At 35.6% G+C, this 72,089-nt stretch overlaps 4 protein-coding genes and 1 non-coding gene across 6 annotated transcripts in view; 2 read left to right on the top strand and 3 right to left on the bottom strand.

Moving 5' to 3' along the window:
- LOC110455745 (solute carrier organic anion transporter family member 4A1-like) overlaps positions 1-6,398 on the top strand; it is a 19,054-nt gene extending 12,656 nt beyond the window's left edge. The window contains exons 9-14 of the mRNA XM_021506083.1: positions 438-576; positions 869-1,064; positions 1,786-1,927; positions 3,148-3,338; positions 3,939-4,003; positions 5,601-6,398. Coding sequence (XP_021361758.1) covers positions 438-576; positions 869-1,064; positions 1,786-1,927; positions 3,148-3,338; positions 3,939-4,003; positions 5,601-5,833 — 966 coding nt within the window. The 3' untranslated portion in view covers positions 5,834-6,398. The remainder of the gene's footprint in view (positions 1-437; positions 577-868; positions 1,065-1,785; positions 1,928-3,147; positions 3,339-3,938; positions 4,004-5,600) is intronic.
- A 931-nt stretch (positions 6,399-7,329) lies between these two features.
- LOC110455729 (solute carrier organic anion transporter family member 4A1-like) lies at positions 7,330-31,508 on the bottom strand. The gene is made up of 14 exons (XM_021506056.1): positions 31,374-31,508; positions 23,510-23,578; positions 23,098-23,165; positions 22,220-22,545; positions 20,818-21,021; positions 18,810-18,909; positions 17,958-18,085; positions 16,160-16,284; positions 15,433-15,571; positions 14,853-15,051; positions 13,071-13,230; positions 10,879-11,063; positions 10,166-10,230; positions 7,330-9,220 (listed from the first exon to the last, which is right to left on the bottom strand). The coding sequence occupies exons 1-14, from the start codon at positions 31,506-31,508 to the stop codon at positions 8,865-8,867; spliced, it is 2,259 nt and encodes a 752-aa protein (XP_021361731.1). The 3' UTR covers positions 7,330-8,864.
- Positions 31,509-32,526: 1,018 nt separating this feature from the next.
- On the bottom strand, positions 32,527-32,599 carry Trnas-aga. Its single transcript has one exon. It is a non-coding gene; the product is annotated as a tRNA-Ser (tRNA).
- Positions 32,600-38,486: 5,887 nt separating this feature from the next.
- Positions 38,487-44,271, top strand: LOC110455719. Its single transcript, XM_021506033.1, has 5 exons — positions 38,487-38,553; positions 42,316-42,708; positions 43,065-43,192; positions 43,522-43,564; positions 44,047-44,271. The coding sequence occupies exons 2-5, from the start codon at positions 42,324-42,326 to the stop codon at positions 44,181-44,183; spliced, it is 693 nt and encodes a 230-aa protein (XP_021361708.1). The 5' UTR covers positions 38,487-38,553; positions 42,316-42,323; the 3' UTR covers positions 44,184-44,271.
- A 12,855-nt stretch (positions 44,272-57,126) lies between these two features.
- On the bottom strand, positions 57,127-62,710 carry LOC110455746 (cholecystokinin receptor type A-like). Of its 2 annotated transcripts, none has more exons than XM_021506084.1 (2): positions 62,462-62,710; positions 57,127-58,529 (listed from the first exon to the last, which is right to left on the bottom strand). In XM_021506084.1, exon 2 carries the CDS (start codon positions 58,357-58,359, stop codon positions 57,184-57,186), a length of 1,176 nt encoding a protein of 391 aa, XP_021361759.1. In that variant the 5' UTR covers positions 58,360-58,529; positions 62,462-62,710; the 3' UTR covers positions 57,127-57,183. The 2 variants fall into 2 exon arrangements, with proteins under 2 accessions (XP_021361759.1, XP_021361760.1); XM_021506085.1 differs by lacking the exon at positions 62,462-62,710 and adding an exon at positions 61,765-62,348.
- Positions 62,711-72,089: the final 9,379 nt, after the last annotated feature.

Genomic DNA, 72,089 nt, shown 5'->3' with positions numbered 1-72,089 from the left:
GGGTATTTTATCTATTTAATATTTAACGACGTTTAGTTTCTCTACTCGATTTTTAACAATGTTTAGTTTATCTGTCCAATAATTACGATCTACGTTTTCTCTAGAAGATATTAGCTGTATGAATCTTTATACAATCAAAAAGGGAAAAGTGAGACAAAAGCAGGTCATACAGAAGGAATGTCTGTACACAACCATTTCAGTGTTGTTACTTACCAAGTTCTGGCTTTGAGCATTTGGCATTAATCGGATTTGACCTAGATTTACATGGCGAATATCGTCGACGAAGCAAAATACGCTTACTCTTTCGGAACACCTGGTCTTTTCCCCCATTTTTTTTAAATGTCATTGAAATATGTTAATTTGTACTGTGTTTCTTGTCGTACACCAACTTAAAAGTTTATATTTGTACTGTGTTTCTAAGGCCTTCTTTATATCAGATCAAAAACCCGGTATACATGTGCATAAACCTGGGCGGATGTGCATCGTCCCTCATTATATCCGGGGTGTCAGCCTTCTCGTTCAAGTTTCTTGCGGAACAGTACCGACTTAACTTTGATGACGCTGGTTACCTTATTGGTAAGTTATCCTACATGTACCGAAGATTGTGATCAAAGACACAAAGTATAAATGTGTAATAATTAATAATACTTCTTTTGTTTGCTCTGTTTATCTTTCTGGTGTTCGTAATTGTCACTTTTGCATGTATAATTTAATTTAAAGATGTTAATTTCTTTGAAAAAGATAACAACATTAGTCGCTTGAAATACTATTTTGTAAATTAATTATATACAGTTGATATATGTATCACCAATCATCCCTTGTTAATAATGCTGTTGAGTCATATTTAAACGCGTTTATTTCAACACAGGAGGCCTCATACTTGTTGGAGCCGTTGGCATGGTGATGGGAGGAGTACTTGTGAGGATATTTAGACTGGAGATCGTTGGAATGACGCGTCTTAGCATGGTGGTTGCTCTTGTGTCCGCAGCGCTTGGAGTTAGTCTCCTTGCTGGGTGCCCCAATGTGAACCTTGTAGGACTATCAGTGCCTTACTCTGATAACAGGTAAGATTCGGCTGGACCATGCGCCTCCTTGTTCATACATCAGTCCTGCAACTCTGAAAATATTGAACAAAATATTATTTTAGCTATTAAATAGCTTTGTTACAATATATTTGACGTCTTCTGCCTCTTATCTTGTTGTCTTCTATTAATGAATCTTGGTACACATGATTCACACCTGAGGTAGGTGTGCTATTGTATGTATACGTTAGCCTATTACATACATCACATGCATATATATATATGTATTTTGTTTACCTAGTTTCGTAAAATTTTCGCTTATCAGATTTCGCTTCAAATTGAATTCTAATTCTTTATTCTTTTAATGGGAGTTTAAAATATATTTTCTATCGTTTTAACTTCTCCTTTTTTATAACTGACCTTTTAAATCCGTTTTGTCTCATGTTAACGTTCGGGATATATTTTGTTATTTTTTGTTGGCGTTGAGTTATATTTTGCACCTCGATATTGGCTTTGAGCTATATTTTGTCTTTGTATATATCCGTCTTCAATAATTTGTAGATGTGAACGTAAGGATGACAACCAATCACATAAAATATGAAGTTTTATATAAATAATAAAACAACGACATAAACATGGCACTGACGAACCTAATAACCGTAACAACATCCAAATTAAAAACGAAGGATGGAAAAAAGAACATTCATGATTTAGCACTTTAAAATTAAAACTGAAATATGTTGTCCTGTTTAAATCATTCCAGTGCTATAAGCGGATACCTTGACGCTTGTCAGGGGTCATGTGATTGCACATCCAGCGCATATACTCCTGTGTGTGGCCAGGACAACAACTTGTATTACTCCGCCTGTCACGCTGGTTGTAGCACAAAAGCGTCAGCGGGCCAGGTAAGATACCAAACAATGTGTTAATCTGATAATGTAATGTTACCTCTGATTGTAACCTTATTACTTTAATCACAACGTGGAGCAGCAACCATAGATTACTTCTGCAATTTGGTTTAATTTAAGACCTCGTCATGTCCACGACGCGGTAGATATATGGTTTCAAAAGGTCAATTGGAAGTACTCTTACGTGTAAAGCATTCCTACATCTGATAAATAAACAATTCCTTGCGAAGGAAAATATAGAATTAATTAATAAATCTGTCAGATCTACCGATAGGCCTTTCGAATTCTGCCTTATAGGGCTTCTTCAGGCGGATTGATGTGTATTTATCACCGTTGGTTACATCACGTCTTCAATATTTTTTAGTCAACGATTTTAGTGAAGTCATCAATAAACAATAGTGACGTCACAAACAATACCAGAACAAAGAAAACATCTTCATACGATACGTTGTGAAAATCATTGTGCATTCAATATATTTCTGATGTACAGAATTATTTCCATCATAAGTTTCATGATATTAAAAAAATGAGTTTCTTTTTGTTTGGGAAAAAATAATAATTTTATTATTGTAATCTTAAAGTAACAATTTCCCAAATATTTTCGCATTACAATTACCAAGGATGCATGTTAGAGGTGTAAATATGCCTAAGTGTATGCGCGGCCAAAAGACCCGGAGACAAAATATCTACCGAATCATAAACACCCTTTTGCATGTCACTTTATGACCTTCTTGAAAGAGAGGTATCGGCAAGTTTTTAGAAAAAAATGGAACTGTGTTGTCTTACACAGTGTGATTATTACAAAGTTAACAAAATGGGCAAGACATTTGGGTTTTATTCAGTAGCGGAGAGAGGCACATATCTTTTTGTTTTTTTCGATGAAAAAATATAATTTCAGCTAACATGTGTGAGTGGATATCAGTCAGTGACAATACAGTATCTGTCACCTGTTAACATGTTACACTAACTTGACATTATTAACTTTTTTCACTTTTTTATTCATAGACAAAAACATACATACGTCGTACATAGTAATACAAAGACACATTTACACAAAAACACTTACATCACACATACAGACAGACAGACGTACGTACCTACGCATTGTACATACATACTGTACATCCATACATACAACCATTTACCTAGCATACATACGTGCTTTTAAACAGCATACATGCATTATTAACTTAGTATGATTTCACTGCATATTTCAGGACACGAGGTATGGTAACTGTAGCTGTGTTGCCAGCCGCCTGAATGTGCCTGTGACTGACGAAAATGCCGTGGCTATTTTGGGTAGATGTGAGGATAATTGTACGAACCTTAATATCCTTGCTCCTTGTTTGTACGTTGCGCTCCTGACCATACTACTAAGTGTCACCCCGACATCTATGGCAACGCTAAGGTTTGTTTTGTGTTGTTTGTGTGTCTTACCAACATAATGGCAATAATTATCTCGATTGAGTAGTAGCGCTGTTCATTAAATACACACGTTACTAAGTATTTGAAATAACCGGTACTCTCTATTTGAAATTCGTATAGTTTAGGAGTTGGATATACCACCCTTTGGTTTCTACAGTAGTTTAGTCCAATTTGGATGTCCACGTTACGAGTCGTAGAAGGAAGAAACATCTAGCTGTATAGTGCAGTGTAATTCATTTTTGGCAAACTGTATCTATTACTAAGTGTTAGATGCAATCACATATATTTGTATTATGTCCATCTTTCTGTAAGACAGTTCTTAAAAAGCAACTGTTATGGAAATAAAAAACTACCTTGCTATGGAACTTTGTAGAGATATCGACCTTTGTTAGAATCAAACATTAGTTTCTGCATAATGCAAATTCTAATGCTGTTTTTGTCGTTATTTTATTTTGCAATGATGTTGGTGATGAATTTACAACATCACTTCTGACGATTGTGCTGTGTTTTGAGCGTACCACTAATTATGCGTTGCACGATAAGACATTATACATAATTTCTATATAACTTTGACTAATTGCAGGTGTGTTGACGAGGATCACAGATCGTTTGCAATTGGGCTTCAGTGGCTATTTCTAAGATTATTAGGTAAAGCATCATTATTTAACAATTATAGAATACCAGTTTATATGAATATGATGTTTTTATAACCAGAGGCTATAGAATTCATTATTTGTATATTTGATTTTAAATTTGAAATCGCTTATGTGTTCATGCTTACCAGATTTGTTTTTAGAAGGAAACAATCTCAGCTGCAGTCCAATTGATAGACAAATAATTGAACGATTTGTTTTTACTGATTACCACATTTTTAGCACACCTACTCGAAGGGCAAGTGAGCCTATGTCATGGTGCGGCGTCCGTCGTCCGTCAACTTTTCCTTTAAACAACTTCTTCTGAGGAACGAACAGGTATAGAGCCATGATATTTGACTGAAAGATTCGTTGGTAGGAGCCCGACAAAGTTTGAGAACGAACATGACCTTGACCTACTTTCATTGTCACATGGGTCAAATGTGTCAAACACTTCAAACGACTACTTTTGAAGAACTGAATGGTATACAAATCTTCAAATTTGGCTGGTGGCTTCCTGGGATAGAGCCCAACAAAGTTTGGGAATGAAAATGACTTTGACCTACTTTCAAGTTCTCAGCGGTCAAATATGTCAAACGCTTCAAACGAATTCTTCTGAAGAAATAAAAGGTATAGAATCTTCATATTTGGCAGGTGGATTCCTAGGATAGAGCCCGACAAAGTTTAAGAATGAAATTGACCTTGACTTACTTTCAAGGTCACAGAGGTCAAATATGTCAAACTCTTTTAACGACTTCTTCTGAAGAACTGAAAGGTATAGAGTCTTTATATTTGGCTGGTGGCTTCCTGGGATAGAGCCCGACAAACGCTTCAAACGACGTCCTCTGAAGAACTAAAAAGTATAGAATCTTCATATTTGGCTGGTGTCTTCCTGAGATAGAGCCCAACAATGTGTGAGAATGAAAATGATCTAGACTTACTTTCAATGTCACAGAGGTCAAATATGTCAAACTCTTTAAACGACTTCTTCTGAATAATCGAAAGGCATAAAATTATAATATTTGGCTGGTGGCTTCCTGGGATAAAGCTCACCAAAGTTTGTAAATGAAAATAACCTCAACCTACTTTAAAGGTCACAGAGGTCAACAACATTTCAAAGGATTTGTTCTGAAGAACCAAATGGAATGGATTCATAAGATTTGGCTAGTAGCTTTTTGGGATAGAGCTAACAAAGTTTGATAAGGAAAATGACATTGACCTAATTACAAGATCAGAGGGAAAAATATGTCAAACAACTTCTGAAGAAGAACCAAAAAGCATAGAATCTTATAATAATATTTGGCTGGTAGTTTCAACAGATGGAGCCGACAACGTTTGCGAGGGAAATATTTGTAGTGCAATATAGTATTTAATGAGAATATTTTGCTATGACTGCTTAAATATTCAGGTGAGCGATACCGGCCCTCGGGGCCTCTTGTTTAATTATGATGATGATGATGAAACACACTTTTCATGATTTATTTCCAGAACATGTAGACAACAGAATTTACACATACGCATCATGCATATGTATATTGTATAATAATATTAAATGAACATATTTTGTGATTTAGATATGTATTTTGTACTAATTGAACTCAATCTATGTATAGGTTTGATCCCGGGACCTCTGTTGGTGGGCGCTGTCCTTGATGGCACGTGTGAGATTTGGACGGAGGTGCCTTGTAGCGACAGCAGATTCTGTATGATGTATGACCTATCGCGCATGTCCTCGGGAATAATGATTTGGTGGGTCGTCATTTCCGTCCTGACAGCCATCTTCTATCTTGCAGCTTCACTATTTGCTTCAAGGAATAAAAACAATTTTGCCCTAGATTCTAAATAAAAGTATCAATATGGTACTTGTCTGTATTATGCTATGCATTATCAATCAGAAGTGACTGAAATGAATGTTTGAAATAATAAAAGACAATAAAACAACAAATGCATTCACTACTACGTCGAAAATCAGTATGGCGTTATGATGTCAACGTTTAAATGAAGGTTGTGACCTGTAGAAGAACCTGATAAAAAACGCTTCCCATCTTACACTTGATGTTTTTACGTATAATGTTGAACCAACACCTCACTTTCCAGTGCCTCTGAAAGGATGAAAACTGAAGTAGCTGTGGCAGAAATGTATATCATGTTTTACTTCTGATAAAAAAAAATTCATGTCTTTTTTATTTGCTTTTTAATTATTATTTTTATTTTTATAAACTGAAAGAATGTTTGCTCTCGATTGCAATGCTGTAAATGTTTACTACCTATGTAGAATCCATTTAACGAGAATGGTACAAAAACATAAAAAAGTGAATATCTACAGTTTCGATGAATTAATATTTCTTTTTTTCATGTTACATATTTACACTTATTAAGAAAAAACATAATATTGCCTTGACATAATTGAATTAAATATGTATATATAAGAAGTTTTCTGGACATAAAATGAAAAGAAACGGTCTAAATATTGTATTGTTTGTACATCCCATTTTAATCATAACTCAACATAAGAAATAATACGACAAAATTAAAATCTATGACACTTTCTCTGTTATTTGTCATCACATTGTGGAATAACGTCTAAAAAATACAACTTTTTAATGTTACATATTTGATATGATGTTGATTTTTTCACTGCGAAACTTAGCGCTTGCATACGTATACCTTGAAACAAGAGGTACGTAAGATTGAAATACGAGGTGATGCTATTAATTCGAAATAGGAAATACAAGTTCAAAACACTCTCAAATTTAATTCTAAAACATGTTGCTCATTTTCAAACTTAATATACTAAAAACAACTTAAGTTTTATTACATTAATATTTTTGTTAAGGATTTCGGGGTCAGTCGATCGCAGATTGAACGATCCCTGAATACCTCTTGATGTTTAACACTAATCAGGATAATGTCGTACAGCATTGTAAGGTTATATTGTTATCAGTTCAAAGCTCATGTAAAGGTCATGACCTGTACGGTTATCAATGAAAATCAGACATAATATTAATCCCACATGATTTAATCGTGTGGGAATATTGTTATATTTTAGCCAGTGTATTGCTTGTGTTTCCAATATCTCTGAAAGAAAATAACCTGTTAGGGGTGAAATGTACATATTTCTTATCTTACCGTTGACTTTGATAGGATGCTTGTTTAAACGTATGCTATTGTGATTGTAAATTACAAATGTAAGATGCATTCAACGAAACTTGTATAAAAATAAACTATAAAATCGATGAAAACATTTTTGTTTTAATTGCTGTTAACAGTTTGATAAAACAAATCATCTTATTATTGTCAAAAATTATATTGATCACATCATAAGTAAAATATATCCAGCATTATATATATTATTAAATATTCATGTATTTATTATAAATAAAAAAAATTGACAATCTTACTGTTAAATAAAATCACGGTTCGGAATGATGTCATGACAAAAAAGATAATGTTTTATATGATTATGATATCCTCTGAACACAAAATGCAACTCTTAGCATTTGCTTTTCAATAAGAGTTGCATGTTAGATAAAAGATTATAACCAGCTCCTGCTAGTATTGTAACCGTAGCTTATTTGTATCGTTAATATCTACTGTTTGTATCCTTCAGTTTTGTGTCTAATTTCTATTCATCCAGATACTAACGTTAAATAGTACAGTTTAATGGGAATAGTCCTCAAATCATTAATCCTACGGACGGTTCCGAAAGAGGCCATATCTCCACCAGATATAAGCACTGTTTTATATAAATATGATAAGTATTCACATATTTTTCTGCCAAACATGAATCACTTGACGTCCAGTTTTAAATGATATATATTGCAAGCATCGAGGGCGTGGCTTCATTACTTAAAGGACAGGATTCCATAACTAGCAGATTTGATATTATTCCTTAGAGGTCGTGATTTCATCTCTAGATAGTGTGATTTCATTCCATCGAGGGCGTGTTTCAAACCCAAGATGAATCAATTTTATTACGTAGGAGGCACGTATGGAATTCTTCAGAATGTAGCTCCATTCATGAAAGGGCGAGTTTCCAGCTCAAAAGTGTGTGAGCTCATTATTTTTAGGACTTGAATTCAACCCTAGAGGATGTGCCTTCATTATTTAGAATTGGAGGGCGTGGTTCTAACAATAGACGATATCGCTTCATCCCTAGAGGATGTGCTTTCATTGTTTAGAATTGGAGGGCGTGGTTCTAACAATAGACGATATAGCTTCATACCTAGAGGACGTGTTTTCATTGTTTAGAATTGGAGGGCGTGGTTCTAACAATAGACGATGTAGCTTCATCCCTAGAGGACGTGCCTTCATTGTTTAGAATTGGAGGGCGTGGTTCTAACTAGACGATATAGTTTCATCCCTAGAGGATGTGCTTTCATTGTTTAGAATTGGAGGGCGTGGTTCTAACAATAGACGATATAGCGTCATCCCTAGAAGATGTGCCTTCATTGTTTAGAATTGGACGAGGGCGTGGTTCTAACAATAGACGATATAGCTTCATCTCTAGAGGTTGCCATTCTTCCCGTAGGCAGTATACGTGACTAACTTCCTTCTAGGGCGTAATTCCAATCGTACAATGCGATACATGTATATTCAATATTTGGCATGTTTCCAAACGCGTTTGGAATGACATCACATCATTCCTTCCTGGGCGTGATTCAAATCGAAGAGATTGTTCTTTCCAATTGAAGCGGTGTGATTATCAGTTATAGAAGCTGTTATCTGTAGGGTTGGCTTTTAAACAATAATATCGGCTTTTCTGAGTTACACACCAACCACGTATGGTTTCTACGGGTTTTAATATGTTTTACTGTTTATTTGCTTTTAAGACTTTAAAAGTTGTGTATTTAAACATCTTTACATAATACCATGAATTATAAGTGGGTTATAGTGTCCTTCCTATCTGGATTTCCATTCGTTGTCCCATTATGTGTGTCGCGTTCTACGCCGTTGTTTGTTGTCTTCCCGTCGGCACTTGACTGATACCCATTGTTATATTCCAATTTGATTTCTTTTTCTGAGGAAACATTTTTGTTGTTGTACATGACGCTGGCAATGAAGAAAGCGACGGCACTAAACAGCTTGACTGCAATCCACCACAGGAATAGACGCCATCCCATCTCGTATCTGTCGTACACATAACAAGAACCCTTGGCTCCACATAAATCCTGCCAAAGTGCGCATGACGAGTCTATCACAAACCCTGTTAGTACAGGCCCGGGTATTGTACCTGTCGGACATAGTAAAATAAAATCATACTGTTTTTCAGTAATAATGTTAAAACTTTGTTTCAGGTGTCTACAATTCCAATAGAGGATGTTGCAAAATAAACCAGTTTTAAAGATGGTTACGTGGTATTGATATTCCGTCTTTTTGTATTGCAGAGGTATCTGCTCTTGTGAGCAGGTATTGATTGTTACGTCATTTGTTTGTGAGAGTAACGTCATAATTGTTTGAGACATCGACGTAATTTTCTCACACAAACTAATGACATTACAATCAATAACTGCTCACCTGCAATACGAAAAGACGGAATAGTACATTATACACTTTACCTGTTAATAATTAGTGCTAACGTCTCCATTGATAATTGTGTTATCTAACCATTCCTAAGTGTTGTCAATGTACAAATTCTTATCTTCCTTTCAAATGTGTCATCATTTCGTAAAGTCTCTAACCTTATTTTTGCCCTCAAATCAGTTGGGAGAGTGCTTCATTTCACAATAGTAACACAAATCCCTAATGTTTCTGTTTCTTTAAAATATATCAATTTAATATGAAACCGAAATAAATGGCCGTTTATATCTTATCTGGACAGTTTGCCTCCGCCAACATTTGATCATGCAATACATAGTTAAATATTAACAAATATTGATAAATGTTAATTGATCGGCTATTAAACAGACAACAAAACTGTTGAGGGGATTGCATGAATCGATCCTAGAAGTAATATAACAGTAAGGATCTTGCTGATTTTAAACATATGTAGTTGTATCACCTCCTTTCTGTATATGTTCCAAATGATGTGTCATATCCATAATGGTGCAATAGCATAAAGATATTCGACGTTGTTATTATTTAATTATCACATTTGTATATGTTACCGTCCAGCTGACCTGCTTACAAAAATATGACATAAAAAAGATATGACAGAATACATGTAAAGCAATCTTACCCAGCAAACGGAGTGCAACCCACTGGAGCCCTAGACCTAATGCTCTGTGTTCATCGGGGACACATCTGCAAATGATCAGGAAAAATACACTGTAACGTTAGTATGAATCTGAAATACATGTACATTTGTGTATAGGCAGTAATTAGGACGTGAACGTATTCGTAAGTGTTTTATTTTTATAAATTATACATGAGATAAATTAACTCCCTTCAGAATTTGTTTTACTTAGTCAATAGATTGTGAAGGATTCCATTTATATTGCTATTAACTTACCTCAGAATGTTAGTGACACACTTGAGGAGGTTAATGACAACATTAGCAAGTTAGTTGCTCACATCAAGATGTAAGTGATTCACCTACGGCTGTTATTTGCTCACCATACGCCACTGACTAACCTCATGTCAATGTTGACTCTGAGTGTAGTAGTGGCTGCCCTCATACTTAAGGGGACTCACCTCATGTCATCAGAGACTCGCTTTAAGATTTTAATGACACCATTATGTAGATAATTACTCACCTACAGATGTAGTTTGCTCACCATATATTACCTCATGTCAATTTTGACTTTGAGTGTAGTAGTGGTTACCCTCATACTTAAGGGGACTAACATCAGGTTGTAAGGGACTCACTTCGAGATGTTAGTATCTCACTTGAACACATCAATCGTAATTATCGTACGTAAATTGACTCGCCTGACGTTGTTTCTCACTTACCTTAGGATGGCTATAGAGGCCGGAGTGACTGTGGTAAGTGTCAACAGCATACCGATAAGGAGGAGGATTATGAAGGCGTACATTAGGTCACATGTTTGTCCACACTCTCCAGACTTGGCGGAGGGGTCAAGGGTCACACCAGTGGAGTTCAGCCGATCATTGATACACTCGCAAAAAGCAAATGTCTGCAAAATTGAACCAATGTTTGACATGTTATCAGCCATGATTTGCTGTTGTCTAGTGTTGTTTTTGTAAATCACTCGGAATAATCAAGTTTTCAAGCGAGTAGTGAACGGTATACATTGGTAGCATATCTTATTATTACTATCCAGATTGTTCGCAATTGTTTGAGACCATACACTATTTGCCTAATCATTTTTAAGGGGGCAGGAGGGTGCATGTGACCTCCGTATCCTTGCCGTAAATTAGGCTCCTGTGGCACCTGCAACGGGTCGGTCGATCTTAAGGATGTACACCTCTGAGAAGTCAAACATTTCATGTATTAAACTTTTTTTTTTTTTATATGGGTTTTTGGAAAAAGGAGTTAATGGCATAGTAGAAAATGCAAAAAAAAACTATATGTCGGTGTGTTCGTTTTTGTGCTATGATCGGTCAAAGATACCAATTTAACACAACAAATGATTTTAGGTGATTTTTTAGGTTTTGACCATTTGCGGAACAAATTCATACAATTTCTTCCAAGTGTGTTATTAGATACGTATGAATGTTTGTAGAATTGATGAAAATATTATTTCCTTTTAAATTATGTAAGTAAAATTTCTTAATCTTATTCTTTTAACTCAGAACGCCGATTTTAGTTACCCCTACCCCTTATTTTTAAATGAAAAAATACTATTTTTTTACCTTTTTTTGCAGATTAAACGCTAGATATAAAAAGTTCTGGTAATAAACTTTTTTTTAATATTTAATGAATTAAAAGAAAATGGGTTTCTCTTTCTAAAACATCCACAAAAATCGGGGGTCGGTGTACTTCTTTCTTGTCCCATTATCATTTGTGTTATTTTTTACCTTTTTCGGGGTCAAAAATCAAAAGTGCTTCGGTTACACTAAATATGTAAAAAAAAATGTATAATTTTCCAGTTTGTTGCATATTTTTTTTTATCATATTAAACATTATAAAGTTGTACAGCAAAATTGAACCTGCTATAATTAAAAATGGCGACACAATGACAACTTAAGTGATCAATCTAGTGTCAAATAAGGTGAAATTTTCGCCTTTTTTGAAGCCCAAGAAATACACATTAATACACATTTTCAAAATGGCCGCCAAATTGGTATTTTTTTTAAATTCTTGTAAAAAAGGCTTTACAAACAACAGACATCTAGTTTTTTGACATATTTTTTCAGATGCGTGTTTGCTAATAAACTTGATCATAGTTTGTTAAATATTACAAAAACCCGTGACACCAGAGCAAAACGAGACTTGATCGTGATTGAAACCTCAGAAGAGTACATCCTTAACTGTCCCCGACATGTCACTTTTCACCCATTACGTATTTTGTAATTAAAGGTAGACCATCGACTTTGAGTGAATATTTGTATATTCAGATGCGTGTTTGCTAATAAACTTGATCATAACTTGTGACATATTACAAAAACCCTTGACAACAGATCAAAACGAGACTTGAACGTGATTGAAACCTCAGAAGAGTACATCCTTAACTGTCCCCGACATGTCACTTTTCACCCATTACGTATTTTGTAAATAAAAGTAGACCATCGACTTTGAGTGAATATTTTTTCAGATGCGTGTTTGCTAATAAACTTGATCATAACTTGTGACATATTACAAAAACCCGTGACTCCAGATAAAAACGAGACTTGAACGTGATTGAAACCTCAGAAGAGCACATCCTTAACTATCCCCGACATGTCACTTTCACCCATTACGTATTTTGTAATTAAAGGTAGACCATCGACTTTGAGTGAATAACAACTACTTGTAGTAAGACAACATTCTATATTATAATAGACTTTCTAATTTATTTCAATACATATTGTTAATTAAGGATAGATAAATAACGCCTCGAATTCTTGGCAAAAAAGATATTTAAATATACAATAGCTTTTTCACGTCGAGAATTATTACGAAATTGAATATATCGGTAAAACTATTATTTCACGGAGTGTGGACAGTGTGAATTTGATCGTTATATTAAGATTTAACCCACCTTAAGGAATCCGTCCACAGTGTAGTTGTCGTTACAGCCGGCGTGACAGGGGGTGAAATACGTCACTCCGTCCGCCCCACAGATCGGCTCGTACGTGTACTCCCGACAGCCACAGTTAGCGTTACACGACGACTCCAGGTTGTTAGTCGGATTTATCTCCCTAGTAAAGTGGACATTATCTGTGAGATTAAACGTTACAGGACGACTCCAGGTTGTTAGTCAGATTTATCTCCCTAGTAAAGTGGACATTATATGTGAGATTAAACGTTACAGGACGACTTCAGGTTGTTAGTCGGATTTATCTCCCTAGTAAAGTGGACATTATATGTGAGATTAAACGTTACAGGACGACTCCAGGTTGTTAGTCAGATTTATTTCCCTAGTAAAGTGGACATTATTTGTGTGATTAAACGTTACAGGACGACTCCAGGTTGTTAGTCAGATTTATTTCCCTAGTAAAGTGGACATTATCTGTGAGATTTAACGTTACACGACGACTCCAGGTTGTTAATCGGATTAATCTCCCTAGTAAAGTGGACATTATCAGATAGATTAAACGTTACAGGACGACTCCAGATTGTTAGTCGGATTAATCTCCTGAACTCCTCAACTATATCTTGTAACATTACATGACGATGGCAAGATGTGAGTCTGATTTATCTCCCTTTTAGAGTAGACATTAATGTTAAGAGATAAAGTTACACGACGAATCAAGGATGTCAGTCGGGTTTTTTTCTCTCCAGAATAGTAGACATCAAATATGAGTTTAAACACTGCGACACCAGGGTAATAGTAAGATTTATATCCCTAGAAAGAACACATTACCTATGAGTTATAACCGTTACACAAGGATGTTAGTCGGATTTATCTTGTCTTGTCGAATTCCATTTTAAGTATAAAGTTGTAGGAATGACCTTTATTGACTACTTTTAGCTTTATTTTGTTTGTTTAAAGAGGACGTAACGCACACTAGGGAAATTGTACTTTTATAATCATGACAATCAATGTCTTTGAAATCACGACTTTAATATTCACAAAAGAAAAACTACACCAGTAGGAATTGAGGAAACAGCAATGTAAAAGTATATATGAGTAGAAAGTCGATTGACACTATACAAAACTACACCAGTAAGGTACTAATGAGACATCAATATAAAGTAAAACATATCAAGAACCCTGACAAAAAGTGTCCCAGAACAACAAAGTGCCCCAGATCATCTAAGACACGGTGAACAACCTCTTTGTCATGGTAGGCACGCAATTATGACATATATAATCTGATGATGGCTTGGTGAAAGGACAAACAGATCAAAAACACCATTACTTTAAGCAAGCTTTAAATCCGAAAATCAACTTTTATATAAAACTTCCATCAACGTGTTGGCTGGAACGTTACTGCTATTTTTTGTGTCTTCGTTACAGATTAAAATATTTGTGTCTACGTCACCAGTTTAAGAAGGTTTGTGTTACGTCACCAGTTTAAGTAGTTGTGTTTAAGTGACCAGTTTAAGTAGTTGAGTCTACGTCACCAGATTAAGTACCTGTGCCTACGTCACCAGTTAATGTGTGTTTACGTCATAAGTAAAATTATTAGTGTCTTAGCCAGTTTACGTATCTTTGTTTACGTCGCCAGTTTCAGTATTTGTGTCTACTTCACCAGTAAAGTATTTGTGTCTACTTCACATGTTTAAGTATTTGTGTCTACGTCACCAGTAAAGTAGTTGTGTCTACGTCACCAGTTTAAGTATTTGTGTCTACATCGCCAGTTTCAGTAATACTCACCCTCCGGGATAATATGGCTGATTAAGTCCGGCGAATTGGAATTCAGGGCAGTTGATAAAAACTCCCCCTCCCACCGCTGAAGCCAGCACGGATAAAAGTACACACAATCTCAGCATGCCTTTTGCCTCCAACTTAAAACATTTGATGAGAATTCCCCCGAGGATCATACCACCAGCTCCCCCTCCGATCGTCACACCTCCTGAACACAAACATGTTGAAACCCATTATATACTTTTTCCTTTATGGTTACATATCAGTACCGTGGATAATATAAGTATATTACTGAACAGAAGAAGTTTTATCATTGGTATGACATATTTTGTTACCATAGAACATTATAGATAAGTAGCACGGGTTCGTATTAAGGAATGTATTATTACGGTACTGTGACGACCACTCATCACGTGCTCGCAATGAGAAAATTGTTCTCACTACAAAACCTTAAGACACAGTGTAGTATTCTATAAATATAAAATTATTAAAAGAAAGCCGCTTTAATCGTTAATAATATATGTGAAGTAAATGTTATATACATTTAATGCGTAAATTAAATTGTAAAACCGCTGAGTAACATACACACCCATGATGATGCCAGCAGAGGCTGGACTTATGTCGAACTTTTCCTCGAGAATTTTTGGTGCAAAAGCTGAAAGCCCTCCAATTATTAACGTTTCTGCACATGCACCCAGAACCATGCAAATGTAACTTGGATTTTTCAGCTGTAAATGAACATAGAAGTATTGTAAGATTTAAAAGTTTAGAACTATTTAACAAGGTAAGAAAAATACATAAAATGCAAATCAAGGTAACGATAATGTGAATGAATAAATATACAAATAATCAATTGCATACACGTTAAGGTAACAATAAATATAGACACTTTGAGTTTCTGCTTTTGTTTTTGCAAGGAGTTCTTTTTTGTAAAATGAACAGATATACTTATTGACATATGCCCGAATGAAGCTATATATCAAACGATAAATGCTATAGAGTGGGCCAGCTAATGTACAAAGAATCACATGAACAACCCAAAAACACAAGTTCCAACTGCAAACGAAATCTTAGAAACATACCAAATCAAAGCAATCAATTAACGCCAGAATAAAATGACAAAAACAAGATAATCATAAGCATATATATATATACGGGGTAATCATTGGTTGACAAAACTGGTTACCAAGTTTTATTTAAATAATTAAATTTCATAGTTCAGCAGCATTTTATCATTTAAACGTTCTTCCAACAGTTCTTAGAAGCTCCGGATTTTATTGAGACAAAACACTATTGAAGAATATGCAACTACTTACGAGGACCAAGATTGCCTTTGGAAAATCCTTGATCTTCTGCAAAAGTGACCGTTGGTCATTCTTTGCAGCCTCTAGCCGGGCTCGATCTTTTTCTGTTATTCTTGCCTCTCGGATGTGTTCGGTTCCTGTAGGGAAGACATTGCACACGTATGCTATGAACCAGTATGGGTAGTACTGTGGGTTTTTGTCCCTGCTGCCATGTATCAACGTTCAATGTTAATTCTAGGGAATTGAATGACAGCTCTACTAAACCGGTTTGATTTGGTTTGTTTGTGTTTTACGTCCTTTTAAAAGCAATGGCCATTTAAGGACGTGCCAGGTTTTGGTGGTGGAGGAAAGCCGGAGTTCCCGGAGAAAAACCACCGACCTACAGCCAGTAGCTGCCGACTGCCCCACGTAGGTCTTGAACCCGCGACCCAGTGGCGGAGGGCTAGTAGTAGAAGAATGTCAGACGCCTTAACCACTTGGCCACCGCGGACAACGTTCGGATCAGTACCGTGTATAATATAAGTATACTGCTGTACAGAAGAAGTGTTATCATTAGTATGGTGGATTTTGTTACCATATAACTTTATAGTTCATGTAGCACGAGTTCGTATCAAGGAATGTATTATTACGGTAGTGTGACGACCACTGGGTGCTTGTGAACTACAAATGGAAATATAACATTTGATATGACAAGTGCAGCAAATTACTTAGAACCTTCGTTCATTATCAGATACGTAACTAATCATTGTCTTGAAATGTGAACCACATGGAAAATCTTTCTGATTGGTCCGTCATGGCTGTGCAATATCCTGGTGGTTAGTTCTACTACATAATATACTTGAACCTAGAATGAAATTATTAAGAAATAACACCTGACGCATTATTTCGACAGACGATAATCTGAGATACCTTTTGAGTTTAACATAATACAATCAATGAAATATAAAACTTTTTAAAATGCAGTGTATGGGGTATAATCAATCGCTTTTAAAACGTTTTTAGATATATTGAAAATGCACTTGATATGACGAAAGTTGAAGAAGAATCGGAATTCAACAGTTCCTCACCCCGTGTTATGTNGGGGGGGGGGGTCATGATAAATGTCTCTATTACACAGATAAGGTACAGAATAACATGTAGTTGCCAAATACAATTCAAACGGAAAAAATCACGAAAAGGTATTTAAAGTCACAACATAGATACATGTGATGCAAAGTGTGATACATATATGAAGTGTCGAGAAAAAGTTGCCATGCTATTCAATCTAAACAGAGGCAACACCTGTTTCGTTCTGTTGCCAAATAGTGAAATTTTGGTAGATGTGTCTTCGTTTCTGCAATCAAATGTATTTTTATATAATTAAAATTTGTGAAAGAGGCTACAACTTCTAATGTTTCGCATTTTGAAGACTTGTATCAGCAGGGTCTGGTAATGTAAAATACAGATATTTTTACATGAATCTGATCAAACATATATCATCTGACCCTCAATTGTAACTATGTAACCTGTCGTATCTTCCAAACATTTAAACTTATTCTTGCATGCTTTATATATGCATACAACCTCTAACCATAGCGTCTCACATGAACCCAATCAAATTCCATCTATTGTGACTAGACTTATACAGGACTTTCATGGCGTCTAAGCGAACAGACTGGAAGGTTGATAAGTTATTTAGCCAATAGAGTTTGGTTGAGTGGTGGATATTTTCAGGAAATTTAATTGTATTTAAACAAACTTCATAGTGTAAAAGGTCAAAGAGACTTACCAGAATATTTCAATAAAGGGATAAAAGGTCAAAAAAACTAACCTGGAAGGTTAATCGGGTATCCTAGTACCGGAAGTGCGAACAGGAAGAACAGGATCGCAGTGATGATGAAACCCACCCACCATGCACCAATCCAGACAGAGTCCATAGGGGTAAACCCCTCGTACACCCTGTGTTTGTAAATGAGCAAATATAGTTAGTCATAGAAGAAATCAAAATTGTTTAATATTCCTGAAGTCAGGGTTAATCTTCTGTTAACAGCATTCCTCAATATTGTTTCGTTAAGGTTTATTGTATTTAGTAATGATCTAAAAAACTGTTGTAAGGATGTATTTTTCTTTCATTCATTTGATTCTTCTATGACGTAAAAGAGTCCATGGCCTTCCAGAGGCAAGGTTATGTTAGTTTGTTTGTTTCCAGATGTACCATGTCCTAAAGAAATTAATAGCATGAAACGTGCATAGAGAACATCAGCTTGAAACGTCTCAACTCGAACTTAAAGTACCACAGGATGGTATACAGAGTTTAAGGATCCCTGCCCCACTGCGTCATTGTTTTTATTAAATAAAGTAACTTCCCTTTAACTTCCGTTTGAATATAACTGAAGCGAAGTTGGGTCAGGACACATCTGTTGACCAGGTCCAGGGTTCGAATCCCGGTCTAGCCCCGCTGATTTGTGTTTTTCACACTCAAAACAGTGTTGTCGATTAAGTTTTGTTAATTTGGTCTTTGTTATTTCTCATTAAGTCCCGCAAGGTAAAGTTTTCTTTACAGGATTTTTTCACCAAAGCTATCGTCATGCCGGAAAAACATTTCCGAAATTTCGTTACAGTTTTGGCAATGGTACAGGGATCCTTAACGGCTGTTACTACATTACTAAGACTATGTACATACGTTTTGTCCACTCTGTTAAAGTCTATCCACAGATTAAGGAACTGTCCCCCGCCGATAAACCCTGCGGCCACACCCAGTGCAGTGACGGCGTAGATCATACCTGAGGGAGTAGTTTTTCTATTAGGATAGTAATATGACATGTCAAAAATAACCTTTGTGTGAAACTTATCATAATATTTTTCTATCTTCTATCAGTTTTGTTATTTCTAATTTTAGCGAAATTATCAGCAATTTAGCCTTAATAAATAATGTACTTAATATAACGATTAGGTTATATATATTAGTCGTCAATGGTCATTAATATATAATAATAGTAATGTTCAATACTTGATGTTAGTACATCATTAAAACAAAATTATTGTGTTGGAGTCGTTTTCAATATTTCTAATTTTTATATATTATATGAATATATATTTTTGCAAAACAGTTTTACTATATCAAAATATCTGACATAAATTGTAAAACCACACAGCCTATTTATTAGAGCATCCAGTAAAAACATATTTTACCTCTGAAAATATACGTGATCATTTTCAAATATTAAATACTTTTTCCTACCTAGCGTTGTTCTTAATCACGTCACAAGATACGAAAATAGCAAATGAATTAACCAATGAACTGACATCACAGCAAAGCAAAGCAATTTAAATTATAAACATTCGTTTTTATCAGCAATGTTTTGTAGCTAAACAATGTGTGGTCTTTATAAAACAATTACAGCAAATACGTGTGTTTGTTGGTGTAACATTCATCTTAAGGTAAATGGCTGTAGATTGGTAAATACGTTTTTTTATTGGTGAAGCATTCGTACCAAGGTAAATGGCTGTTGATTGGTAAATACGTGTGTTTATTGGTGTTACATTCATACCAAGGTAAATGGCTGTAGATTGGTTAATACGTATGTTTATTGGTGTAACATTAATACCAAGGTAAATGGCTGTAGATTGGTTAATACGTGTGTTTATTGGTGTAACATTCGTACCAAGGTAAATGGCTGTAGATTGGTAAATACGTGTATCTATTGGCGTAACATTCATACCAAGGTAGATGGCTGTAGATTGGTAAATACGTGTGTTTATTGGTGAAGCATTCGTACCAAGGTAAATGGCTGTTGATTGGTAAATACGTGTGTTTATTGGTGTAACATTCAAACCAAGGTAAATGGCTGTAGATTGGTAAATACGGGTGTTTATTGGTGTAACATTCATACCAAGGTAGATGGCTGTAGATTGGTAAATACGTGTGTTTATTGGTGTTACATTCATACCAAGGTAAATGGCTGTGGATTGGTAAATACGTGTATCTATTGGTGTAACATCCATACCAAGGTAAATGGCTGGAGATTGGTAAATACGTGTGTTTATTGGTGTAACATTCAAACCAAGGTAAATGGCTGTAGATTGGTAAATACGGGTGTTTATTGGTGTAACATCCATACCAAGGTAAATGGCTGTAGATTGGTTAATACGTGTGTTTATTGGTGTAACATTCATACCAAGGCAGTTGGCTGTAGATTGGTAAATACGTGTGTTTATTGGTGAAGCATTCGTAGCAAGGTAAATGGCTGTAGATTGGTAAATACGGGTGTTTATTGGTGTAACATTCATACCAAGGTAAATTGCTGTAGATTGGTAAATACGTGTGTTTATTGGTGTTATATTCATACCAAGGTAAATGGCTGTGGATTGGTAAATACGTGTGTTTATTGGTGTAACATTCAAACCAAGGTAAATGGCTGTAGATTGGTAAATACGTCTGTTTATTGGTGTAACATCCATACCAAGGTAAATGGCTGGAGATTGGTAAATACGTGTGTTTATTGGTGTAACATTCATACCAAGGCAGTTGGCTGTAGATTGGTAAATACGTGTGTTTATTGGTGAAGCATTCGTAGCAAGGTAAATGGCTGTAGATTGGTAAATACGTGTATCTATTGGTGTTACATTCATACCAAGGTAGATGGCTGTAGATTGGTAAATACGTGTATCTATTGGTGTTACATTCATACCAAGGTAGATGGCTGTAGATTCAGTTTTGGCGTTGTCGTCAACATACGCTGTTCCAAGGGTGAAGAATGGCGTGAAGCCAATACCATGTACAAACTGGGCTAACATGAAAATGTACAGGAAGCCAGATGTTTCACCGGAAGTCTGTGTTGCGCATGGGTCGGGGCTATTGGGATCACATATAGCCGTGCCATTTCCGCCAGCCTCTGGACAATATTAATCGTCACATAACAAAAAACGGTAAAAATAGAATTGAAGATAGAAATATCTGAAAAGATGGGGTTTACTCGCTCAACGTTTCATTTTACTTTTGCTTATATAAACCAAAGACTTTTGATATCAAGGGATATTAAGTGTATTTGAAACTTAAAACACTAATGTCACTCTAGTAAACGCAAACAACTACTTCCTTAAATTTGAAGTGAGCCTGTATGACCCAAGCTTAATCGTTATTGTACACGACAATTCAAACAGCCGCCATTTTTCTGTCCTGATACTTGTTGTTTAGCACCACTATATCTACATAATGACGATACCGTCCACGTGAAAAGTGAGATATTTTAATATAGATAAACAAATTATATTACATCGTATAAACACTGTAAAGTATAGTTTTGCTGTTAAAAACTGTTTACCTGAATGATGCACGCGCGTGTATTCTATAATATTTATTCCACGTAATCAAGTCCTCTCATAGAATAATCTGGGGATCACTTTCAATTTATAATACACTGTTCTCATTACTACTAGGTCTACTCTATTGACCTTTAAATTTGAGAAAGACTGGAAGAAATTTTGAAACTTGTTTGTATGCGAAAATATATATATAATATATATATACTTAATACAGTTGTATTCTACATAGTATAATCATAAGTTACGATTATCGTAAGTTAATTCGTAAGTCAGTTTCACGAAAGTAGTCGTACGTGAAAAAAAATTCGTAAGACAAACCTTAAGATTTTTGTTTACGAGCGCACTTACGATTTGACTTACGATATAAAGCTTCCTTGACAACGACTGCGCAAAACGTAAACAACAACATTGAGAAAAAAGACATAACAAGGAAGCCAAATTGGTCTAACGACGAGATAGAGGCCTTGGCCCAAGCAGTGGCGTGCAATATCAAGGTTGTGAAGGGGAAGTTTACGCCTTCACTAACATGTGACATGAAAAACAAGTGTTGGTTGGAGATAACCTCACTGTAAGTACAATACAGAAGATACGTACGTACGTACGGACCCCTATTCACAGCATTTTTCCGAAATATTTAGACTCCCATTAAAAATGTTTGACGGGACAGAAACCCACCAATTATATTAAATGAAGAGTCAGTTATTTTGGACTAACCCCCCTTTTTATACATTTATTATGAAATAAATACGTAATTAAGTTAATCATTACCTATAGATGAAATGTCGTATGTATCTCCGAAGATATGAGGGATGATAAAAATCAACGACCCGAACATCATCACCAGGGTGCCCCCACCCAACCAGCGAGGGCGATGACCTTTTGACCCCAGGTAACTGACGAGGAGGACAAAGATGATGGCGCCAATGTCCGTTGAGCTGACGATTAAGCCAGCTTGGGAGCTCGAGAGGTTAAAGCGTTTCTCCAAGGTAGTTAAGATAATATTCACGATGCCGTTGACAGCAGCGCCCTCTACGAACCCAATCAAGCACATCCATACTACATAAAACTGTATCTTGGTGAAACGCTTGGAACATCTGCAGAAGAGTAAGTTCAATACATAAATATAGGTAAATTGGTTATATCAATATTGAAATTTGATTCTAGCTCATTGCTATCATCATCATTCTTAAATTATATATGGACGACAAACTCACTCAAAGGGAAATAATGTCAATAGCTACAAACCTTCTGGAAGAAGGTATAAACATTGTTGATGAAGCCTTAAGTTTAACGCGTGCTGAACCAAAAAGGCTCTACTCAATTCCACTAAATAATGCTCTACCCACTTAAACTTAATAATACTCTTTTCACTTCCACTAAATAATTTTCTACTCACTTCCACTAAATAATGTTCTACCCACTTAAACTAAATAATGTTTTACTCAATTTAACCAAATCATGTTCTACTCACTTCCACTAAATAATGCTTTACCCACTTAAACTTAATAATGCTCTACTCAATTCAAGCAAATCATGTTCTACTCACTTCCACTAAATAATGTTCTACCCACTTCCACTAAATAATGCTCTACCCACTTAAACTAAATAATGCTCTGCTCAATTTAACCAAATCGTGTTCCACGTACTTCAATGGTCCGTATCCACAGGCTAAATCTCTATCGTCTTTTCCACTCTTAGTGCAGGGACCGGAACGCTAAAGAAAACAGTAAAATGTTAGTCAAACATTATCTTTTAGAAACAATATGAAATGTACATATTGTTTCTTTCGATAAAGATTAAAAGGGTTTTTGTTTCTTTCATTTTCATACCCATTGCATTTTTTTTGTCTTTTTCGTATCTTTGAATCTTTTGTTTTACCTGACATAACTTTGGAATAATTTTTTGCATGTTATTTCTATAATGTTTTACATAAGTGTAAACCGAAGAAAAGTCTTGTAAGCTTTACTTATAGTAAAAGTACAAACAGGGGGTGTCTACTAAGTATTAAAGAACGGTTCAACCGTAAGGGAAGTGAACGGTTGTCATGTGATCCCCTACATTGTTCAGGTCACCACTGTCCAGGTCTGAGAATGCCTTGTTGTCGAAGCCGCTGTAAGTCTTCCTGTCCTACAACAAGGCAATAAGACAGGTATCACTGCAGCCATATACAGTTATACACTCATATTGCATACATGTACAAAGAGGGTATTTTATGATATTTATTTGAATCACAAAACTATTTCACAAGTATGGCAGAATACCAATACTTTCCACGAGTGGAAATCCAATGACAAACCAGTTTTATCTTTGACCATGCTTTGAGCATTTCCACGTCTACTTGGTCTTTTTATGAATCACTTCTTATCAGATAGTTTTTTGTCTTTTCATTAAGCGAAGGATGAACCATCTATAAAAACAACTGTCAGTATTTTGTTTATCAAGTTCGTCCTTATATCATAAGGATAGCATATATTTATGTTTGGTGTATTTGATGACTAAAATGTCTTTTCGATATGTAAATGCTATACATAAAAACTTTAACAAAAGAAAAACATGAATAAAAAATCTTTAATATAACATGCAATCATACTTATAAAGATTATTACAAAGACTATTTAACTGGAGGTATTCTAGAATTTCCAGTCAATCTCATAATAAATCGTGACTTTCTAAAGCTAAAGAAATGAAGTATATTTTAACATATTGTATTAGAGAAAAAATATGAAAATATATATAACAGTTCTCCAATGTAATATACACATGTAGAAATATTCAAGAAATAGAGTGTTTTACTAACGAAAACACAGTTTTAAAAAATCCAGTATGAAAATAACACAAATACGAATCCTGATGGTTTTGTCACGACACACAAATACGAACCCCCCTGGTTATTTACTAATGTAGATAATATTACCAGTGATATAATCAAATGATGCCATCAGATCCCTAACAGGTGTAAGATATACAACACAACGGCAGTAAATATATAATCGTAGATTATACAAGGTTCGAATATGATAGATCTCGACCTTAGTATATCTATGACTAATAACACCTACAACCATACACTGGTAATGGTGAATAGCGCGTCGCCACGGTAGTACAGGAAATCAATGAAACACATTCCTAGTAAAAGAAGAAGAAGAAGAAGAAGAAGAAGGACGAAGAAGAAAAAGAAGAAGAGAAATATGAAGTATCGACAAACAGAATGTTTGACTCAACTCGACAAAAGAAGTGCAGAAAATGAACACAGGAAATATTTACATGGAGACCCTTGGTAAAACTACTTTGATTTGAAAAGTGTAATGGCTAGTGAATGAACTGCAACGTTTTTAATAGCCATACCGGTGCTTTGTGACATGCACAATTTGTTTAATAGGTATTTAGTTGTCATTCATTATATGGTATTTGTATTTAACAAAAAAAACTAACAGTTGTCTAGTGTCCATTTACAACACTACTGACAAGCTAGTCGATTATAACATGATTATATCATAAAAATTTGTGTTCTACATTCTCCTTGTAATAATGCAATATGATAGGATCATCTGATGATCACATGAGTACTGATTTATAATTTATTCTTGGTTTCCACTGCATATCGTTATATTACTACCCCCTTCCCTATTCCCGCATTTGTTCCGTTTTTCATATTACTTCATTCCCGTAGCCAGGTGTTGAAAACATTGATTATGAAGCAGGTAACAAATTACATATGTGCCATGACTCTTCTTTTTGTTTCTTTTCCTTTTTATATAAAGAAGTTACTATTTTTTATTTCAATGTATTTTTAAAACATATGTATAAAACAAGGGTAAAACCAAACATACCAGGAAAATAAGCCCATGTGTTTAAGAAGGATGAGCGCCTTCTGCTTAATCGATGACATCATAAAAACACGTAATTATGTCCGTATTAATTGGTCAGTAGCACATGAAAATGTTGGGGAAACAAATCTTGTTGTCCATGTTTTCCATTGAAATGATACACAACATTTCTATTAAACATATGTTAAGTTTTAGAATTAACATAAATAACTCTTTCAGCTGTTAAGTACTGATTCTAATAGGTCGCCTTGTCTATGCCCAATCTTTTCAAAATTTTTTTTTGTACAGTCCAATGCATTAAAACTCAATTTTACCTCATAATGTTTTCTGAAACTTTGCAAATAATGTATCAGATTATTTTTATAGATATTATATTGTTAAGACACGCACTTTAAACATCCTAATTTGTATTTGCTTTTCGTGTTGATAGTAAAATTATGGTGTCAAAATAGCAACTACTTGTAGGTTATCCAGTGGCGGATCCAGAGACCTATCTGGGGGGGTTTCCATGTGGGGGAAAATTGAGTTAAATGGTGAAAATACATGATTTGTTTTTATGAAAACTTAAGTGTGATAGTATCACATTTTAGTTTTCATAAAAAATGTTCTTATCAACATTAAATTTAATAATAGCTCAACATGACAACCTTAAATATTCTTTTAAATGATCCTCACGATGCTCCCTATAAAGGCGAATCTTGAAATTTTGCTTCATAATGAAGCCATCGTTTTCCCATGTTTGTTAGCCAAGAGCTACGATCTGATACATCTTAATTCACTTCGGTAGATCGTACCGGGTGGTAAGCTTTTTTGTAGCGAAGAAGGGCTTATGTCAAGCTGAGCATGCAAACAAAAGTTATTGAAGTATCAATTTAACTCAAAATTTGAACTCAAAATCGATAAAACTAGGGCAAAATATAAACAAAGAAAACAATTACAACCTTGATAAATTACAAGGTCAATAAGACCAGGGGTTTCGGAATGGTAAGCGTCGTCTGCTTCATCAATGACACACCATATACATGTAACGGAGTTAGCTCCTCCCAGCGAGAACTCGAGTAGTGGAAAGAAAATCAATAATATCGACCTTCATATATGAGTTCAGATGGTAACGACAGTGCCAATAGCGTATTGCCTATGGTTGTCATCTGAAATCACATGGAAATGTATTGAAATATCTTAGCATAGTTTATGCAGTATTTTGGCTATGTACATCTTAAACAAAAACGGCAAAACAAGAATAAGCTGGTTAAATACGTCCCCCTACAAAACTCGACCAAATCCGACAAGCAATATGAAGCAGGTTTTTTTTAAAGTAGATTTTATTAAGTTGATTTAGATGGTTTGATTGTATTGTGAAGCTACACACTTGCGAGGTCAATATACCAACATATAATTTTAGCTCCGCCTAAATCCCTTGCGTTAATAAATCACTTTTCGATACCATTCTCTAACACTTTATCACTAAACCACATACGTAAACTGCTTTACACGTTTAACACCTCAGTTGTAGAGCTGACTTACAAACTATATTTTAAGCTGATTTCTTATTGGAAGCTACAACTGTATCTGACTACAAATTACAGCTATAGCCTGTTTCTGAAAACAAATTACAGCTTTAGCCTCTTTCCGACTACAACTTATACCTATAGCCTGTTTCTGAAAACAAATTACAGCTTTAGCCTCTTTCTTACTTCAAATTACAGCTGTAGCCTGTTACTGACTACAAATTACAGCTTTAACCTCTTTCTGACTAATAATTACAGCTTTTATCTCTTTCTTATTACAAGTTACAACTTTAGCCTGTTACTGAGTACAAATTACAGCTTTAGCCTCTTTCTGACTAATAATTACAGCTTTTATCTCTTTTTTACTATAAGTTCCAGTTTTAGCCTGTTCCCGAGTACAAATTACAGCTTTAGCCTCATTCTGACTACAAGTTACAGCTTCAATCTCTTTCTGACTTCAAATTACATTTTCAACCTACTTATCAATATGAACTACAACGTAAACATGTATTGTGTAAATATTTAGCCATTCGGTGTAGGTACGATTTGGTTTTCTACATTTTTAAATAGATGCTTTTTTCTTTTACTTCGTATTTCTACAGATTTGTTTACGTCACTCTACCAGTCAATTCTCTCAAAAACTTAAGCATATTCTAAACCATAACTAAAGACTTCATCTAACTACAAATATAGCATGTAGTTATTTCTATTATAATGGTATACCAGCGCGAAAACATCATCATGTAAATTAGGATAGATGGAAAGAAAATAATGCACAACAGTACAGTGTGAAAAGTATCCGAATGAAAGTAAGTTTTAATAACGGACAGTGAATGCAGTTAATACGTTTTACTCATAAACCTCCTTACTCACGGACGGAAACAGATTTCTTTTGTACGTGGTGAATAGAAACAGTTTTAAATGAGTGCCGCCGGAAATCAAAATATTATTGCACTGCACGAGAAATGTGAGGGAAGTAATGAAACCTCATATAATTTGGTATTATAAGTATTTAATATCAAGAGCAGCCGGGAAGTGCTGTCCGGTGGCAGGAAAAGCTCAGATCATTGTCAACTATTTCCAGTAAATTGTGGCAACGGTCCAGAGCGATGATTCATCAAATAAAAAGCATAGTACTTACCTTCATTTTCAAATCCAATATTCTAAAATATCATTCGGAGGTTAAACATTTGTATGTCGATTCCATAAGAAAAACACAAAGATGCGTTCAACTACACACTTTACAAGAAGACTTGCTGGAATGTCTTGGATGTATGTAGAACAATGCCATTGATTGTTTGATGGTTTATGTAAATATAGTCTCACGTCCTTTTCTTTGCTAGCGCTATTAAGTCAAATATGCTTTGAATATTATAGAGCTAAACCGGCTCGGTTTGTAAACAAATGGAGGGGACGGACGATTCCAGCAAATCTGTTAACATGTTTAAATGTTTGATTGACAGAGAGCAAATGTTTACGGGTGGTCACTCTAAAACTGGACAGCGGTCAATGCGTTTCATCATCATAAATGACACTGGCTAATCTGTTTGCGTTGGTGAAACCATGGATAGACAGTTAGGTGGTGTACCTAGCTGTTACTTCAATATCAAGTCGCCGAGAATTATGACAGAAATAATAGCCCATTGACACGTTATACAATGTCAGTATGTTGCTTTATAATTATCTATATAGTGTGTGTATATTATACAATATATATCATCCATACAATGTCAATATGTTCCTTTATAATTATCTATATAGTGTGTGTATATTATACAATATATATCACCCATACAATGTCCATACGTTCCTTTATAATTATCTATATAGTGTGTGTATATTATACAATATATATCATCCATACAATGTCCATATGTTGCTTTATAATTATCTATATAGTGTGTGTATATTATACAATATATATCATCCATACAATGTCAGTATGTTCCTTTATAATTATCTATATAGTGTGTGTATATTATACAATATTTATCATCCATACCATGTCTATATTTTAATTTGTACATTATTTATACAGTGTGGATATTATACAGCGCTCATTATCTATAGAATACAAAGTACACGAACATTTATTATCAGTTAATTCAGTTGAATACTTACTTTATACTTACTTTATCTTAGCCGGCGATAGTCGAAAGCTTCCCGATATCCAGTAGTTGTTTTTTTAAATGAATTAAATGTTGTTTTGTATCCATATACTATCAATAATGAATCAGGTATATTACTCGTAGGATTATTATAGTAATATATCGAATTGTGTAAACGAAAACTGTGGATTAACACGAATACATATATACATTTGGAAATTTTCACACTCAGGCATTATAAAGCATTAGTGTGATATCGATCACCACTAAAGCTGTTACCCATCGAGTGTCATAGTTACCGTGATTATATGATGTTACTACAGTACACATTTGTACACTGTATATTACAACAAGAGGCCCAGGGGGCCTGTATCGCTCACCTGGTTATTTAAGCAATCATGGCACAATATTTACATTTGCTCTGTAATGCCAATTTGTAACCACTTCAGACATGCAGGGAAAGAACTTGGAAGCGTTACTATGGAGACTTTATAATTCATAAATAATTAAGGTTGTTACTATTACTAGCACATTAGTTGGGTTGGAGATAAAAAGTATGTGATGGCTGTTCATTTGTCGAATTGTCTATATAAACAATACCAAACTTTACCCCCTCCCCAAAGGCAAACGAGGGACCTGTGGCACATGAAAATCACAAATTATATAAACCACTCGAAGTATTTCTGTCAAATATGAGCAAATTTCGTTCAAAACATTGGAAGATATGGCCTATTATGTCTACTTCATATATAAACTATACTAAATTTCACCACCTCCTCAGGGGCAAACGGGGGCCCTGAGAGATATGAAAATCACAAATTGTATAAACCACCCAAAGGCCATTACAGCTATGAGTAGTATTTGATTCTAGCATTTCTAGAACTGGAAAGATTTTTGAAATTTCCCTTAATCCCCCCCTTTTCGGCCCCTAACTCAGCCCCCTATGGGGGCAGGGTCACACGATTTATACCAGCAGACCCTCCTCCCCTAATAAGTATTTCTCTTAAATATGAACAAATTATTTTCAAAACAATGGAAGATATGGCCCGTCATGTCTATTTCCTATATAAACTATACTAATGTTTACCCCCTCCTCAGGGGCAAACGGGGGCCCTGGGAGACATGAAAATCACAAATTGTATAAACCACCCAAATGCCTTTACAGCTATGGGTAGTATTTGATCTTAGCATTTTTATAACTAAAGAACAAGATTTCTATCTTATACACTTTTAGCAGCATATTCAAAGAAAAACAACATTCATGTTTTTGTTTTATTATTTAAAATTTAAACAATATGTTTATAGGGAAGTACTTAATCTTAAAAGAAGTTTTCAATATTTTGTTAAAATTAGTATAATTATTAGATGCTTTTAAACTAAGATAGTTTTTTTTTTTTATAAATGTTACCTTAAATTGTAATTTAAAAGATATAGAAGTTTCTTAATTGTTTGTTTGGGGTGTTTTATATTATTTCTTTCCTATCAGAATGTAGTTTATAAACTTTTAGCATGATTTATTGTGTTTTGCGTAGGCCTTGGTAATGGAAAACTCAATTACCTAGACGAATTATTTATTTTTCTCGTAAACGAGCCGACATCTAATTTTCTTAGTTTCATACATGTATTTTACTAAATAATATATTATTAACTTAAAGCAATCCTTCATTGGACAGCTTTTACACCCACATATAACCGTAATGTTGTAAAATATGTCGTAAAATTGCCAAATATATTGAAACAAAAATATCATAGGAAAGGTCATGTCACCAAACCAGTTAACCAGTGAAAATCTAGTTAATCATTATTTTCTTATCGCTGAAGCCAGCCTGTCTTTTTATTGGCTGTAATGTAAGTCGTATGCCAGGTATCGTGTTATCCATAACAGGCGCGGAGCACATGGTGGTTTTCGAGATGATAAATTCGCTCAAGAGTTCCACATTCTTATGAATAACTAATATCCAATAGAAGAAGTAAATATTTCTTTTCAAAGATAACTTTCTTATTTGTTTGTTTGTTTTGTTTTAATTTACAACCAGAATTCTATAAATCAAAATAAAATGCCCTACATAATTTTAAAAAGAATCTTAATTGACGCTGAAATTCTATAAAGAGAAATGCAAAAGCGTCTTAAATGGCTGCGAATACCATATAATGGATATTTTTACCATGGTAGTTTCCTTGACAACCGCTCAGAGAATCTCAAAATATCATGGGGGAAAATTTGACTGGTTGTTAGATCTTAACATCAGGCTTTGGTATGAAGAAACAGTCCAAAAAGACAATCCTTTACATTTTTCGGTATAATGGTATTTTTCTTTTCAAATAACCCCATCCAGATGGATGATAACATCAACAATCAGTGACACTTCGTAGAGACACGCATTACTGACTCATTATAGTGAGAACAAAATAGTAACTGAAAAACCTAATGTTCGATTAAATTGTCTAACAAACGTCGAGTGAATTAAGGTTGACAAACCTGCCCCTCCTGTTGCCCACGCCCCTCCTGCCCGGCCCTCACGACTGGGTGTACACGGTTTGACATGCCGATGTGCTGGAGATGTAGGTAATCTGTGTGTTTCTCAAACTCTGGTTTGACCAGGTCCGCGGACATTGAGTTTATTACTCAATTAAAATTAATGATTTTACAATGGGCATACTGTGAATATGTGTACGTAAAGTGACCGTCCGAATCCTGTTTATAAACTAACAAGTAAATCATGATAGGGGTGCCGGACGATCATAAACTTTTATTAATGTCTTCATTACACCCTTTTGATGTCCAATGCTCGGACACGTTGACCACATCTATGGTCACTTATAAAGTGTCCGCCGCTGTATCACAATTGAGTTTCGTGTACTCCTACGCCTCCGTAATGAAGTGTAACACGATACGTCTTTGTCAAGGACCAAAGAGCCTCACATCACTAAAAATAACCACTGCAAAACAGTTAAAACCTTTTGATTTTGTCGATGTCCATTAGACTGACTTACTGAGGGTGTTCCCAAAAGGCCAGTTCTTGAACTATTGTGGGTTTTTTTAACAAATTTGTTTTATATTTTCTCATCTTTTTCCCATATTCGTATTACAAAGTGAACAGAGGACAATCCTAAGATGCCATCTGTTCGTCCTCGAGTTATTAATACAAGGCGATCATACGGGGGTTGCCGGGATGATACATTCATACTGCTGCAGAAATCTTCACTCAAGAATTCTACATTCCTATGAATAACTGATATCCAACAGAAAAGTACATATTTCTTTTCCGAGACAGTTTTCTCATTTCACCGATATTTTAACAGGCCAACCTTTTTGTAACACTGGTACGAGATTACACGTTTTCTGATGTCCATTTATATAGGGTATCCATGATTCAGTTTCTGTTTTACTAGCTGTAGAGAGCTGCAATGCTCGATCTCTAAAATTACAGTAAAAGGCCCTGGTATCTTTTAAACAGATTTGTAAACAAGAACTGATAGACATTAGGCAATGAACCATTTTATAACATTCAGTATTGTCAAATTCTGTGGAGCATGATTTTCATAATATTGCGTCCGTTCCATGAAAAGCAACGAATTTTTCCGATATTGATTGATATTATTACCAAATGTAACAGTAGAGGGGAAATGCACGGCCAGACCGGGGTTCGAACCCGGGACCCTCCGAACTCTAGACGGATGCTCTACCAATTGAGCTATCTGGTCGCCGACGATCGACCCAGTCCAGTTCCGCTACTTTCCTGCCTCCTTTAACAAAGTCTTTGACCCCGAAGACACATGAGACCCTATACCACCTTCTGTGGGTATATTTCGTTGCACGCCAAATGTAACAGGAGAGGAAAAACTTTATAAATACCCGGATTTATTGATCTGAACTAGAAAAACAGAACATAACTACTTATTTAAACAGAGTCGGGAAATTAGGTAGAACATCATGACATAAACAGGGATTGGAGTATTATCTTGTGTTTAACCTTTTTATTAATAACTATGCCACGTGTTTATACATTACCGCCATAACCACCGATTAAACTGTACTTGTACGCAAAGGAAATACAAATTGATCATCTAAACTCCGTTTTAGATAACCAGTCTCAAAACAGTTGGGTGTTTTTTTGTAAGTGTTCAAAATGTCTCCGCTTTACAACTATGCAATAAGTCCAAAAAACTCCTAGAAAAATCATTTCGATTTTCGTCATTCACATGTTTAACTTTTATTTCAATATATGACAAAACAAAATTAATAAAAAAAAAATATCACATCTATGGTGAAAACGAAATCGATCTTGTTTGTAGCTAGCCCTGAAATGATAATGCGTAACTCTCGACACAACTTTAATATATAAATTATGTATAAATTAATATATAAACGCCAGAGCCGCACACTCGTCTACTGGATAACCGAACTACTCGGTAGTGAAGCGGACGTAAAACCTATTAAAAAACGAAAAAAAACGAGGCTGTCAAACGCTCTAGACCTCGCGGACGGTTTGGGATCAATGGCTAGATAAATATACTCTATTTAAATTTCATCAAAGAAGAGATTATCAAAATAATTAATAGACATAAAACGTATGGATTCGCTTTTAAAATGGAGAAAGCCATTCAAGCTTAATATTTTCCGTATTATGGATCATTTCACAAATTAGAACTCATCTCTGATAAAGAATGAAATCCATACAATTATATAGTTATGTAGAAAAACAGCAAACAGGAGAGAAAGATACCTATAAAATAATATTTATTAACATAAACAATAAAAACTTTTTGCTTCGACGTATCACTTATCTTTAAGCAAATATTTATATTTAACTTTGCCAGAATATTTTAAACAATTTAAAGCGAATTCCAACATGCCAAACTTATATGATATATGACAATAATGTCCACAGACGCCGTACATCAGAGGGATAAGTATATATTTCAGATAGAGGTGTTTGTTTATGTCCAAGTATGTGTATTGCCAGTCTATAAATCTGCCAAGTGTCCGTTCAATGTTCTTACTGAGGATGTTTTGCCTTGGTCAGTTGTATATCATTTGTCCGAGTCTTATATATATATACCTCTATATCAGCTAACAGTCGTAAATATTTTAAAATTCGTCAGCTACCGAAGTGTCACTTCTAGAGTCGGTTTAGAGATGTTTATAAGATGTACGTAAATGTTTGTCGAGGAATAAAGATACTTTTAAAGCATAAAATGTCAATATGGACGTTTGACAGATATCGAGGAACACATGAAACTCGACTCCCGTTGTAAAAAACGCCCTTAAAATATTTACAATTCACTTTAGATGCCATCTTTTATTAGTTATTCAATTGTGATAAAATGGTAAAAGTTGTTTAGCACAGCATGCAAGATGGAGGAGAGCGACTATGTATTGGTTTGACCCCCAATATCCATCAGAAATTAAACGTTTGCAGTTCATGCTTCATTGATTTAATATTTCTCTGATATTGTGATGAAAAAATATTAATGTTTGTATACATGATTTAAAATAATCCCTCCCTTGGTAATAGTTGAAATATACATAACATTGTGTAATTTGAAAACTACATCAATTTTGTATAATTTTTGCACACGGACTGAATGTTCTGTTTTATCTTGGGATTTGCACCAACAACAAGACAATAGAACAATGGAAAAGCATGACTGCATGGCTCGATAATGTATTTCAATGGCTTTTATATATTTTCCTCAGAAAATAAAGTACCTAGCAAAATAATTTACACTAAAACCTGGTTGCACACAAATTTAACTTCAAAATTCTTACGTATTCAGTGGTTGACGTACTCAATATTTTCATTGCGAAAACATAATATAGAGTTATGTGTAATAAATTAACATATTTGAAGCACTCCATTATAAAAGAAAATATCCAAAATTCTGAATTTTCTTTCATCCAACCGATATATTCCCGTTCTTCATTTTTGGAGAAAAAGGGTAAAAAATAGGCCAAATTTAAAAATGGCCTCAATTTGTTTTCCCAAAGGGAATCTTTCAGGACTTTTTTTCTGTCATACTAGAGACATTGATGAGTTGAAATCAGAAGAGTTTGATAACATAGTAATTTTTTCCCCAGGTCACCCTGAAACGGACCTATTCCACCGACCTACAGGTGACAAGGCGTATATCTCAGGGTTTCGATGATGTCAGTTGCTCGCTTGCTGCCCGTACACAACACTGGCCAGCAGAATGATGAGTTGTGTTTTATGGTATTTTTATAAAAATTGGTATATAGGGGTATTAGGAGACTGCGAATTCGATCGCATAGGTATCGTTGCCATATCAACCACACAGACACTTATGATTGGTCGCAATTCAGAAATTGCTCGATTTCACTCAAATTTAGTATGGATATTGTAAGTGTATTATGGCATTGCGTACCTTTTCTGAAGGATATTTGCGACTATGGGGGCAGTTTGGAGGACATCTGTAATTTATTGACACATTCAAGTGTCTCCTTAAAAGTGGAAATCCAATTCTTGCAAATGTCTGTTTCCTTGGAAACCTCTTGAAATTTTAATGGAAAAATGGAAATACAAATCACATGTAGCGCTTATAAAGCTCTCCGAGAAAGTTTAGACCGTGTCAGTTTCAATAAAGCAAAGCTGTAAAACACCAAATGACCCCCTTTTATAAACTGTTCCTTTGCCCTTACGGTCAACAGGATTCCTCCTTTCCAATTTGGTCAATATATAGATTGCTTTAAACCGGATAATCCATGAAGGGAAGTATGCTTTTAAGATTATTATTTTTTGTGTATTAAAATACTATTAATTACATAGAACATCCAGAAAGATGGCAGTATATTTATGAACATAGTGTTTGCGTAACATTTCACTATACGTTTTACAGCAGAGTATTTGGGATTGCATCTTGTATCTTGTATCATGAACTTAGGTATATGTTTGATGGAATCTAAAAGTTATATTTAAGCAGGCCCTTCATCTATTTATCCAAATATGATAATAGTTTGTGGTCCAACACAATAAAATTCATGAAACATAATGAATCTGCTTATTTGAATTGCAAACTTTGGGAGACTTTCTGCAATACCCCATTGGTCAAAGGTTTTTCTTTAAATAACGAAGACTTCGTAGAAGAAAAAAATGTAGTTTTTGGTGTAAGAGCTTTTGATATGTACTTTAGTAAAAGTGACAAATTGTTTGTTTTAATTAAGTATACATTCGTTGGTGTAAAATAAAATATGTATTTGAAAATGTTGTTTTCTCAAATTTTTCGTCTAAATATCATCATTATTATTTGCCCTAATTGCTGAACACTATTATTACTGTAATTGAATTTCTATGAGATGAACAGATCCGAAAAAATTGGTGAATATAGCACGCTTCTTTGAATTTGCCTTTGTCCAGTTGAAATTCATATTGCCTATGAATGCCAACTGAAAGCATTTCAATTCTTAAATAACATGCATCAGCAGATTTACACACTGCTCCTTCGTTATGCCTTCACAGCTTGTATGGACTTATAAAGATAGCTCAAGTATGACGGTTTGTATAGGGCATTACTGCACCTTAGATACACTGTAGTCCGCAAACTTGGTCATAATGGCTCAAAGTTGCAAAGTGTTCAAAAGGGTACTAAAGCTCTCGTTGTCCCTTATTTCTGTTAAATAGGTGATGATAGGTCAACGCGTGCCGAGACTCGTGGTGTGATTGGCTGGAAGGGCAGCCATTCTTTTCGCTAAACCAACCAACACTGCATGTTTCGGCACGCGCTGACCTCAACCTCACTTATATTAGAAAAAGTGGCACGGTGACTGCGAAAAACTCTGAAATGGCGTGTGTTTTTGCAGGAAACGGAGATCATGTCTGCTGAAGGGGAATACATTTTACGTGCATATAAGAGGTTTTTAAAAGAAAAATTATCCATCTTTCCAACGGTACTAAGCATTTTCCCGTAAATCAACTGGAAATGTTGATTTGATGCAAGGAGGTTAGGTGGAGTCGGCCCTTCTCGTATATATGAGTATTGGGGATGTCATTTTTACCGAAAGTCGATCTTTATCCCTAAAATATGTAAAATTACTTTGAACACCTAAGTTCAGCTCCAAACATAGCTGTAACAAATTATCAGGTCCCTGTGGTCTCGGCCTCGGAAATTCATGGATAATACAGTATATGTGTAAGTAAATTCACTTCAGTTGATAATTTCTAGTATTAGAAACATACAGATTAATTCCTTATACCGTCACTATTTTGACCACTGTTCGGACCCATATGAGACATCGAAATATTGTCAGTTTGAGCTTTGTCAGATTGATATCGGCGGCTCGTCAGACGACAGACCGTGTCACTGTTGTAAATATGGTCATATGTAGTTTAAAATTATATCTTTTTAAAACTGCGTATACTTAAGTTAAACAATAAGACAAAGATACAACAATTAAACAACAACCAAAACAGTAGATCTTGCCTTTTTTCACGGCGAGTTTAGTTTAGGCAATGGGAGACAACAAGAACGACAATTAAATTGCTTACAGAAAAATAGGGATTTGGGATTTTTTTAAATAAGTGCCATCAAAAAAACAGGCGTTCATACTTATATTAACAACATATATATATACTACTATTAACCAATCACAGAACCTGTTACAAAGCGCAGAATCAAATTTGGAATTATATAAAAAGTCGGGTTTTTAATACTTTATTATAGTTTAAAATGAGAGCCCAGAACACGGTGGATTGTTTCTGGGGCCTAGTTGATTGTTTCTGGGGCCTAGTAGATTGTTTCTGGGGCCTAGTTGATTGTTTCTGTGGCCTAGTAGATTGTTTCTGTGGCCTAGTAGATTGTTTCTGGGGCCTAGTTGATTGTTTCTGGGGCCTAGTGGATTGTTTATGGGGCCTAGTTGATTGTTTATGGGACCTAGTGGATTGTTTCTGTGGCTTAGTAGATTGTTTCTGGGGCCTAATGGATTGTTTCTGAGGCCTAGTAGATTGTTTCTGTGGCCTAGTTGATTGTTTCTGGGGCCTAGTGGATTGTTTCTGGGGCCTAGTGGATTGTTTCTGTGGCTTAGTAGATTGTTTCTGGGGCCTAGTGGATTGTTTCTGAGGCCTAGTAGATTGTTTCTGGGGCCTAGTATATTGTTTCTGGGGCCTAGTGTGTTGTTTCTTGGGCCTAGTGGATTGTTTCTGGGGCCTAGTGAATTGTTTCTGAGGTCTAGTGGGGTTTTTTCCTATCTATATTTACTCCCATACCCTCCCCCTCCTCCGGCGCTACGCGCCACGGACGCTCGACCCTCAGTACGCATAGACTATGAAAAAGTATTTGCTACGCCACTGTCCCTGGTCATGGACCCTTGCCCTTTCCCCGTATCCCCTTTTCTGTGGGAAGGGATATACTCCTCCTTTGAGCACACAACGGCATGAAGCATACGGCAACATGAAGTTAAAAAAAACATTTACAAAAAAACCTGCATCAACTCTTTTTCTAGCAAAATACACTGTTTCAAGTTTCCGCGTAAAGAAATTGTGGTTCGCGCGCTATTAATTCTTCTTTCTATGACGTCACTATAGACAGTCGTCACGCGAGATTTCCTGTCGTCATTGTCACTGTTGCTAGCGACGAAGGAAGCTACAGCTTAACTAGACGTGCGGAGAAGATATTTACTCTTATTCAGATAGCATTCAAATCAGGTACAGAACATTCTTTAAGGTACGTACGATTTCAGTATTCACTTTTTCTACATGAATATAGTTGTTTTCATTAAAAGCAAATCATATGAGTACTTATTAATCGGACATGTCTAAAGCGGAGTTGCATGTACTGTTTCACTTATCAATCATACCTGTCTGATGCGGAGTTATTGTTTCACTAACCTATCATACCTGTCTAAAGCGGAGTTATTGTTTAACACACCAATCATATCTGTCTAAAGTGGAGTTAATGTTTAACTCACCTATCATACCTGTCTAAAGCGGAGTTATTGTTTAACACACCAATCATATCTGTCTAAAGTGGAGTTAATGTTTAACTCACCTATCATACCTGTCTAAAGCGGAGTTATTGTTTAACACACCAATCATATCTGTCTAAAGTGGAGTTAATGTTTAACTCACCTATCATACCTGTCTAAAGCGGAGTTATTGTTTAACACACCAATCATATCTGTCTAAAGTGGAGTTAATGTTTAACTCACCTATCATACCTGTCTAAAGCGGAGTTATTGTTTAACACACCAATCATATCTGTCTAAAGTGGAGTTAATGTTTAACTCACCTATCATACCTGTCTAAAGCGGAGTTATTGTTTAACACACCAATCATATCTGTCTAAAGTGGAGTTAATGTTTAACTCACCTATCATACCTGTCTAAAGTGGAGTTAATGTTTAACTCATCAATCATACCTGTCTAAAGAAGAGTTACTGTTTAACTCACCAATCATACCTGTCTAAAATGGAGTTTCTGTTTAACTTATCAATCATACCTGTCTAAAATGGAGTTACTGTTTAACTCATCAATCATACCTGTCTAAAGTGGAGTTTCTGTTTAACTCATCAATCATACCTGTCTAAATTGGAGTCACTGTTTAACTCACCAATCATACCTGTCTAAAGTGGAGTTACTGTTTAACTCACCAATCATACCTGTCTAAAGTAGGGTTACTGTTTAACTCACCAATCATACCTGTCTAAAGTGGAGTTATTGTTTAACACACCAATCGTACCTGTCTAAAGTGGAGTTACTGTTTAACTAATCAATCGTACCTGTCTAAAGTGGAGTTACTGTTTAACTCACCAATCATACCTGTCTTAAGTGGAGTTACTGTTTAACTCACCAATCATACCTGTCTAAAATGGAGTTACTGTTTAACTCATCACTCATACCTGTCTAAAGTGGAGTTACTGTTTAACTAATCAATCGTACCTGTCTAAATTGGAGTCACTGTTTAACTCACCAACCATACCTGTCTAAAGTGGAGTTACTGTTTAACTCACCAACCATACCTGTCTAAAGTGGAGTTACTGTTTAACTCACCAATCGTACCTGTCTAAAGTGGAGTTACTGTTTAACTCACCAACCATACCTGTCTAAAGTGGAGTTACTGTTTAACTCACCAATCATACCTGTCTAAAGTGGAGTTACTGTTTAACTCACCAACCATACCTGTCTAAAGTGGAGTTACTGTTTAACTCACCAATCATACCTGTCTAAAGTGGAGTTACTGTTTAACTCACCAACCATACCTGTCTAAAGTGGAGTTACTGTTTAACTCACCAATCATACCTGTCTAAAGTGGAGTTACTGTTTAACTCACCAACCATACCTGTCTAAAGTGGAGTTACTGTTTAACTCACCAACCATACCTGTCTAAAGTGGAGTTACTGTTTAACTCACCAACCATACCTGTCTAAAGTGGAGTTACTGTTTAACTCACCAACCATACCTGTCTAAAGTGGAGTTACTGTTTAACTCACCAACCATACCTGTCTAAAGTGGAGTTACTGTTTAACTCACCAATCATACCTGTCTAAAGTGGAGTTACTGTTTAACTCACCAACCATACCTGTCTAAAGTGGAGTTACTGTTTAACTCACCAACCATACCTGTCTAAAGTGGAGTTACTGTTTAACTCACCAATCATACCTGTCTAAAGTGGAGTTACTGTTTAACTCACCAACCATACCTGTCTAAAGTGGAGTTACTGTTTAACTCACCAACCATACCTGTCTAAAGTGGAGTTACTGTTTAACTCACCAACCATACCTGTCTAAAGTGGAGTTACTGTTTAACTCACCAACCATACCTGTCTAAAGTGGAGTTACTGTTTAACTCACCAACCATACCTGTCTAAAGTGGAGTTACTGTTTAACTCACCAACCATACCTGTCTAAAGTGGAGTTACTGTTTAACTCACCAACCATACCTGTCTAAAGTGGAGTTACTGTTTAACTCACCAACCATACCTGTCTAAAGTGGAGTTACTGTTTAACTCACCAACCATACCTGTCTAAAGTGGAGTTACTGTTTAACTCACCAACCATACCTGTCTAAAGTGGAGTTACTGTTTAACTCACCAACCATACCTGTCTAAAGTGGAGTTACTGTTTAACTCACCAACCATACCTGTCTAAAGTGGAGTTACTGTTTAACTCACCAACCATACCTGTCTAAAGTGGAGTTACTGTTTAACTCACCAACCATACCTGTCTAAAGTGGAGTTACTGTTTAACTCACCAACCATACCTGTCTAAAGTGGAGTTACTGTTTAACTCACCAACCATACCTGTCTAAAGTGGAGTTACTGTTTAACTCACCAACCATACCTGTCTAAAGTGGAGTTACTGTTTAACTCACCAACCATACCTGTCTAAAGTGGAGTTACTGTTTAACTCACCAACCATACCTGTCTAAAGTGGAGTTACTGTTTAACTCACCAACCATACCTGTCTAAAGTGGAGTTACTGTTTAACTCACCAACCATACCTGTCTAAAGTGGAGTTACTGTTTAACTCACCAATCATACCTGTCTAAAGTAGAGTTACTGTTTAACTCACCAATCATACCTGTCTAAAGTGGAGTTACTGTTTAACTCACCAACCATACCTGTCTAAAGTGGAGTTACTGTTTAACTCACCAACCATACCTGTCTAAAGTGGAGTTACTGTTTAACTCACCAACCATACCTGTCTAAAGTGGAGTTACTGTTTAACTCACCAACCATACCTGTCTAAAGTGGAGTTACTGTTTAACTCACCAACCATACCTGTCTAAAGTGGAGTTACTGTTTAACTCACCAACCATACCTGTCTAAAGTGGAGTAATGAAATTTGATTTCACTTTCCATTGTTTTTTCTTCAAAACTCGCACCTTAGAAATTATTAAAATCGTTTCAAACTTAACTGAACTTAATGGCCCCTGATATTTCAACATAATACCATCGAGATGAACTCCTGAATCACACCATCGGGATTGACATCTTTAAGGATATTGTGATTATATTGTAAATAATTCGTCAATCTGGAAAAAGAAAATTGAACTTAACAAAATACACCATTGGTATCATTTCAAGTTTGGTTTGTAAATTGTTTATTTGTCCGTCCGGTTAACTTCTGTCCGTCTTTCCGTCTATCAACAATTAAGGGTTGGTGGAAGTCTCACATGGAGTTATCTTTAAATTAAAATATCAATATATACAGCCATTGTATATTAATTTAAGACATAGGACTTTCTAATCACACGATACATGAAAAGAAATACCACATATATAACAAGAAATACCACATATAGTTAGGACTATATGAGATATTTCTATTGATTGTATAAGATATTATAAGTAGATCAATTATCCTTACGTTTAGTAACACATATGTATCAATTTAAGTATCCAATATCAAGAGGCTTATGTATCAGTAACACACACAAAATGTTTAAATGAACTGCACACTTGTTTCAGAATCTACAATGGATGACGAACAACTGCGAAATATTGCACAGCTTTTGGTGAAGAGTGTAATAGAGAAAGCTGTTGATAAAATAAATACCGAAACAAGGGAAATAAACGAAGGTCTTGACCAGGGAGTTGATGATATTGTAGGGCTGACCATCGGACGGTCAATCAACGCCATCCGCGATTGTCAAAGTTCACCAACTGATACTAAGATGGAGGGATTGGCCGGACAATTTGATAAGGAAGTAGACGACATTGTAGGGCTGACCATTGGACGGTCAATCATGGCCATACGCAAAGGTCAAAGTTCACCAACTGACAATAAGATGGAGGGAATGCTTGGACTTCACAAAACCTTGGTTACTGCAACACCGGAAGTAACAACTGGCGCTACAGGAAGTAAGCCCCTAGAGATTAAAGATGGTCGAATCAAACCAAGTGTTGGAGAAAACGATAACCAGCCTCATATTGTCACCTCTGACCCCGTCAAAGGTTATTTTAAAAATAAGAATATTCCGATCTCATGCATGCGGTATTTGCTTCTTTAGCTTAAACTACTCTAGTATTTCATTTTGTACGAAAAAAATGTAATGTTCGTAAAAAGACGTAGACATCTAGTAACAAAGCTGTATTTTATTTATTATTAACGTGATCAAGAAATATTTAAAAACGAATTTGTTTAAATCGTTATGTCATAATGAAAAATAGCATCGCTTTAATCAAATGTAAAATGTTGGAATTGTATTTCTTTTCAGTCTTAATCCTTAAAGACGACAAGCCGACAGAACTAAAGAAAGCGCACCTAACTACAACGCATGCGCAGATGAACATGGCCTCCAACAAGAAGAATGTACTGGGCCGATTGTTGGACAGGATCCTCAAGGTAAGACAACCATCTGACTATCGATGAACATTTCTATTAGATCGTTGATCAGTATCTCAGCATTGTAACAGGAACCAAAAACTATAATGTATATGATTTCTGAATAAACATCAAACACAATCACTACTACATATACTTTAACGGAAAGGGTTGATCAGTTAAACCAGAAACACCTGACTTGGCATGATGTTGTCAATGTTTAATATAATAATTACTTTAAAATCAATAACAAAAAACAATCTACTTACTGTAAAAAGTAAATACAGAATAGCAATAAACCATTGAAAGAAATACTAGCTTGATATAATTTATGTAACCTTTTATTTTAGAGAGACAAGAAAGAGGTCAAGGAAATCGATACTGCTACAGCTGGTGAGAATGTTATTCACTTGATAAAATCGTTCAGATTTGGTCATTAGGTAATCATACATGTGGAAAAAACATGTTTCTCAAAATGAATCTGAAAAATTCTCAAGCCTTTCCGCTTCACTAAAGTCTGTGGTCAAACCACTAGACGTTTTCCGACAAGAACATAAAGAGGAACACCGGAAAGATCCGAGTGGTTTTTCCAGCACTTCAGTTAGCCGCTAGGAAACAAAATAGTGAATGTTTGTGAGGCAAATCAGGTTCTGGACCGGACTCTATACCCCGGTGCCTTTTCAATAATTGCTTTTTCGGCCTTCTCTCTGCTTGTATATGAAAGGCTCGCGTGATTTTGCGATTAAGCTGCTTGAATATTCCTACTGGTACTGTACGAATTAAACTTTTACAAAAAACAAAAAAAAACAGATCAATCAGCCATTTTTGTCATGGTGGTTACTAAATGTGACTCGTTCCTTTTAAATGTCCAATAGGTGGCAGCACCAACACCTCAGTCGGTGAAAAGAAGAAGAGCGCATCCAAGGCCCATAACAAGAGAGACTGGATACGTAGAAATCTCCTGTGCTGCTTCGTCAGACAGACTGCCACAGTTGAGCCTCTATTCGAATAAATACTTAAAGCGAAACAAGTCATGGACATTATTAAGAAAAGAGGTCTGTTTTGAAAAATGTGTTCGGGAAGTCGGAACATGATGTGACTAGTGATATCTATATATAAAAACAAAATAAAAGTTGAATAATGTTGATATCTGCGAACTTTTATTTAAATTTAAGAGGTCAATGTGGGGTCAACCACAACATTTGGCTTCATGTCATTTAGGTCGTTTATGGTCTCAAACTCTTTAGTATTTAATGCATGCAAGCTGCTAACCATATATCATATACTTCACCAGTGTTTTAACATTCTTCAACCCTGTGAACTGGAATATAGGTCAAGGTCATTTATTTTCTTAACTTTCGTTTGCATCATTGACAGTATGTCTGTTGTTTTAACATACATATGTAACTCATTATATACAGTTTTGTTGTAATATATTTGACCCCTGAGTTTAAATTTCGGTCAATGTCATTTCTTTGTATAGAACGTTGTATTATTCAACATGCCAGTAAGCTGCAGGGTAATATCAAGAGCTTTCGGTTATTTAGAATCAGCCATATCAATGGTTTAAAAGATTTGTCTCTTTTGACCTTGACTATAAACCAAGGTCATTTCTTTTCTTTGACAGTGAAGCACTTCATGCCAGCAATCTTCCGGTCATATGTATCATGAAATATAGTAGACAGGAAAGATAGGAAACATAAAATCTTTAGTATTGCAACGTGGGCAACAGATAACTTCTGATCTCCTAAATGTCCTGTTAGAAGACGGGACTGAAAAAACCCAATTATGTAGAGTGCCCAACATAAGTCATCGTTTACGATACACATGCAGTGGGATACACCTGTATACTCCGGGTCCTAGACATAAACAGAAGACAATCAGGAAACCATTCCAATTCTGCAGGAAAATGGACCGGAAGGGGGAGGGGCAAATAACCCACCTCTTTCACTGGGATACAGCAGGCATGTTCTTTCCATGAACCTGCACGGGTTGGGTTAAGAAGTAAGAGGGCCAACATTCAGGAGGCTAACAGGTAGGGAGGGGGGAGGGGCACATAACTCACCTCTTACGATCATGCCAAGGGACACAGAAGACACATGTTTCCCTGAACCTGCACGGGTTGAGTAAAGATGACCAACACATTTAGGAGGCTAACAGATAGGGGGATAGCATACATGTAGGCTCAAGCATACACTGAAGTTTTCAAGAACTATTTTTTTAATCATAGATTTTTATCAATTTCTTTTATCTTATGTTTAATATGGACCATCCGTATCAATCATAAAAAAGAGGAAGGAATAAAAAAAAAAATCTCCTTGAAAAATTTAAGTCTGATAAAATAGTGTTGTTATGTTATGTATATACAAATTGACAAATCAAACGTTTAACTGAATCAAAAACTACTTAGTGAAGGACAAAATGTAATACTATCCTTATAAAAAGTCGGGGTTACTTGATAATAATCAGTCTAAAATGAGTTCTTAGAACACGGGAGATTTCTCCTAGGGCCTAGTAGATTTTTTCCAGACATGGTTCCTTCCATACCCTCTTCCTCCTCCGACGCTACGCGCCTCGGACGCTCGACACCCTGTAAGCATTCACTCCGAACTTCACATTAGCTCGACTGCACCCTGGACAGTTGGTCAGAAAATCGACATCTATAAGGAAAAGAATGTTATTCACAACAACGTCTTGAATACCGAGTAAATTGTGACGCGTAAACGGCGAAGGTTAGGGTTATAGAGAACGAAAAATGCGGGGGGGGGGGGAACGAAATCTCTTCGCTTATCGTACAACTTAACGGTACACCGTTTAAGTTGGTCATGGTGGGAGGGAGATAGGGATAAACTGCTGATTTGTGTTCCTTGATTTCAATAACAGTAGATCAGGAGGGTATGTACGATCAGCGTGTTTAATGATATCTTGTTATACAAAGACAGCATACCTTCGATATATCTGAGAGTAATAGTGATGAATTTGGTAAGGGTTTTTACCAGATCGCAGAAGCTCTTCAGTTGATTCTGCCTCGAATAAAAACAAAAACACTCGACCAGGAGAAAGACACATTGATTCCTATGGGGTTGCTTGCAGTCTTGCTACTTAATACAACAAAGACATTTTCAACCAGTAACAATGCAATTCTCACGACTAAGTGACACAGCTCTGTGTATCGTCATGTCAAGAACGAAATGTTGCTGTGTCAAGGGGAGTAACTCTTGGTGTCTTACACTGACTTGAAGGAGTGTAAAGCCATACACATATCGAAAGTGTTTCTAAATTATTTCAAAGTCACAAGTTTTTGTTAAAACTGTTATTTTTTTAATTGTTCTTTGACTAATGTACTTCATCCTCAGATTCTAATACCATTAATTTATTGTATAACAATAACAATGAAAAACGTATATACATCATATACATCTAACATCAAACTTGTTATAATACATATTATACTCAGATACATAGTACAGAATTTAAAACTGATTAACGTAAGTTGAAATAAAGTTCTTTAAAGGACGGTATATTTCCGTCTGTTTTCAAAAAAGCTTACCTTGGACCAATTTTAAGGCTGGTAAAATTAAAGAAATGACTATGACTTTTCTAACTATTGACCAGTGTCCTTGTTTCCTATCTTATCAAAATTTTTGAAAAACTCGTAAATGAAATAATTTCTGATTATATTAACCCCTTGATAGCTCATGAACGAACAACATAGATTTCTGCCTAAAGTTCAATCATTACAAATCTTGCTTGTTTTACAGATTTCATTACAAACTCTTCCGATGAAAAGAAAGAAGTGCATGCCATATACTTGTACAGAGATTTCACTAAAGCTTTTGACAGCGTTAATCATCAATTAATGGTACACAAACTGTCATCATTTGGGGTTTATGGTAATCTATTAAAATGGTTCACAAGTGATTTGAGTGACCGGCTTCAACGTGTAACAATAAATGGGGTAACTTCCTGTTGGAGTAATATCACTTCCGGTTTACCACAGGGTTCTTTAATCGGACCAAAACTGTTTACTATGTTTATCAATGACCTTCCATCAGTAGGGGAAGCTTCTGACTATATGCTTCTGCAGCAAGATGTTGACAAGGTGTACAAATGGAATGTTGACTCAAAAATGTCATTGAATGTGATGAAGTGTTGTCAAATTGTTCTCACAAATAGGACAAAGTCCTTAGATTTTAAGTACAAAATGGAAAGTGAAACATTGACGAGAAAAAGTTGTTTGAAAAGACCTTGGCGTATGGATGTCATCTACTTTTAATTTTGATCGTTAAAAAGGTTGTATCCAAGGCGATGCAAACATTTGGTTTCCTGAAACGTACATGTAAAAATTTTGCTAATACATCTGTCATCCGTCCTTTAAATATTAATATGGTCAGAAGCAAACTAAAATGTGCTGGTGAAATATGGTGTCCATATCGAACTACTCCGGCACATCAATGAGAAGTAGTTCAGAGAAAATTTTCTCAATTTTTTTTTATGGTTTAAAACAAAGATTGACTGTAATGTTTTATCTTATGAAGAAAGCTGTAACTATTTCAAATAGCCACCTCTTTTAAAACGTAGAATGTAGTAAGATCATTTGTTCCTTTTTAAGTGTGTAAACAGCATGTTCATATCTTATTGAACAAATCAATTTAACGGTTCCAAATAGGTCTCTTAGGTCCAGCTGAACGGCGCGTTTTTATACCATCAAGAATTGTTTTGACGTAAGGAAAGATAGTCTTTTTAGCGGATCACTTAAAACGTTAAAAGCAGAAATGAAACAGGTAAGTTTTTAGTTGTTTACACATAGTCTGTTTGTATTTTATGTATCATATATATGTTGTATGATCATTTTACATTTGGTCTGTGAAATTATATGTGAATATCATAAACTGCGTTATTTGTTATCAACCTGTAAGTGGGCCTTATGGTCTGAGCAGAAACATATACAGACATCGGTACATAACATTAAACTTGTTCCCTGATGCGGACATAACCATAGCGTAATCGGGCTGCCAGTCGGAATGGGAATGTTATCAAATTTGAATTCTTTTTCAAAAGTGTTTGTAAATAAGGTCATATCTTTTGATTCTCATAATATCCTTTGACAATCACTTGTAAATTGTATTTATTTTAGCAAGGTTAAGTTTGAAACTTATTCCGAAAACTTTGCTTTGTATCTTAATTATACACTTTAAATTCGTTTTTTTTTTTTTTTTAAATCAACATGTGAAAAGGATCACAACGATCCTCTTCACATGTTGAAATAACATTCAAAACATTGTTTATACTATTTTTGATCAATGTCCTTCCATAAGTTTTATATTGTTTACTGCCGGATCTCATCACATCATATTATATGGTCAAGTTGAGACATCCTGCCACGTATGCGCTCGGAACGCTTAAGTGTATTTTAGCGAATGACACCAGTACCTAGGGATGAAGGGCCTACTTTACAACTTGTGTTCATAGATCTCTATATAGGTCGCGGGAATGGTACTGACAGTCACTTTAGGAAGAAGGTCTAAATCTGGGTTAGTTTCGGCCACCTCGTCCCAGTTTCACTTTCCAATAGGAATTCAATAGGGAAAACATCTTGATCTAAATTTGTTCAAATTATCCGTTGCTCGGACAGGGATTACTTATGTATTCCCTCCCGTAGATAGAAAGTAAAACAAACCCCTTTACTATGTTGCATGAGTTTTTCGAAAATCTTTACTGTAACATAAATGAAAGAAAAACGCTATTGTAATTTTCTTGGTAATTTTCACGATGCATACAAGGTATAACAGTTCCCAGGCAGCCTATTTATACGTTATATAAGTAAAACACTGGTACACCCAAACCATCCCCAACATCAGCGACCGCCTAACACACGATATATATACACCGTCTACACTGTCTACTTGCGTATTGCGCTTCAGTTCGCTCACTAATTATTCTCATACATTTTTAATTATGAATATGTATTTCTGTGTTGTGTTCATGATGGCTGTCTGCATGGTGGCGCCATTCCTCACGTTTATTTCCAAATTCTTCATTTATGATGACTAACGATATATAAAGAAGGCGAGTCTGGTGATTTAATTAACGGGTTGCTTTGTTGATGAAGAATAAGATATTGTTTAAGCCTGAGGGCCAGTTGTCTGTTGTAACCCTGAAATAAGTCATGATAATACTGATGTTTTCCTCCAACTATTACCTGTTATAGTATGTCTGTCAAAAAGGTCGTTGTATCTGTTGTTATATTGTTCCTGGGTCCCATAGTAAGTGATCTGGTGTGGGATTTTGTCAAAAGCCGTGTGTTAGTTGAGAATGATGATTGCCTCTCAATTAATAATTTTGTATTTGATGATGTTGTCTTAATACTGAACTATTTGTTCTGAAACCTCGCTGATTTTCGTGTATCATATTTATCTTTCTGGGAGGACGAAACAGCTGTCTGGTGCAATGTTACTCATTTTGTATCTCTTACTCACTAGATAATCATTCAGTTTTCCTATGCAGAAAGCGGCAAAGCAAAGCAACATTTTACTGCCTTGTCATTTCGTCCATTTTAAACTCGTCAATGGTTCTAATAATCAAATGAAAATCAAAGTCTAAAATGTCTATCTAAACTACCTCTATCAGCTTACTGTATCTTCCACTAAACTTTAAAGCTGCTATCCTACGTTGAATTACATAGTTCCCGAGTTAACCGTTATCTTGATAGCCGCAATTATCTATCCGAGTAGTGGCAGGGTTTAAAATATACACATTACTCCTTTAATCGTTAAAACAATAATAATAAAATTGAGGGGTTTTAATCATCTCCCCTTTTGTTTCAAAAATTGTTTAAAGCAATTTGGATTTCCAACTTTTCAGTCCCTAACATCACTGATGAGTCCTAGAAGGACTCGTATGGTCAGTGTATTTCATTTTGGCATAATGGACCTTTAACCAAATTTAAGTACAATGATATGTATGTCTCTTGCATTCGTCTTTTCTGGTGGTCAATTGTCTTTAAGACAAACATGTGTTCAGAAATTTTCGAGACTTCTGCTATAAGTGAGACTACTCTGCAGGTTTGGATCTATTTGTCGGATTATTTTGTGAATTTGGCCTAAATTGGTTTCCCCCCAAACTCCTGGTACTGTTAATTTGTCAATGGAATTCAGTATATATAGATGGGGATTTGATCTTGTCCTCCAGGTTTCCCGAGGGTGTGTTGTTCTAGTGCTTTGCCACTTCCTGAGGTTGCTCTCAGTGGGATTGTGTTTCCTGTCCCGTTTGTCTGATACTGATGTGATGTCTTCTGTGGTAAATATTGACGTATGTCTTCTGTATATTCCTTTACTTGTGGTTTAAATACATTTTGTTTTACTGAAGAAGCTTTAAATGGATGATATATCGGAGCCTATTAAAGGAATGAAAGAAAACAAAAGAAAAAAAATGGAAATTTAATAAAGGGTTTCAGCCTAATCAATGAAACATATGGTTCTACTGTGATAAATGATAAATAAAGTCCAACTAAGGACGTTTTACATACGGTCCTTCTCAAGGATTACTACACTGAAACTTCCTCCGGGAAATATAGGTGCGGTCCAACGAAAGAGATTTTATATTAAAGGAACGGCAGATAAAGAAATGACACATACAATTCTAGTAAAGAAGTGCTACAGTGGACCAAATGAATGGTTATTGCATATGCTACTTCCGGTGTTCCCGTGAAAAAGGGAAGAAATGGCAATAAGACAGAGAAACATCTTATCTTTGTTTAGAGAAATGATGAAGCAAACAAGATAATGTAATGCTTGTAATGAGTAAAAGTGAATCAGACCAACTTGACGGGGGTAATGTACGGACACGCTATCGACCTCCGGAACTGGACTAGGTCACGTGTCATTAGGCTCGAGTCCTGTGGTGCACGTTTCCGGTCGACTTCACAACAATGACGTAGACCAATGACAGTGGGTATGTGAGGTCTATATAAGGTATGCAATTTACAATCCCGGCATGGAAATTTTTTTCCCTATTAGATATATCAAATGTGATTCAGTTTTCATGTATTTCCTGTACGCATGTCAGCAAAATCTATTTTATTTTCCCAAAACTCGAATATAGAGAAAAAGCATAGCAAAGCATTCAGCATCTAAACGAGCAAACGACTAACCTAGGAGGACCAATTCCCTAGCGTATTAAAAGCATTCTCGCATCTATTATAGATAGAAATGTAAAGATGTTTGTCAGAAAATATGTCAGTAAAAATCATAACATTGTTTAACACACATGTTGTCCTTATAAAACTAACTTTACGTAAGTAGATATAGTGTGTTATTGTCAATCATAAGTAGACATGAACATTTGAATAATGAAATTCGTTTTCTAAAAAACCAAATGCTCCTTATTCAATTTCTTTTCAACAGTCTCGTAAGTCTGTATGAGAGTGTTGACAGTTCCAATACGGAATAACATGGAATGTTCATGGGTGCATTTCTTCGTGGTTTGCAGTTATAAAGATCGTTTAGTGGTACCCAAATTTAAACAAATAGCTGTCAAGTGTATTTAATAAATTTTGTGTATTAATATTCATAATTTCTATAGCATCCATAAAGACCTCCGAAGTTTATACGTGTACACAGCGACTTTTTCGTGGAATAGAGTATAGTTCTTCTTTTTAGTTTTCAATATGCAATATAATTGAATCAAATATAACAATCGTTAAATCATACTTTAATAACGCAGTCTGTATGTGTATTTTACATGATTTTCTAGCTCTGTTTAGTTACATCTTCACCACCTATTGTCTCCTCGCGGTATGGTTACCTGTCTACCAGTCCCCAGTCTCGATAGGTAATGTAAAATTGTCTACTTTTTTTAATTCCAGATAAATCATATACATGAGGAACCGTCTGAGGATGGAATACATCAGCTACGGTCCTTTACATTAATACTCTCTTAATTAAGCATACGTAGTATAGTGTTATCATGATCAACTCTGTTCTGCAGGTCTCACAAAAATTTCACACATAAATATCTTTTTTTTGTTTTTTCTTATTTACAACAAAAACACATTGTCTTTTCTTCATTCTTCTTCTTATACATATGATAATTAAATCTTATTCGCTGAGTAAACACATCGTGTCTCCGCGTTTCCTAAATTTGATCACACTGTATTTTTGTACAATCTCACGTTAGCAATTTAGATTTACCTTTTACATAAGTCTAGATGGATGTAAGTCCATACTGATCAAGGGTACTAGGTCGTTTTACTATGTACATAAGACTTATCGCCCCGCCGATTATATATATATATATAAATAACTATTCTAAAAAACAAAATTATCACTATAAAGACGGGAAAACGATGATTTTTTCCTGTTTTCATATTTTATTTATTTGGTCTTTATTGGAACTATATTAAAAACAGAAAAACAATGATGTGCAGTTTTACAATTTCTTACATATTCTTTTCGTTGTATTGAACATCTGAAACATGCACAGAAAACACAAGTTGCTTCCATTTATTATGGCGATTCAATAACATTTTTAGTAATAGATGATTGTTTTTAATGAAAACGTCTTTCACTAGATCAAAAAGTAGTTTATATTTAAGGAGAGAGATGATTATCATGAACCATGCCACTACCCAAACCGTGATAACTCTGGTCACCAAGGTTACGGCAAACCTCTGGGAGTTAACAATCCACCAGCAGGGTCCACCACCTTGTATCTTGCAAGATGAATCCACACACACACACACGCACACACACACACACACACACACACACACACACACACACACACGCACACACACAAACACACACACACACGCACACACACACAGGTCTTTACACATTTGAAATTTAATGATAGATACAATAAGCCAGATATGATATAAACTGCATCATACCTAGATGAGATAGACACTTAAGACTTACTAAATATTTAAATAATGATATGCTTTTTTACACGGTATTTCTAGAAACTATTTTAGATAGAATTTCAGCAGCATGGGGTTAAGAAATGTCAGTTGGTCAGTCAGTCGACAGAGTGAGTCTATTGTAATTTGCTGTATCATCATGAAACAAAGGAGAGTCAGACTGAGATAAATTGCCAAATCAATGTCTGACATCTTTGAACTCAATCTTGGTTGATCCTCACATCCCTTGCAACTTAGAAGAAATGTTTAAAGGTCTTTGGGATACATTGAAGAAAAGGCAGAGCAACAAATTTCATCCTCACAGTACTTCGACACAAATAGCACAGATTGGAATGCTAAAGAAGCAAGAACAAAGTTATCAATCATCATATAAATGTATATGGATAGCAAATAAATTCTAAATTATTCCTAAATATCTAACCACATTATAATCTAATTTGGATATCTTTTTACGTCTCTGTGCTTTATGATTTTTTGACGTTTTTATCAAATTCATAAATATGCATTGTTTTGTCTTTGAAACTACCGCGGTTTTCGCTATGAGGACGTGACAGTACTTGTATTTGACGCAGATTTTCATGGCGGGTGATCTCAATCAAGCAGAACGCTTATCTTTCCGACACACGTGGATTTACTGTCCATGTACTTTTTTCCATGGTCTCCATGTCAGTTGTAGAAGTATAGAATATGCGAACACTATAGTATCGTTGTGAATATCAATCAAAGACATCCTCGTAACACAGATAAGTGTGCAATAACGCACGGATACCAAAACAAACAACATGCTTATACCGATTATTGTACAGTAACGAACGGACGAAAATGAAGACAACCTGTCGACACTAATGTTGTGGAGTAGCATACAGATACCTATGAAAGTAAACCTGCCAACATCGACTTTGTGAAATAGCACAAAATGATTCCAATAAAAGAAAACCTGACGACATGGATTTCGTGAGAAAGCACACATTGATTTTTTGAAATAACACCTCATGATGCTAATAAAAGACAACATGACAACATTTACTTTGTGAAATAGTGCCCTATGATTCCAATGAAAGACAATCTGCAAACATGGATTTCGTGAGAAAGCACACAATTATACAAATGAAAGACAACCTGTCAACATTGATTTTGTGAAAAAGCACATGACGATGCCAATGAAAAACTACCTGCCGACATTGATTTTGTGAAAAAGCACACGATGATACAAATGAAAGACAACTTGCCGGCATTGATTTTGTGAAAAGCAAACGATTCTAATGAAAGACAACATGGCGACATTGATTTTGTGAAAAAGCACACGATACCAATGAAAGACAACTTGCCGGCAGTGATTTTGTGAAAAGCAAACGATTCTAATGTAAGACTACCTGGTGACATTGATTTTGTGAAAAAGAACACAATATCAAGGAATAACAATCTGGTGAATTTGATTTTGTGAAAAAGCACACGATACCAATAAAAGACAACTTGCCGACATTGAGTTTGTGAAAAAGCACACAATGTCAAGGAATAACAATCTGGCGAATTTGATATTGTGAAAAAGCACACGATACCAATGAAACACAACTTGCCGACATTGATATTGTGAAAAAGCACACAATGTCAAGGAATAACAATCTGGCGAATTTTATTTTGTGAAAAAGCACACAATGTCAAGGAATAACAATCTGGTGAATTTGATTTTGTGAAAAAGCACACAATATCAAGGAATAACAATCTGGCGAATTTTATTTTGTGAAAAAGCACACGATATTAATGAAAAACAACCTGCCGGCATTGATTTTATGAAAAAGCACACGATACCAATGAGAAACAACATGGCGACATTGATTTTGTGAAAAAGAACACAATATCAAGGAATAACAATCTGGCGAACTCGATTTTGTGAAAAAGCACACAATGTCAAGGAATAACAATCTGGCGAATTTGATATTGTGAAAAAGCACACGATACCAATGAAAAACAACATGCCGACATTGATTTTGTGAAAAAGAACACAATATCAAGGAATAAAAATCTGGCGAATTTGATTTTGTGAAAAAGCACACAGTATCAAGGAAAAACAATCTGCTGACATTGATTTTGTGAAAAAGAACACAATATCAAGGAATAACAATCTGGCGAATTTGATATTGTGAAAAAGCACACGATACCAATGAAACACAACTTGCCGACATTGATATTGTGAAAAAGCACACAATATCAAGGAATAACAATCTGGCGAATTCGATTTTGTGAAAAAGCACACAGTATCAAGGAAAAACAATCTGCTGACATTGATTTTGTGAAAAGCAAACGATTCTAATGTAAGACTACCTGGTGACATTGATTTTGTGAAAAAGAACACGATATCAATGAAAAACAACCTGCCGACATTGATTTTGTGAAAAAGCACACGATACCAATGAAAATCAACTTGCCAACATTGATTTTGTGAAAAAGCACACAATATCAAGGAATAACAATCTGCCGACATTGATTTTGTGAAAAAGCACACGATACCAATGAAAGACAACCTGGCCACATTGATTTTGTGAAAAAACACACAATATTAAGTAATAACAATCTGCCGACATTGATTTTGTGAAAAAGCACACGATACCAATGAAAGCCAACCTGCCGACATTGATTTTGTGAAAAAGCACACCAAAAAAATGAAAAACAACATGCCGACATTGATTTTATTAAAAAGCACACGATACCAATGAAAAACAACGTTCCAACATTGATTTTGTGAAAAAGCACACGATACCAATGAAAAACAACATGCCGACATTGATTTTGTGAAAAAGCACACGATGATACAAATGAAAGACAACCTGGCGACATTGATTTTGTGAAAAAGCACACGATATCAAGGAATAACAATCTGGCGACATTGATTTTGTGAAATAGCACAATATATAAAGGAAAAACAGTCTGCTGACCGTGATTTTGTGAAAAGCAAACGATACCAATGAAAGACAACCTGCCAACATTGATTTTGTGAAAAAGCACACAATATCAAGGAATAACAATCTGCCGACATTGATTTTGTAAAAAAGCACACGATACCAATGCAAGACAACCTGCCGACATTGATTTTGTGAAAAAGCACACAATATCAAGTAATACCAATCTTCCGACATTGATTTTGTGAAAAAGCACGCGATACCAATGAAAGACAACCTGCCGACATTGATTTTGTGGAAAAGCACACGATATCAAGGAAAAAACAATCTGCCGACATTGATTTTGTGAAAAAGCACACAATATCAAGGAATAACAATCTGCCGACATTGATTTTGTAAAAAAGCACACAATATCATGGAAAAACAATCTGCTGACATTCATTTCGTGAAAAGCAAACGATTCTAATGAAAGACAACCTGGCCACATTGATTTTGTGAAAAAAGCGCACAATATCAAGTAATAACAATCTGCCGACATTGATTTTGTGTAAAAGCACACGATACCAATGAAAAACAACCTACCGACATTTATTTTGTGAAATAGCACACAATGACGCCAATGAAAAACAAACTGCCGACATTTACTTTGTGAAAAAGCACACGATATCATTGAAAAACGACCTGCCGACATTGACTTTGTGAAATAGCACACGATATTAATGAAAAGCAACCTGCAAACCTCGATTTTGTGAAAAAGCACACCATATCAATGAAAAACAATCTGCCGACATTGGTTTTGTGAAATAGCACATAATGATACCAATGAAACACACCTAACAACACTGACACTGACATTGTTGAATAGCACACGAGTACCAATGAAAGACAACCTGCCAACACTGATGTTTCGGAACATAGTGATACCAATGAAAATTAATTTGCAAACGCTGACGTCATTGAAGAACCCTCGACTATCGGTCAATAAGTTATGGCCTTGCAGATCTGACGTATTGGAATAATACAATGACATTGGCCGATAAAGAAACACGTATACGTGTCGTTAACGCTTACTTTTTCTATATTGACACCGATTGCGACTATATGTGCAATTTGAAAAACAAAACAAAAAGTAACGGTTTCTTTTAAATAAATATGTTTTATTATGAAAGTATAGTCAATAAATACACATTTTTTCATTTTGAACGTAACCTGTGCAAACAGAAGCAACGTTTAAAAGAAGCTATGAGATCCTTCCTAAATCTTACGTTGAGGATACTATATATGAAGGGATTGGCAGCACTGTTGATCATATATGATCTAACTAATAGATTGTATATAATTTCTGTCGAGTCAAATGAGTGACTTTCTGTAAACGCTATTTTAAGCATTTTCAACGTGCGCACAGTCAAGTGTGGTAAAAATCCCAGAATAAACACGACTGTTACTGAGTAAAACATAACGGTAGATCCCTGAGCTTTCGGTTTACTGCGTCTAATGGCGTAACCCAAACTAGACTTTCGTACATTGTTTCTTTTTATTGGCTTCCCATCTGTCAAGTTCTTTCCTTCGTTGGTACTGGACAGAAACATTAGCCCACCGTTATTGGTAGATCCCCTGCGGCGACGGTAGAGTTTTAGTCCAATCAAAATGTATATCACAATAAGAATAATTAAGGCACTTACAAAAGTGCCGATTAAAAAAATATTATATATTTTGTCACTCATGAACCCATGATAGTCATTTCTAAAAGTTGTGCATTCTGTGCCAGTCAGATTCGTACTGTTCCCGTCCACTAGAATGGTGAATTTGTCTGTTCCTGCGAATATTAACACTGGCCAGGCTAATGATAGGGATACGATGACACAGGCTAATCCAAGCTTCTTCGCTCTACTAGGTGTGATGATACGTTTGGACGCTTTGACGAGATTCACGTACCGATCAACTGACACGGACAGCAGGATGAATCCTGACGATAACACCAGAGAAGTCTCGATAAACCGGAAGACTTTACAAACTTCCGTTGACTGGAAATAGTGCTGGTTTCTCATGTCATAAATCTCGAACGGCATAACGAGCACACAATTCAATATATCAAAGATGGCTAGAGTGAGAATAAACACCCTTTTCGTGGTCCTTCTCTTCTTGATCGTCGGCGAGTTGTAAACATAGCAGACAAGCGTATTACCAACAAACCCTAGAAGAATCAGAACTCCAACGACGATTATTACCGGAAGAAGAAGCAATGCATTGTCGTTGTTTCTTTCAATGATGAAGGATGCAAAATCAAACTTGTTTGTGCTGTCGGTGATGTTGGTCGAACCTGCCATATTGTCGAGGGGGCTGTTTCGTTCACCCATCTCCTCCATCATCTTTCTCCAAAATGTTTTAAAAACGAAATCCAACGAAATATTCAAGTATTATTTCCGATATAATCTTCCTACACTCCACATCATAATTGTTGTCATGGTTACAGCCCGTCCGGTTTCCGATGGTTAACGAATGTTTTCCTTTCGCTGGCGTCAGATAGATACACTACGGCCTACAACATATGGAAAAGGACAAATGAATGTTTATATACACATGTTTTTTTTCATCACACATAATTTGCTTAATCACAGAAATATATCATATACTTATCTTGAAAGAGTTTACATAAATACATATGTACGAAAACTAACGTTTACATTGCCAATCGTTAGACGGGAGTTTTTGTGATATTTTAGCAGACATTTACATGAACCATTCTATGTATACATTTCATATGTTTTCATCAGTGTAGTGTGCTAATGCCCAGTGATATGAAGTAGATGTTGTATCGTAAATCCTTACGTCCATAACACAGTCTAACATAGCAGAGTAGCACACGTGATATGTGATGAGATAAAACGCTTCACACAAAGACACTATCATCCATTGTACTCTAGTACTAAGTAGCGAACATTCCTGGCAAACTAAAGATGGCTTACGTACTATTTCTTACCGAACTTTCTAAACCAGACAATCCTTTCGATGGTGTTTCTAATTATAAATACATTTTTCAGGGGTAAAGGATTGCTTCAAATTCTCACTAGATTAATGACAGCTTTCTTTATATTGTGGGTGAAATTCAGAAGAAAAAAAATCATATATTTCTGAAGATGGCACTTTTTAATCACATTTGAGATATAACAAAAAAAAAATCTAACGCTTTGAAGATAATACTATTTATAGGAAAGGGAGAAAATATCTATGCTAACAAAACTTTTCTTGTCAAATGTCTTATATCTCTAGACGAAATTTACATCACAAAGGACGGCTCATAAAATATACTTATATACGCCCATTGAAACTGAGTTAAATTCGGGTTATGAAAGCGGCGCTTCTAAATATGTTCATCCAGGCATTACAGTGAATGACTTTCAAGATGATGTTAATACAACTTGAGTAGGTAGGATTCTCCTATAGGCTTCGGAGCGTTTATCATAGAACAGTGACAGTTCCTTATTTTTTTCCGATTGGAAAGCACTGCAAGATTTAAGGAAAACTTCTTAATTTGGGGTATTTTGTTTTATTTGTTGTTTGTGTTTTTGTTTTGTTGTTGTTGTTTTGTTTTGTTGTTTCTTTTTTATTATTATTTATTTCAGCAATGGCTTCATATGGGAAAACATGAGATATAAATTTTATGAACTTAAGCAATGTTCGTACAACTTGAGCAGGTAGGTATATTCTGAATAGGCAAGATTCATGTATTTATACTGGGTAGGTGACTAGTGTATCTTAAGGTAAGTACAGACTGGATACAAGTATGGTATGTGTATCTAATGACATATGTTTGTGTTCGTGGACAAATACTTCAGGTCACTATAACAGAATAAAATAAGATCGTAAAATTACAAAATTGATAAAGGATGCCAATATTGAGTGAATTACACTGTGCCATACAGCTGTTTCGTCCTTCTAGGACTCACAGGCGATTTTAGAAGCCAAAAAGGTGGATTTCTAAATTGATTTAAACTACTGTTGAAACAGAAGGGCATGAGCATTTAACCGCTTCATTGTATAAATGTCAAGCATTAGACGAGTTCTGTATAATTTTATAACAATAATAAGTGTGTATATTAAGTACCATTCCACTACTCGGAAGAAATAATTGTTGCCAAAGGTTACAGCAAACATCGGACACTGAGAAATTCACCAGCAGAGTCTACCACCTGGGGTAATTGAAAACAGCTAAAGACGGCAGTTTATGGAAAGGGCCTGTTGGCAGATACAAATATCAGATTATGATTAAATGCAGTTATCGTTACAATAATTGTTAACTTGCAAAGTGCCTTGTCATATGGCGATCATTTATTTATGTTTTGATTACAATTATATATAACTGATTAACTTAAGGAGTTGTTCTTTAATATTTGTCATCCTTCCAAAAATAATCATATTTATATAAGTTATGTATTTAATTGTTACACATGACACTAATTCGCAATTAAATTCTTCTGTTTAACCTTCATAAGAAGCAATAATATGCAGGCATCTGTCAAAATGTGATTATATAGACAATTTGAGTTTACATAGATAGAAGTTCAACGAGCTTGATTAGGAAGTGAGGAAGATGTCTTCTTCATGAAACGCATCTTGTGGTGCACACGCCCACATTATTGATTAAATAAAATGACTCATAATTGTTTTCCTGACACAAAACAAAGTAGTCTTTATAAACACACGAAAACATGTGTATTTAGGAGTACTCACGAGTACGAGTGTCTCATACTGATTAGCGAGTGTGGTCGAACTTATCATATAAGGTTAAAACCGTTGAATGATATGACTAATACAAATCTCCTCCTTTACTGTACAAAGTCCGGCTACTGTAGCATTAACGGAAATAAGGCCTGGACCGTGTTTCAAAATGAAATCTGTCGTAATCCTTGATATTTTTACACAGATACATAATGCTTGGGTTTGCTAATCAAATTGATGGTAATGTGATCAAACAAACAATTGTGTATTTATAGATGAAATGAAACATATCATCGATAAAACCTGTTCGTGTTAACTAGAAAATCACGCATCGTTCACCTACTACCGAACAATGGTAATAAAAATGCATATTGACGTCAAAAGCAGATTATGTATTGATAACGATTACACCATCACATCATGTATCAGAATTTTGAGTGTTCTATTAAGTTTACATCATTGATTGATTTTGTTTGTTTACAGAAGGTGCACTAGTGAAACATGTCGATAACAGGAAGACTTGTTAAATCGGCGAGTTAAATCGGCCCATCTATATCGATATAAATTCAGCTATAGAGACAACCAAATCAATATACTTTCATATTCCTTAAAGAAGGAACGTGGTATTTCCCTGTAAAGTGAATCAAATAAGCTTTAAAATATCAATGAGTTTCAATGAGTAAATACCATGTCTTCTTGACATATATACAGACCTTATCGCATCTACTATCTAATTTTATGTTTTATGGCATGTTACTATACATGTTTTAAACATTTTTCAATGTAATGGTAATTGCAATGACACTCAAATAAACAATATTGCCTTAACTCGACTTGATTCTTATACAGTCGTGCGTCCCTGTTTGATAACACATTAATAGCGTGATGTACCTCCGCTCATTACAAGCAGAACACAACATTATCTGAATGACATGCCCGTTACTCAAAGGATATAAAACAACTCACAAACGTTTACGTTAAGTATAGCTGCCCTGTGTATTCTGTATAGTAATTTGTCCTCATCAAGTCAGGCATTTGTTATTAATTTAACATACCATACGTAACCACCACAGAAATCTCCAGGGTCTACTCCGTACCGCCTGACTCCAGGTGATACTATTTTGGTATACTAGTCACTGGGAACTTCTGAAGTATGCACAATTAATGAACTAACGTTATGACAAATGAATGACTGGGAAAACCCGCATTATATACTGTACAATACAAACAGGTGTACTGACGAGTGCAGTAGAACCTGTAGAACCACAGATAAAAGGTTACAATGTCAGAGGAGTGACTTAGGAAACCTACGTCTGTACAACGTCTGGCTAACACATTCAGGGTTATATAGAGTCATTTCTCACCTTATACACGGAAACACGGCTGTATCTAAATTTAACTCCTATCAACACTCGACATTGCTAGATAAACACCCGTGATCTGACACGTACCCATGTGTACAATATGTGTTAGCATAAACCGGTACACCAAGGTATTGTGAACGCCATATAAATGTATATAATAAACGTCACACAATAATTACAACCCTGTATGACAAACCTAAAATTGTATGATAACTGATATGTTATTGTTTCAAAACGAGACTAACATACTTACTTAGCCACAAACAATTAATTATAAACTCGGCAGTGCTTGTAATACGTATAACTTTAAAATCTAACAAAGCCGTCAATGCTATATAAAATCTTTAATAAACTATAATAGCATGCGTGTATCTCTTTCAATACATACCGTATATACAACTCTGTACAGTGCGTCTCCACGAGGAAATAAAATGTCAGTATGGTAGTATATATTTTATAAATACTATCCACTGGTGATCACTTGACTCAACATTTCTCGATGGCCTATATATGTTGAAATGAAGTCACTGACGAGTTCACTGCCTTAAAAAGAAGTATATGTGCGGTTAACGAACAGGAACCAACACTCATAACAGAGCCCCCTATCGGCTGTATAATGAAGGCTTTGTTACAGTCACTGGAAATCGCGGGCTATCCCTACTGGTCCTGTGGCTGACGCAAGACTAGCATTGTTTCTGTTCAGGGGCCAGATCAAAGTGGAAGGAAAGAGGACAGGCACTTGTGTTGGGTTCAAACCAATTAGTGGTTTAGTGACGCTACATTAACGGAGTCTGGTTCAGTAGTATAGCGGTATAACTGTTGATGATGTTGACTGCATCAACAAATAAGTATTAAACCAAAACCGAAAGACGACAGATAGAAAAATAGCAACAAAACCTAAAGAGATACCTAAACCTTAACCAAAAGAAAGACCCACACCCTACAGTAGATGTTACACAGATATGCTCTCGGTAAATGTGTCCCGGAAAGCCTAGAAGTTTTTGAACCACAAGTATCAATCGTCCTCAAGTTGGTCATCTACTGGAGACAAAGCGAACACATCTCGATTTAAAAATCCACATAAACAAGAATACCATCGGTGAGTCACGTTCTCGTATATTCCATAGCAGTTGGTATACTTTATTATGTGTATATGCATACCAAATTTGATTATCAATTAGCTTTAACGCCGCCCCGATCAATGATAATTGTGTCGTCCAAACTGCAAATGACTATTACGATCACATATTTGAATATATAACAGTATTCCGTACCGCGAATGTAATTATTAGAAATTAGTACTCTGGATGACACAGCTTAGCTGAAGCGTTATCATCGGTAATTAGTTTTCTCCTTGTTACGTATCGTTATCATATTACTCAATGGTAAAACTCAATACTTTCACGTACCATAAGGCACTGTGCTTCCTTTGTGTCTGTTTTCCCAAATAGTGACCCAGATATAACGTGGTGTGATAAGAATGGAAAGGAAAAAAAATGAATACCTAAAAGATACATCTATTAAATACCTTAGGAGATATATCATAAACTTATAGAGAAAACTCTGTTACTTTGAATTATTTTCAATCTATTTAATTTCTTTATTGCATTTAATGATATCTGAATTGAATTTAGAAACATACCCAAATTGTGTTTATAGACATATCTCCATTTCATATACGAAACATATCCGGTACATTTTAATCATACCTACATTTCGTTCCACCAATATCAATTTATCTGATATATGTTTTATTGCAGTGAAAGATATCCATATTCAAATGAGAGATATGCTTGTTTTATTTAACCATATGACTAAAACTATTTTGCTATCCCTCTTTAAATATCAAAACATGAGTTGAATTTCCAAAGACGTGTTCTGTAACTGTCCAGAACATTGTGTGATATCCTCTGTGACTAGATACGTTATATCACATTGTGTGAAATACTGTGTGACAAGATACGTTATATCGGATTGTGTGATATCCTCTGTGACTAGATACGTTATATCGGATTGTGTGATATCCTCTGTGACTAGATACGTTATATCGGATTGTGTGATATCCTCTGTGACTAGATACGTTATATCGGATTGTGTGATATCCTCTGTGACTAGATACGTTATATCGGATTGTGTGATATCCTCTGTGACTAGATACGTTATATCGGATTGTGTGATATCCTCTGTGACTAGATACGTTATATCGGATTGTGTGATATCCTCTGTGACTAGATACGTTATATCGGATTGTGTGATATCCTCTGTGACTAGATACGTTATATCGGATTGTGTGATATCCTCTGTGACTAGATACGTTATATCGGATTGTGTGATATCCTCTGTGACTAGATACGTTATATCGGATTGTGTGATATCCTCTGTGACTAGATACGTTATATCGGATTGTGTGATATCCTCTGTGACTAGATACGTTATATCGGATTGTGTGATATCCTCTGTGACTAGATACGTTATATCGGATTGTGTGATATCCTCTGTGACTAGATACGTTATATCGGATTGTGTGATATCCTCTGTGACTAGATACGTTATATCGGATTGTGTGATATCCTCTGTGACTAGATACGTTATATCGGATTGTGTGATATCCTCTGTGACTAGATACGTTATATCGGATTGTGTGATATCCTCTGTGACTAGATACGTTATATCGGATTGTGTGATATCCTCTGTGACTAGATACGTTATATCGGATTGTGTGATATCCTCTGTGACTAGATACGTTATATCGGATTGTGTGATATCCTCTGTGACTAGATACGTTATATCGGATTGTGTGATATCCTCTGTGACTAGATACGTTATATCGGATTGTGTGATATCCTCTGTGACTAGATACGTTATATCGGATTGTGTGATATCCTCTGTGACTAGATACGTTATATCGGATTGTGTGATATCCTCTGTGACTAGATACGTTATATCGGATTGTGTGATATCCTCTGTGACTAGATACGTTATATCGGATTGTGTGATATCCTCTGTGACTAGATACGTTATATCGGATTGTATGATATCCTCTGTGACTAGATACGTTATATCGGATTGTGTGATATCCTCTGTGACTAGATACGTTATATCGGATTGTGTGATATCCTCTGTGACTAGATACGTTATATCGGATTGTATGATATCCTCTGTGACTAGATACGTTATATCGGATTGTGTGATATCCTCTGTGACTAGATACGTTATATCGGATTGTGTGATATCCTCTGTGACTAGATACGTTATATCGGATTGTATGATATCCTCTGTGACTAGATACGTTATATCGGATTGTGTGATATCCTCTGTGACTAGATACGTTATATCGGATTGTGTGATATCCTCTGTGACTAGATACGTTATATCGGATTGTGTGATATCCTCTGTGACTAGATACGTTATATCGGATTGTGTGATATCCTCTGTGACTAGATACGTTATATCGGATTGTGTGATATCCTCTGTGACTAGATACGTTATATCGGATTGTGTGATATCCTCTGTGACTAGATACGTTATATCGGATTGTGTGATATCCTCTGTGACTAGATACGTTATATCACATTGTATGATATCCTCTGTGACTAGATACGTTAAATCGGATTGTATGGTATCCTCTGTGACTAGATACGTTAAATCGGATTGTATGATATACTCTGTGACTAGATAAGTAATATCGGATTGTGTGATATCCTCTGTGACTAGATACGTTATATCACATTGTGTGATATCCTATGTGACTAGATACGTTATATCGGATTGTGTGATATCCTCTGGGCTAGATACGTTATATCACATTGTATGATATCCTCTGTGACTAGAGACGTTATATCGGATTGTGTGATATCCTCTGTAACTAGATACGTTATATCACATTGTGTGATATCTTCTGTGACTAGATACGTTATATCGGATTGTGGGGTATCCTCTGTGACTCGATACGTTATATTACATTGGGGGATATCCTCTGTGACTAGATACGTTATATCACATTGTATGATATCCTCTGTGACTAGAGACGTTATATCGGATTGTGTGATATCCTCTGTAACTAGATACGTTATATCGGATTGTGTGATATCCTCTGGGCTAGATACGTTATATCACATTGTATGATATCCTCTGTGACTAGATACGTTATATCACATTGTGTTATATCCTCTGTGACTAGATACGTTATATCGGAGTGTGGGATATCCTCTGTGACTAGATACGTTATATCGGATTGTGTGATATCCGCTGTGACTAGATACGTTATATCCGATTGTGTGATATCCTCTGTGACTAGATACGTTATATCACATTGTGTGATATCCTCTGTGACTCGATACGTTATATCGGATTGTTTGATATCCTCTGTGACTAGATAAGTATTATCGGATTGTGTGATATCCTCTGTGACTCGATACGGTATATCACATTGTGTGATATCCTATGTGACTAGATACGTTATATCGGATTGTATGATATCCTCTGTGACTAGGTACGTTCAATCGGATTGTATGGTATCCTCTGTGACTAGATACGTTATATCGGATTGTTTGATATACTCTGTGACTAGATACGTTATATCACATTATATGATATCCTCTGTGACTAGGTCCGTTCAATCGGATTGTATGGTATCCTCTTCTGTGACTAGATACGTTATATTGGATTGTGTGATATCCTCTGTGCCTAGATACGTAATATCGGATTGTATGATATCCTCTGTGACTAGATACGTTATATTGGATTGTGTGATATCCTCTGTGACTAGATACGTTATATCGGATTGTGTGATATCCTCTGTGACTAGATACGTTATATCGGATTGTGTGATATCCTCTGTGACTAGATACGTTATATCGGATTGTGTGATATCCTCTGTGACTAGATACGTTATATCGGATTGTGTGATATCCTCTGTGACTAGATACGTTATATCGGATTGTGTGATATCCTCTGTGACTAGATACGTTATATCGGATTGTGTGATATCCTCTGTGACTAGATACGTTATATCGGATTGTGTGATATCCTCTGTGACTAGATACGTTATATCGGATTGTGTGATATCCTCTGTGACTAGATACGTTATATCGGATTGTGTGATATCCTCTGTGACTAGATACGTTATATCGGATTGTGTGATATCCTCTGTGACTAGATACGTTATATCGGATTGTGTGATATCCTCTGTGACTAGATACGTTATATCGGATTGTGTGATATCCTCTGTGACTAGATACGTTATATCGGATTGTGTGATATCCTCTGTGACTAGATACGTTATATCGGATTGTGTGATATCCTCTGTGACTAGATACGTTATATCGGATTGTGTGATATCCTCTGTGACTAGATACGTTATATCGGATTGTGTGATATCCTCTGTGACTAGATACGTTATATCGGATTGTGTGATATCCTCTGTGACTAGATACGTTATATCGGATTGTGTGATATCCTCTGTGACTAGATACGTTATATCGGATTGTGTGATATCCTCTGTGACTAGATACGTTATATCGGATTGTGTGATATCCTCTGTGACTAGATACGTTATATCGGATTGTGTGATATCCTCTGTGACTAGATACGTTATATCGGATTGTGTGATATCCTCTGTGACTAGATACGTTATATCGGATTGTGTGATATCCTCTGTGACTAGATACGTTATATCGGATTGTGTGATATCCTCTGTGACTAGATACGTTATATCGGATTGTGTGATATCCTCTGTGACTAGATACGTTATATCGGATTGTGTGATATCCTCTGTGACTAGATACGTTATATCGGATTGTGTGATATCCTCTGTGACTAGATACGTTATATCGGATTGTGTGATATCCTCTGTGACTAGATACGTTATATCGGATTGTGTGATATCCTCTGTGACTAGATACGTTATATCGGATTGTGTGATATCCTCTGTGACTAGATACGTTATATCGGATTGTGTGATATCCTCTGTGACTAGATACGTTATATCGGATTGTGTGATATCCTCTGTGACTAGATACGTTATATCGGATTGTGTGATATCCTCTGTGACTAGATACGTTATATCGGATTGTGTGATATCCTCTGTGACTAGATACGTTATATCGGATTGTGTGATATCCTCTGTGACTAGATACGTTATATCGGATTGTGTGATATCCTCTGTGACTAGATACGTTATATCGGATTGTGTGATATCCTCTGTGACTAGATACGTTATATCGGATTGTGTGATATCCTCTGTGACTAGATACGTTATATCGGATTGTGTGATATCCTCTGTGACTAGATACGTTATATCGGATTGTGTGATATCCTCTGTGACTAGATACGTTATATCGGATTGTGTGATATCCTCTGTGACTAGATACGTTATATCGGATTGTGTGATATCCTCTGTGACTAGATACGTTATATCGGATTGTGTGATATCCTCTGTGACTAGATACGTTATATCGGATTGTGTGATATCCTCTGTGACTAGATACGTTATATCGGATTGTGTGATATCCTCTGTGACTAGATACGTTATATCGGATTGTGTGATATCCTCTGTGACTAGATACGTTATATCGGATTGTGTGATATCCTCTGTGACTAGATACGTTATATCGGATTGTGTGATATCCTCTGTGACTAGATACGTTATATCGGATTGTGTGATATCCTCTGTGACTAGATACGTTATATCGGATTGTGTGATATCCTCTGTGACTAGATACGTTATATCGGATTGTGTGATATCCTCTGTGACTAGATACGTTATATCGGATTGTGTGATATCCTCTGTGACTAGATACGTTATATCGGATTGTGTGATATCCTCTGTGACTAGATACGTTATATCGGATTGTGTGATATCCTCTGTGACTAGATACGTTATATCGGATTGTGTGATATCCTCTGTGACTAGATACGTTATATCGGATTGTGTGATATCCTCTGTGACTAGATACGTTAAATCGGATTGTATGATATCCTCTGTGACTAGATACGTAATATCGGATTGTGTGATATCCTCTGTAACTAGATACGCTATATCGGATTGTGTGATATCCCCTGTGACTAGATACGTTATATTGGATTGTCTGATATCCTCTGTGACTAGATACGTTAAATCGGATTGTATGATATCCTCTGTGACTAGATACGTAATATCGGATTGTGTGATATCCTCTGTAACTAGATACGTTATATCGGATTGTGTGATATCCCCTGTGACTAGATACGTTATATTGGATTGTCTGATATCCTCTGTAACTAGATACGTTAAATCGGATTGTATGATATCCTCTGTGGTAAGATACGTTATATCGGATTGTGTGATATCCTCTGTGACTGGATACGTTATATCAAATTGTGTGATATCCTCTGTGACTAGATAAGTATTATCGTATTGTGTGATATCCTCTGTGACTAGATACGTAACATCGGATTGTATGATATCCTCTGTGACTAGATACGTTATATCGGATTGTGTGATATCCTCTGTGACTTGATACGTTATATCGGATTGTATGATATCCTCTGTGGCTAGATACGTTATATCGGATTGTTTTATATCCTCTGTGACTAGATACGTTATATCACATTGTGTGATATCCTCTGTGACTAGATACGTTATATCGGATTTTGTGATATCCTCTGTGACTTGATACGTTATATCGGATCGTATGATATCCTCTGTGGCTAGATACGTTATATCGGATTTTTTTATATCCTCTGTGACTAGATACGTTATATCCCATTGTATGATATCCTCTGTGACTAGAGACGTTATATCGGATTGTGTGATACCCTCTGTGACTAGATACGTTATATCGGATTGGGTGATATCCTCTGTGACTAGATACGTTATATCAGATTGTATTATAGCCTCTGTGACTAGATACGTTATATCGGATTGGGTGATATCCTCTGTGACTAGATACGTTATATCGTATTGTATGATATCCTCTGTGACTAGATACGTTATATCGGATTGTATTATAGCCTCTGTGACTAGATACGTTTTATCGGATTGTTTGATATCCTCTGTGACTAGAGACGTTATATCGGATTGTGTGATATCCTCTGCGACTAGATACGGTATATCGGATTGTATGATATCCTCTGTGACTAGATACGTTATATCTGATCGTGTGATATCCTCTGTGACTAGATACGTCATATCGGATTGTGTGATATCCTCTGTGACTAGATAGGTTATAGCACATTGTGTGATATCTTCTGTGACTAGATACGTTATATCCGATTGTGTGATATCCTCTGTGACTAGATACGTTATATCTGATCGTGTGATATCCTCTGTGACTAGATAGGTTATAGCACATTGTGTGATATCTTCTGTGACTAGATACGTTATATCCGATTGTGTGATATCCTCTGTAACTAGATACGTTATATCGGATTGTATGATATCCTCTGTGACTAGATACACTTTATTTAGTTGGCTTCTATATCTGTGTTGGCACAGTCCTTTTCACTTACATCTCGTTTTGACATCTTGTGACTTTGTTGTATGAACGGACCCACAGGTTAATCATGAATTGTTTTTGTGTGATCATATTGTGTTTGAAAGACCCGAAAGACTGCAGGGTTTTCCCTGCTGGACTCAATTGTATTAATGGGCCTTTAAAGATCCCCGTATCATTGCCAAAATCTGCAACACATGCATAGAAAGCTTTTGTTCCGGCATGACTGTTATTTTGATAAATCATTTTTGATAAGAAACCAAAATCTTTCGTAGAGTTTATAAAAACATATTAAAGATAAATGAACATAAAATAATCTGAAACGGGGCCTGACAAGGATTCAAACCCAGAACCTCCGGTCATTCTACTGTCGTTCTAACCAACTGGGCTACCTTATCGATGGAATGACCTTGATGTAATTGCACTACAGTTGCATCCAAACACATTATAAGGGTGGTTGCTATATGTACGAAAAGCTACAGTGGAACTCTCTAGTGTGTTGTGTGAAGTGGGACAGGGATCCTTAGGACTATTGTGTTCGCCACTCTATTATACAGATAAACTACGGTTAAGCCCTGTGTGAAGTTATTGTGTTGACAGACTGTATAACTACCGATTGGCCCTGTTTAATCCTATTGTATTGATAGATTGTTAAGACTACCGTTTGGCCCTGTGTGATGTTATTGTGTTGATAGACAGTTAAGACTACGGTTTGGCCCTGTGTGATGTTATTGTGTTGACAGACTGTATAACTACCGATTTGCCCTGTTTATTCCTATTGTATTGATAGACTGTTAAGACTACCGTTTGGCCCTGTGTGATGTTATTTTGCTGACAAACTGTTACGACAACCGTTTGGCCCTGTGTGATGTTATTGTGTTGATAGACAGTTAAGACTACCGTTTGGCCCTGTGTGATGTTATTGTGTTGATAGATTGTTAAGACTAAGGTTTGGCCCTGTGTGATGTTATTGTGTTGATAGACTGTTCAGACTACCGATTGACCCTATGTGATGTTATTGTGTTGTAGACTGTTCAGACTACCGATTGACCCTGTGTGATGTTATTGTGTTGATAGACTGTTAAGACTACTGTTTGGCCCCGTGTGATGGTATTGTGTTGATAGACTGTTCAGACTACCGATTGACCCTGTGTGATGTTATTGTGTGATAAACCTTTTAATACTACCGTTTGGCCCTGTATGATGTTATTGTGTCAATAGACTGTTAAGACTACCGTTTGACCCTGTGTGATGTTATTGTGTTGATAGACTGTCAAGTTTCTGGGCACGATCCTTAGCAGAGACACTAATAATACAGATTATAATGGCATATATTATATAAGAAATAACACATTTTCCTCATGATTTAAATCAAAAGAAATAGTAAATGTTTTAAGATTCAAAATGTTTACCTTAATAAAAAAAAAAATTGGATTTGATGATTTATTATCTAACGTGTTATAAAACGGATGAAACATAATGTTTAACTATCCAAGATTACCCATCGAGGACATTGTATCAAGTATGTTATCGATTACTTGA

Source organism: Mizuhopecten yessoensis, unplaced genomic scaffold (genome assembly GCF_002113885.1).
Source record: "Mizuhopecten yessoensis strain PY_sf001 unplaced genomic scaffold, ASM211388v2 scaffold8365, whole genome shotgun sequence".
Lineage (NCBI taxonomy): Eukaryota > Metazoa > Mollusca > Bivalvia > Pectinida > Pectinidae > Mizuhopecten > Mizuhopecten yessoensis.
This window is presented reverse-complemented; position numbering and strand designations above follow the sequence as displayed.

What these genes read in the sequence shown, in the direction of transcription:
- LOC110455729 (XM_021506056.1), bottom strand. Translation starts at nt 31,508, where the DNA reads ATGTCCGCGGACCTGGTCAAACCAGAGTTTGAGAAACACACAGATTAC. An exon ending in CAGCCATATTATCCCGGAGG is followed by an intron (nt 13,231 to 14,852) that starts GTGAGTATTACT and finishes CCACTTTACTAG; the next exon opens with GGAGATAAATCCGACTAACA. An exon ending in CTGTGGACGGATTCCTTAAG is followed by an intron (nt 11,064 to 13,070) that starts GTGGGTTAAATC and finishes TCAATTTTGCAG; the next exon opens with ACATTTGCTTTTTGCGAGTG.
- LOC110455719 (XM_021506033.1), top strand. Translation starts at nt 42,324, where the DNA reads ATGGATGACGAACAACTGCGAAATATTGCACAGCTTTTGGTGAAGAGT. An exon ending in TGTTGGACAGGATCCTCAAG is followed by an intron (nt 43,193 to 43,521) that starts GTAAGACAACCA and finishes CTTTTATTTTAG; the next exon opens with AGAGACAAGAAAGAGGTCAA. An exon ending in AATCGATACTGCTACAGCTG is followed by an intron (nt 43,565 to 44,046) that starts GTGAGAATGTTA and finishes AATGTCCAATAG; the next exon opens with GTGGCAGCACCAACACCTCA.
- LOC110455746 (XM_021506084.1), bottom strand. Translation starts at nt 58,359, where the DNA reads ATGATGGAGGAGATGGGTGAACGAAACAGCCCCCTCGACAATATGGCA.